Source organism: Xiphophorus couchianus, chromosome 19, assembly GCF_001444195.1.
Source record: "Xiphophorus couchianus chromosome 19, X_couchianus-1.0, whole genome shotgun sequence".
NCBI classification, from domain to species: domain Eukaryota; kingdom Metazoa; phylum Chordata; class Actinopteri; order Cyprinodontiformes; family Poeciliidae; genus Xiphophorus; species Xiphophorus couchianus.
In genome coordinates, this window is record NC_040246.1 from 12,347,140 (window position 1) to 12,419,228 (window position 72,089).

General features: G+C 37.0%; 2 protein-coding genes across 5 annotated transcripts; one reads left to right on the top strand and one right to left on the bottom strand.

The window, feature by feature from the left end:
• Positions 1-8,182: 8,182 nt before the first annotated feature.
• Positions 8,183-20,916, bottom strand: nkx2.2a (NK2 homeobox 2a). Of its 4 annotated transcripts, XM_027999796.1 has the most exons (4): positions 20,163-20,914; positions 19,195-19,527; positions 9,746-9,789; positions 8,183-9,655 (listed from the first exon to the last, which is right to left on the bottom strand). In XM_027999796.1, exons 1-4 carry the CDS (start codon positions 20,425-20,427, stop codon positions 9,599-9,601), a joined length of 699 nt encoding a protein of 232 aa, XP_027855597.1. In that variant the 5' UTR covers positions 20,428-20,914; the 3' UTR covers positions 8,183-9,598. The 4 variants fall into 4 exon arrangements, with proteins under 4 accessions (XP_027855597.1, XP_027855596.1, XP_027855594.1 ...); XM_027999795.1 differs by having other exon boundaries at positions 8,183-9,789; positions 20,163-20,916; XM_027999793.1 differs by lacking the exons at positions 8,183-9,655; positions 9,746-9,789 and having other exon boundaries at positions 17,234-19,527; positions 20,163-20,903.
• Positions 20,917-64,275: 43,359 nt separating this feature from the next.
• On the top strand, positions 64,276-68,313 carry pax1a (paired box 1a). Its single transcript, XM_027999977.1, has 5 exons — positions 64,276-64,523; positions 65,040-65,669; positions 66,577-66,710; positions 67,107-67,320; positions 67,698-68,313. Exons 1-5 carry the CDS (start codon positions 64,520-64,522, stop codon positions 67,790-67,792), a joined length of 1,077 nt encoding a protein of 358 aa, XP_027855778.1. The 5' UTR covers positions 64,276-64,519; the 3' UTR covers positions 67,793-68,313.
• Positions 68,314-72,089: the final 3,776 nt, after the last annotated feature.

A 72,089-nucleotide genomic window follows, 5' to 3' on the forward strand; every position in this document is an offset into this window, starting at 1 on the left:
TCTTCTACTCCAAAGTGTCAGAGCTCTCTGAGTGCTGCACATGGAGACAGAAACTTTCTAAATCGTGAAGCTGCACATCAATGAGATGTTTTTACCTGCCTGTTTGTCCCCCACTTTGGGATCCTTTTATTCAGAAGGCCGCCTGATGGCCCATCATTATTTAGATGAAGTCACATAAACACATCGCAAAGCTACTTCAGATCTGGACAGATCCGAGACCACACCATGTGGGAGCATTTTAAATACATAACTAAATCAGTCTTCTTTTTAAGCTGTATGAAAAATACTAAATTGGCTTTTCTCTTTTTTCTAGAAAGTTAATTCTGTTTGTTTCAGCTGCTGAACATAAAAGTCTTCATCATAAAAGGAATTCGGAGAAGGTAACTACACTTACACCACTTTTTATAAATATATTTAAACAAAAGGAAATATCGCACTATTGCACAGTCTATAACAGCATACACCTTTTTATCACAATTTCAGCAGGTATAGTTTTGGCAAAAATACATAAGAATTTTGGTGAAATTTGAATTTGTTTGCATGTACTAATGATGTTGTTGCTATCAGCTACTTTATTAATTCAAAGACGGTAGACAAATACATAAAATATTGTTTGTAAAATATAATTGCAGCAAAATGAAATTCCTTTTCAGTAATTAAAAGCGGAAATAAAGTTATTTCCAAAGCATTTTTGTCTGAGAGAGACATTTAGGGTGCCAATGTTGACTTTAACAAACACAAAAGAGTAAAATACATATCAGAAATGTCTGTATACACCATATTGTTTTACATTTTACAGCTTTAAGCAACATGATATCGCCTGTCTTACACAAAATACATGCGAACACTGCTACAATGGAAATTTATTTATATGTACAAGAAATAGATAAGAATTTTTTGAAGATGTGTGCATGTGTGTGTGTGTATGCGTGTGGGCTTGTATGTGTGCGGGTGTGTATGTTTTTGAAAAAAAATTATTAATGGAACAAAACACAGAAAAGAGAAAATAAGTAAAAGCATTTTATTGTATCTCCTGACAAGAACGCATGATATGCATGCTAAATGTTACATATTAATGTTTCAGTACGGAGCAAGTCGAAAATCTGTATGAAAGGCAGCATGAATATTTTTTGTCATAGAAAGAAAATAGCCTACATTTATTTTTTATTGAAGATAAAGATTCTGATTTTTTTTTTTATTTCTCCCAACTAGTTCAAAATACATAAGTAATCAACTGGATAAAATTAAATATTCACAAGTCTCCAAATTTCCTTGAGTCAATAAATCCTTGTGTGTAAATTGCACTTCAGCTATGACAGCATTCTAAAATTATAAAGTATGTGTAATAAAACCATGTGGGGAAAAAAAGAAACAGAAATAGGAAATACTCTCTTTTAGTTACCCAGTTTGTTAGGAAACAAACGGGATGAAGGGGAGTCCCCATTTAAGATATGAGAAATAAACCATTTTATTATGTCAATGCAAATCACTTTTCACGTTTAGCTTGAGTCAACATTTTAACCTTTATGTGTTTTTTTCAAGTCAGTGTAATAACATCTAAACTTTACCAAAAAACTAAAAATATGCCACATTCTGTTTATTTATTACAACAATATAATAAGATGTATTTTTTTTCTAGGTGACAAATCACAATTTATGTAAACTCTAAATTTGTCAATTAGGTATTTTTTAACACCACACTTGGGCTCATATAGAAAAGATAGACTAGTCAATCAAAATCTTGTATTTTTAATTTAGCATCACATCTTCCAGAAACTTTGAACTTGAAATTGCAAATTACAACTACATTAAAATAAAAAAAAGCCTGAGGTTCACTTGACATGTTGCAAAATTCTTCATCGCTTTTGTGCATGGCCTGCTACTTTGTGATAGAATAGAGTAGAATCTTTTTCCCCCTTGCTGGCAGATTTTGTACGAGTTTGGGCAGTCATATTACCTTATAAACAAACTAAACTCTGTTGTAGTTTGTGACTAACAACAAGAAGTCTGATGTGTCTCTTCTTCATTGTTTGTTCTCTGTCGTCTCATTCCAGAGGCTCCTTTTATGCAGTAGAATGTCAGCCTTCCTTGCCCGACCGCTTCCAAGCTCGCTTGATGTCATATTGTCCACCTGATCATTTCGCTACCTGCTCTCCTCCTCAAGGCTGCCCTCTCGCTGCTCCACCACTCGAGATGCTTGGCTGACTCCTCTGAAACCATCATGTTGTTGTGTGCTAGAACCCAGCAGGCTGTTCTTCTTCTCTCCTTTCAACTGTGAGCGCAGGCAAGGGTTCCTCTGCTCATATGATGTTTTCATATGAGTGTGCCAGTGTTTAGTCTTGTTTTTGTCGGTGTTGCTTGCATTTTAAAAAGGGCAATGCAGCTGCAAATGGAAATGAATTTAACATGTGCAGCTTTTCAAAAATAAGCTACTGTCTTGCGCAGCTGCAACCATTACTACCTATCATGTTTATGAGTGCCTCTGTAGATCAGCACAAGCCCCCCTTGACCCTTCAAGGATAAATGGTTAGACAATGGATAGATGGATGCATGTTTGTGAATAAATTGAAAACTTTTGGTTTTTTACATGTAATTCTGTGGTATTACAAATATCAAATTTAAATGTTTTGCTTAATGTTTTTAGATTGTACAACTTCTGCTGTTATTTAGTTAATGCTATTATGTAGATTCTGTCTCATCTTTAGCATTTCTGTTTTGCCTTCTGATGGGAAAATAATATGTAATTGGTTGACTGGCTTTTTTTCCACAAACAGTGTCTTGCAAAAATGTTCATAATCCTCAAACATTTAGTCACATTTCAGCTCTAGAGTATTTTAATAGAATTTTGTGTTCGGCACCACTACAAAGTAGTGCATAATTTTGAAGTGGGATGAAAATTATTCATGGTTTTAAAAGACTTTTACAAATAAAAAAAAGTTTATACTTGATGCATACACTTGTATTCAATCCTTTTGATTTGATGAGCCTAGATAAGATCCAGAGCAATCAACTGCCTTCAGAAGTCACAAAAGTAAATAAAAGGCCTCAGTGAAGGCCTCTTAAGTTAGCTGCAGCGGGTGGGTGAACAAGCAAACCCAGGGGATCAGTTAAGAGAAGGAGTTGTGCAGATATTTAAAGTAGAGCGAGTTTATGAAATAATATTTCACAACTTGTCAGCAGCTGCGTTTCTATTAATCATAGAATTTTGCCAACTAAAATTATGAAAATAAATTCACTAAATGAAAACACACCACACCAATTTTGAAAAAAAACAATAACACATTTTTCAATAAAAAGTTGGGATGAGGTGTTTTTTCAACTATATTGATGTAGATGTTGCAGAACTTTTTTGGCATTACACAATTTACCTGAACAACAAGCCAATGGTATTGCTGGCGACAACCATAAAGAAGACAAGAAGAAGTAGTCGTCTTCTTCATGGGTTGTAGTTTGTTTCTGTTTTTTGTTTTTGTTTATTGTTTTTTTCGGAGAATGTGCAACTGACTTCACCAGAGTTCTCACAGCATTGCGCACTTCATAAAAAGTTGTGTGTTGTTTCGACATGTTAAATCCATACATCTTCTGTAAAATCGCGGCCTACAATTTCTTAAAAACACTGCATACACAGCTCCTCCCAGGTATTACGGGGTTGTCACTCCAGTGCCTGAATAAGGTGCCTCTGATGGCTGATAGATTAAGAGCACTAGCATCATGGCTGAATAAAAAATATCTCATGTAACTGTCTACATCCGTTGCTGCCATGATTTTTAATGACTTTTTGTGTGAACAAGCTTATTTCATAAATGATTTGAATTTCATTTCTAACTTAATGGAAAAACTGAAATTGAAAAATTGTGGTTTTTCGACATTATCAGAATATAGACAAAGATTTGTGCACATTTGTAATGGAAACGCAGCTACAGAACACTATTCATCCAGCATCCAAACAAAATAACAACCTAAAAAATCAGAGTAACTCCAGAGAGGATGGTTAGCTGGGTGAATCTGTTCTGTAGTGAATCTGTAGTGTGAGACAACTACCTGTCTCACACTACACAAGTTTGGCCTCAAGAAAGTAATAAGTAGAAGGAAGTCTATTTGTTGAAGGAAGTCCCATTAATTCCCCATGTAAAAAAGTTTCCCTGGAAAAGTCAGTCCTAAAACATGCAGGACTGCTGCTGTTAAGGACTGACTTATGACACCCTCCACTAATGCAATGGTGAAACCTGGCGGTGGCAGCTTCATGCTGTGGGGATGCTTTTGCTCAGCATAAACTCTGGCAGGAAGGCCTGTCATGAGGTAAATCATGGTAAATCATGGAAGAAAACTTGTTGCAAAGTGCAGTTACACTCTTCTCCATTACTACCAACTTTATTCTTTAGATCTATGCTGCTGCATAGATCCAGATCAGTTTGCTGCCAAACTGATCTGGATGCTTGTTCCCACTATTTGAGTCTTTAAAAGTTATACATTTTCTCTGTATGCAAGAAAATGACCAGGAGTTTTTATTACTTTTTCAAGAAGTAGTTTTGGAGTTTCAAGGAGTGCCTGTCTAAAGTACATTTGTTTTGTTCTTAAACAAATGAATGAGAAACGTATTTCCAACAAAATTCAGATGTGTTCTAGAAGTGTTTGGTATTTAATCCGTCAGAGAGCCTGTCTTTATTTGCACTCTGCAGAAACACATAAGATAGCAGCAACTGGTCTGCAGCAGTGAAAAAAGTTGAAGACACAATAAATAAATAAAATACAACAACAGTGACTGGTAAACAGTGAAAACTTGCTAAACTGAGGAAATGTGCATTGTTAAAGACATTTGCAATATGTAAATTTGTTTACAATATTGGGTAAACATTATAATGTAGACGTGATCTGTTAAAAGTTCTAAAATTATGATATATCTTAAACCAAAACTACAAAGAAAAATGTCTTTAAAACTAATAAGTATGATAAACTAAAAATCTACTTAGAAGTTGAAGTACCAATAAAATTGCAGAAAAAAAAATTACATGAAGTTTAAAATTAAAGTAAACAATATCAATTAATGCAGTTTCATTAAATGCTTTTCTGCAGAAGCAAAAGGATTTCTTGGCACCAATCATAATGCTTTGTAAAAGACCTATAAATACATAGATGTGTCTCTGCTGACATAGCATGGCCCTACTAAACAATTTGTAACTTTTTCAACAGGGGATTGAATATTATCACCCTGACCCTCATTCCTTAAGGCACCAAAATAATTAATCAGTTCTCGCATTGTTGTAGCTGTGTGATGAAAATTGAGTCATTTTGTTCGTAGAGAGGCATCTGCCTACCAAACTCAACACAAGGCTCTGGTCAAACTATTTCAACAGATATTTGTGCAAAGGGTTGTCTGATTGAACAAAAGTTTGTTGCTGTGCTTTATGTGGTATGTGCTTTGACAGGAGTATTATTTCTCTTCAGCGAGTCCGATTCCACTATCCAGGTTTTGCATTTGCAAAAGACACAAATATTTTTGAGGAATGTTTATATGACTCGTTGAGGTATAAACGAGTCATATATGAGTTATTCTTCATCAAATAACTCCTAAAAAATATGATTAGTGCATGGTTAATACCTCCCGGATGGAAAGTGTGACGTCATTTTTCATGCAAGAAAAGTGTGGCACTCTCTCCTTGACCATTTTGTAAAAGCCAATGCAGAGAATGCAGAGAGGGAAAACCCTCGCAGATAGTGTCATGATGTGAGGGAGGGGTTTGTCCCAGGTGGACTGTGCTGTTGTGTGAAAATGGTTCGCAACCATGTAACTGCGTGTTCACTGTTAAGTTTCAGATTAAGTATGTTGGGATCTGAGTGATTGAGAAATCTTTCTCAACATGGAGATGGAAAGCAGAGGGACGCTGCACTGTAATTCCTACAGCACCGCATGTAAACTTAAGGAGATTGTGTTATGTTCCCATTTCTACCTTTGTGTTTTCTGCAGTGCTGTCTTTTCCTTTTTGTATCACAATGGCATAGTTGGTCAGCAAATTGCTGTAAAAGCGTATATGCAAATCTTCTCCAGTCTATTGTCATTGATTTTCTACAATTACAATTTACAATACTTGGCATCAAAACTTTTGCCATAGTTTACAATAGAACATCCCTCCAGAGTTTATCGGTCCATTCATTATTTAACACGTGTATCCTTGATGGGTCTTATGTCCAGAGGGTGATAGGTGCACTACACCCTGCACAGGTCACCAGTCCATCACAGATTCTTCTAGAATACCCAGTTATGTTGATAACATGACAAAGGAATTTGACTATCTCATCCTTATATGGAAACAAGAACATGTCGTTTTAAGGCACTGACATATTCATTGACACAAATGTTTACTTTTGAGAGTTGAGCTAGTAATTTAGAGAAAGAGGCTGGCTTGAGCAGATAGTCCATGGTCTTTTGCTGTTTATACAAATTGTTTTGAGAAATACACTTACCGTTTTGCAAATGTCAAGGACTGTTCAAGAAATGTATCAATGTGACTGAGAAAAACTGTAACATTAACAACCATCTTGTTCGACTCTACACTTCTATCTTCATTAAAACCAGATCCAATAGTTTAGAACTTTAGCAAAGTCCACGCAAGCAAACATGCCTCGATGGCACTGATCGAAAAGTATGTCATGATGCTGAATTTAGAACAATGTACTGCGCAAGTGCCGGTGCCATGCTAGTTTCAGACAAACAGGAGCAGTAAAGCCTGTTTGACTCTTTAGTGAATGAGTCGAATGCTACTCTGAACACTGATGCTTTGCTGTCTGCCAGAGGGACTCATGATGTGATGATCATCACCTCATGAACAGTTTTTATAAATGGGACCAAAGTCACTGCTATTTGCTCTCATTTCAATGATGGAAAGAGGCCAACTGACTTTCGAGACCCAATAACAGGGACTATAATGCTGGTCAGGTATGCTTATATGGCTTTTCTCAGCAGACTGAACTAATCAACATACTGTACATATGACAACCCTTATCTTCAAATCATGAACACTCAATGACTAGTCAGTCACTAACCTTACAAAGCAAATGTTCATACCACTGGCCTGGCAACCTGTTTGTGGCATTTTTATATAATAATGTGACATTCAATTAAATAAAACATGAGATACTCACATTTTTATGAGCATTTATTGCCACAATTAATATAAAAAAATAACTAGAACAAAGGAAAAATGTATACTCAATATTGTGAGTGCATTGGTATAAAAATAGCTTACATGTGCGAAATGGAAGTAGGGAGAAAATATAAAAAATAATAATGACTTACAAAGTATGTTGACATTACTAATGTGGATTTTTCCAAAGTAATAAGCAATAACAAGTTATTACATTTTTAAAAATTTGGTTATTTTTCACTTTGTTGGTTTTCACTTTATTTGAGGCTAAAATATATCAAGCTATGTACAAAAAGGAAGGATGTATTTATTTTTCAAATGCACAATTCAACAAATAGTTCAAAGTTTTTCATCAATATCTGAGCTAAAATTAGCACACCTGCTGCCATTATGTCAATACAGAAGAGTTCTCTTGCATCAGAAGCTGGAAGAGGACTTTCTTTTGTATGTTGTTTTTACAAAACTATTTGTTTATTATTTATTTCACTTAATTTGATCGTAAGGTTGTGGAAAACAAAAAAGCACACAGTTTGTGCTAATTAAGATTCTCATAACTCCCATTATTCAGCGACATGGTGCTATTTTACATTGCAACCAAGTAACTACAATTGTCATAAAAAATGTGTATTTATCAAAACTAACTTAAAAGACATTTGACTTCACAATTTGATGCCTAGAAATTGGGCTCTGTTTCCGAAAATCTCTTGCTCTTTTTGACACTCCACCTTCAGCATGTCATCACATAAAACAATGTTCCTCCATCATGCCGTTAACAACGACATGATGGAGAAGTAGTTTATATCGTCACCTTCCTAAAATAATGACCTAAGTAAATTTTGGAAAAGGGATATTTTTGCCTAAATAATCTTTTGGCACTCTGTGAGGCAGAAACTCAGCTGGAGACTACAGCTCTGAGGAGGAGCTTTGGGAAAGTAGGCAGCATATTGTTTCAGCAAGTGTTTAGACACCATCAAATGGCTGCCATGAGATATTCAAGGTTTTCTCCGATATGCATGAAAGAATCAAAGCACCACTCCAGGTATGTCTTTAATGAGGGATAAACATTATAATTTGATCTAAAAGTCATTTTTTACATTGAAGTATTTTTTCAGGTTGAATTAAAAGCCATATACAAAACAGCTAGAGCAAAAGTCAGGAACCCCCCACACACACCCTCACCTCCAAAAACAAAAACAAAACAAATAAAAAAAACACTGTTGCACCAAATATTATTTTTAATCTTCCATATATTACACTGTTGGTTCATGGCACAAAAACAAGACAAAAATTAGCAACAACTAAAAGAAGTTTAAAAAAGCATTACAATATGCCAAATCTGCAACACACCTTGAACAAAAATATTGTTGTAGTTTTCACATTTCAAATTCCTTTCTTTGTGTTAGTAAATTTCATAACTTGTGTATCCCATAGAACTATGATGTGTTTATCATTTCATATATATTGAGATTTTTGTGGCTGTGGAAACACTTTTTTTAGTTTCATTTTATTTTGAGTTGTAGCAGAAAATATGTTGATGCATGCTGATTAAACCGAAAAAGACACATGTAAGTACAATTTTAAATATTCTTCATAACTGTAAATGCATAAAAAAATACAGGTTACATGTGTTACTAATAACATGCTTGAATTCAAACAATAATGCTTTCAGAGTTACAGTGAAAAGGGACATTTGTTCCAAGTAGCACAAAAAACTTGAAAATTTGCTGAAGCAACAGTTTACAAAACATTGTGACATGTTAAATCAAGAACTGAAACAAATATATGACAGTCTCGGAGGTCAAAATATATCAGCATTATTTTCTTACAGCAACATCTAAGCAATAAAAAACAATTGGCTTTTGACTGTTTCCCACTGTTGCATTTCACCAGACCAAATATCAAAAACGGTGTTGCAAGAAGAAGCCTGACAAATATTCCACCAGAGCAGTGTCAGACTAATGTTATGTGGTGCTATTCTTTATCATATTAAGGGCTGAGTGTATGCATGTTAAAGCCCAGCAATGATACTCTCACAGTTTTCAGTTCTGCGTTAAGATGAAAACATAGTTGCCACGGTGCCTTTGGTCCAAATATTGCTTCAATACCCCACACCACAAGGAGAATAAATAGAGAATGTGAGAAATCACAGAGTGGATCAAAATAGTGCAATACTCAGAAATGTCCTATCCGTTAAGCACAGTCTGCTAGAGAATATCAACATAATTACTTGTATTTATGTCCTTTAAGTGCAGCTTCAAAACCGATAAATTCACCATACAGTTTGGATATGCAAAGAAAATTGGAGCAGAGTTTGCTTCATATTCTTTACATCCTTTTAAAACAGTAAGTTAATTATACAATCTCAATTGTTAAAACAGCCACATTGCTGCTCTTTGATCATCACACGTGTTGATTAAAGCACATCTGAAACAGATGACAGCTGCTCGTTATCACGCTCAAAGCCCCTGGATCCATTCGCAGTGCAGGCATCTCAAGCACCTCATGTTCATCCTCTGAAGAAGGTGAGACAATCCATTAAGGGAAAGGCATAAACACTCAACTCTGGGAACCTGATTGTTGGCGCTGCCCCCCATCCAGCCCACCTGACTGCAGCACACTGATGGGTTTATACAAGACAGCTCAAGTCCTATGAGATGGGAAATTGAAAGAAAAGAAGACAAGTGGGAGTAAGGCTGAATTGTTGAAAGGCAGAAACACAATTGTTACCAGAATTCATACAGATTAAAGATAAAAACCATGGCATTATGAATAATAATAATAATAATAATAATAATAATAATAATAATAATAATAAGTATGCATGCTATGCATTTAAGACTAGAAAGTAAAGACTGCAGAAATGTAATAATATTATGAGTTATCATGTTTTTATTTAATTTCTAATTTGAAGAGTGACATACAGTATGTGCTGATAGAGGATGATGTCACCATATAAATAATCAAGAAAGAGTTGCATTATTCTAGATTACTTCATCAAATAATAAAACTTTTTATTTACGTGTTTAACCAGCACTTGCCCAAGATATAGAGGATATAAATATATATTTTTAGGATTTTTTAAGATAGTAAATCTCTACACTACATACATGCTCTGCTTCTTGAGCGTGTCTGGTTAAGACGTTCTATTTTTGTTATGCAAACAGTGGTGAAGCCATTTAAAAAAATAAAAAATATATAGCTATTAGTTCAAGGAACTGATTGTTGGCTCACTGGTTAGTTTGTAAACAAGTTGTGCAAAGATGGAAAATAATTAAGCATGGACAATGTAAAAGAAACAGGGGTCCTCTGGTGGCCCCCAAATCAAATTCTTTCTACGACCATGTACAACCTTGGACCAGCTCTGCTTTTACACAGCTGAATCTGAGGAATAAATCACTTAATCATCACATGTATGGCTACTAAAAAAATACTTGAATTAAACAGTTGTGCAGTTAGCTGTTAATGGAGGCAAAACCCTCTTATGTATTAAGTTGTAATACAGCTACATTCAGAGCATGTTTTAAGGATGTGTGCACTGCTATAGTTGATGTTACATTCATGTGCAATGATATTGGAAGGAAAAAAAAAAACACGCCCAGGACACAAGACCACATAACAGTTTTGAAATTTTTTATTGATTATTGAGAAGGATGACATGAGTTTCATGCAAGCAACGATGGAGATGACAAGGAAAGAAAAAACAAATCTTTCCGAGCTCTCAGGCATTACCTTTCTGGCCAGTGTCCTCATCTTTCTGCTTGCTCTGCTGTTTTCCTAATCTCCACATTCAGCAGAGTCAAGAACCTTGACGCTTACTCCTTCTCCACAAAGATGACACTGAGCTGGCTGCTGTTTGTTTCCAGCACTTTAAGCCTACGTTAAACAAGCAACCACTAATATGGAAGAACTGCCCTCTCAGCGTCTTGAAGGAAATGCTGATGGCATGTTTTGTTTTGTGCAAGAATGTGATATTAGATGCAGACAGAAGGTTCATTTATTCATCCGAAGCATGATATCTTGTTTACTGACTCAGTATGTCACTTGATTCAAGTGGGCAGGACAGATTTAAATTATTTGTGTAATTTATCACTCTCTCAGCATTCTATATATAAACAGATGTGACATTAAAAAAAATCTATTTATCGATATATGTACAGCACTCCCACTCATGATAAATAATACTGAATTTAAAGAAGTAACAGTAGGGTTTTTCTCATTTGCATTTTCAGCTTTGCATTTTACTAATAGGCAAATTTGATTTTAGGTGAACGATTGTGAAACCTCAGTTGGAATGTGAGTTGAAGAAACTCAGATAAGAGCTTGTACAACTTCTGGTTTATTTTCTACATTAATATTATTGGTTTGAACTGAGCTGATTTTAATTTTTAAACAGAGTTCTAAAATAATCTAGTATAAGCGGTAAAATGTGACTTGAAATTATGAGAGGTTAAAAGCTAAAATAATTTAAATTGATTCCAAATTCATTTTTAGCTGTACAGTCAGTTGAGAATGATCTGTGCTTGTCCCAATATTTTTCCTTTGCCTTTTTAAAATGAAAATGACGATAGTAATACATTTTTGATAAAGGAATAAAAAACACAAGTTCAATCAACTTTTCAATCTTTTCAAACAGACTCGTAGGGTAGGCTGACCTTTGTCCTTGGCAACAACAGCTAAAATGTGATGTTTATTTGAAATGACTTTCAGCTTCAGCTTATTGCCAAGCTTGATCTCAACGTAACACTGTTTTTAAACTTGCGTAAGATGGAGAATAAATGTTTACTTCTATTTTAACAAGATGAGTTGTAAAATCTATTTTCTTGACAACCACAGATTTGGGTCACTATAAACTGGCAACAATTTCATCAGGGTTAAGGAGCTCAGCGACCTACAATGTTTGAGTTTAGCACAATGCCTCGCTAAAATTGGATTCAAACTTACATCTTGTTTATTTTTTTTTTTTTCCTCCAGGACAGAAACTTTCCTAACCACAAGTAACACGTCTCATGGCAGTTCTTAGCTTCAACTAAACAGCTAAGTTTATTCATAAAACGCCAACATAAAGATGTCAGCCTTACTCATTTGTAATGAATGAGAAAAAAGGATGACTCAACCAATATTTTTGATGGAATTCTAAACATTTAGATTCAATCTGCCACCATATTATAATAAATATACCAAATATAATATAATATACCAAATTGATAAAATAGGGTCAATGTTGAACAAACTAATAGTCTTTATTGACATTAATTAATTTTAATGGCTAACAAATAATATTCTCCAAAATTTTGTTTATAATGCATATACACTTTTTTATGTGTCCATAACATTATGATAACTGAAAAATACTCCTGTTATGTTCTAAATTGTGGCATTTTTCATTTTACTTTGCCCACAGCAGAACAATTTCAAACAGTTGTTTAACTTTAAAGCAATGTGTATGCATTCAACAAGACGAAAAAACACAAAAGTACAATTCCCTTTAGAGCATTTAATCTACAAATAAAATTTAAATAATTAAGCGTACATTTAATGATTATATTATTTTGAAAGTGCCATAAAATAGGCTTATCTCTATCTTTATTAGTATTAAACAAGCTTAATCTGTACACAACTTTCTTTACTAACATTCTTTGCAGTGATACTCAGTTTTTACACTGAACACTGCTCAAGAAAATGCAGACAAAGGCTTCCTCATTTTTTTGCAAATGTTGTGAATGAACATAATGTGACAGAAGCTGCAGATACCCAGTGATGGTGTAAGGATTAATTCTCTTCTTCTGACTTCTGCTTTCCCCTGGAAGCTGCTGTCAAGATGCAGCTCTTCTGTTGTGCTCTTGTTTAACCCTCCTGTTATGTTCACTTCTGAGGTACAACAGTAATGTTCTCAGGTCAATTTGACCCAGGGATTTTTTATTAATATGTAGTAATGTCAGAATTCAAAATTTTCCCCCAAAACGTTTTTGTATGTTCTCATTACTAACAATTTCAATCAATATTTATTGCAATAATGTTCATTACCTCTCACATATAAAGGATGAATGACGATAATTCACATGTTTTTTCACAAAAACAAAACAATTAGAATTTTTTTACGTCCATTAGAAAAACTTACTCTGAAAAATCAATGGGTTTATACATAAAAATGATATTTTTAATTATTTTGCTGCCAGTGTGCATTTATTCATCTGGAGCTGTATGGCCCAGTAACCATGTCCAAGTTATCTACTCATTGTTTGGTAGCATAGTAATAAAGGATCATACTTGGTTTCTGCTACTTTCAAGTGCTGATTGCAGCACTTTTGTGCAAAAGGCTCATGAGGACAACATTTCTCCCTCTATTAGCGCAATGTGCAGAAATTGTCGCAGGTTATGTTGCGAGAGAGTGAACCTGCCACCCTGATTGTTCTCTGGAGCTCTTAAAGTTTCCAGTGGAAACATGGCTGGTCTTTGCATCACCTGCTGTCCAGATTTTTTAAGTCGGTGTTGACAGGAGTTACTGCCATGCTGGTTGTCCCTGGCACAGTCTTTATTATGTTTTCTGCACACAGCTTCCTTGGCGTTTACATGGAGATGAAGATAGCTGGATTAAACATTTTTTGACATAAATATCCTGCTTGGAGGAACATGACTAGTGTTTTCGTCATTTGTTTCTTAATCAGAATCTGACTTAAAATTGACCTCATGGTGATGGCCGCTGCTGTCACTTCCTTCTGTAGTTCAGTCATGATCAAAGATGAGTCCCCCTTCCTCCAGGGCTGTCACCTTTTTATTTTTGCTGGTCATTTACTGAAAATCTGAAAATGACCAAAAATATATTTTAAACATTTTTTTCCCATGTTTTTAAACTTTAGAATGGGTCAGTTTGGTCTGCAATATAACAGGAGGGTTAAAGCACAGATGCAGATTTTTTTTTTTCAGTCAGCTCAGAACTCACTGGGTCCTGCCGGTGCAGATGAAGCACTTCTTTGTGTCGTGACTGCGCCTTCCTGCTTTGATGAACTCATTTTCTTCATCTCACAAGTAAATGTTCTCGGTTTTATTTCATTTAAACTCTTGTATTCAGTATGGCAGTTTTATCCCATTGTGTTTTGGCTCCAATTTTCTTTCTTGAAAGTTCAAAATTAATAAAACCCAAATTATTCATTTAATATCCTGAATTTCATATTTTTATGCTTTTTCATGATATTGATCATGTTCATGTTGGTAACAATAAGTGTCCCCAAGATCAGAGGAAGTTTTGGTTCCTTACCCACTCGAGATTATTTTACACATTGAAGCCCTGTTCTAGTTTTCAGTTTTTGGACATATCTTTAGAAACTGTCAGGAGGCACTCCTGGTTATAGCTTATGTGCTATTTGTGAACAATCAACTCTTTTTCAACACTATAATGAAGAGGTTGTTTTTATTTTATTTAATATTTATAACAGCGGTTCGAAACTGTTGGAGACCAGAAGATATACTTCCTCTCCTCTTAACCCTGCACTCATCATGTTGAGCTGCTCTCTGTAGCTCCTGCTGTCAAACAGTAATGGCTCAATGAGGCCACCTGCAGGTATGAATGAGCCTAGCGATGCTGAACGGAGATGATGCAAAAAAGATGCTGCTGCCTTGACGCCGTTTGACCCGTATTGCAGCCTGAGCGGGACTCTGCATCAATAAATGAATATGCAAAATACACAAAATACATCAGTCAGTCAGCTAGAAACTCCTCAGCAGATCAAAAAGCATCCTTGTCTGTTAAATATCAATTTAAATTGTAGATTTTTGTTGTTGTTGTTGTTTAATATGGCGAGTGCTGACTAATACTCTTCTTTGTTTACTGAGAGCGGACCTTTTTTTCCTCATTTCGTCGCTTTTGTTCACTGTCGTAGAACTGTGACGATCCCCTCCATCTTTGTCTCCCTATCCTATTGCGCCACACCGTGGAGAAGCCCGGAGCTCCTCTTCTCCAGCGCTCTCTCCCTCCAACGTTTTCCAAGCGTGAGCTGCAAACTCCACTAATTGCTCGTGGACTGTTTACGTCCTGTCTGGTTTTGTTTTGAAGAGCGATATGATTATGCTCTCAAGATCCATAACAATGTCATAAACCGCAATCATGCACTTAAAGCGGCAGTCAAGTTTGTTTCTATGTGTGTTCATTAAAGGGAGAGAAAAAGAGAGAGAGGGGGGGGGTTGCACACTAATTTCAACAGTTGGAATTTAGTTGCAGTAATTTGCAGTGATGGAATTAGAGGATGTTGGAGGACGTTCGCAGGTAAAAGCTGCAGGACGCCAACCACAGATCTCTGCTTCCATCTTGTGGCGGCCCACCGCAACAGTCTCCGCTCCCCTCTCTCTTCCTTAATATCTGCACCACTGTGGCGAATCTAATCTGGATCTTCGCTAAAGGCAATAAAACCCAGATCGCTTCCTTTAAATGAAAAAAAAAAAGAGGCGCCGCTTATTATAGCTTTGAAATCCTCGTTTACGCGGCGATGTGCACGATAGAGAAATGATTCATGTGGAGGTTCAAACGTGCAGGATGACGAGGATCCACGAGTGTCCCGAGTGCACATTTCCTCCAGTATTGCATGGTGGCAAGGTGTATAATAGCGTTATCCACGCAGGTTGAACTACAAGATGCTTGTTTTAAAATCGTAGTGCTTTATCCCCTCAAGCAGCCAAAAGCAATTTCCGATAAATGTGGCCCTGTTACAAAGCTGCAGAAGGAGTTCAGTTATTTCCTGCAGAGTTAATACCAGCACAAAGGTGAAAAAGTTGCGAGTTTAACGTTTCCGTTTTTGCTTTGTTTTAGGGTAAATGCAGAGTTTGACTGGATTGCATCTGTTCAAATCAGTAGATTAGTTTTTTTTTTTTTTTTTTTTTACAATATAAATCATTGTGTGTAATTTTTTGATATCTTTACGGATAATTACCAGATTTTCGAAGAGATGTGCGCATCAGTCAGCAAAACACCTGTCATTATTCCCAGATTTTTTTTTTTTTTTTTCACGGAAAAACATCTGCATCTTCCAGATCACTGGATTCATAACACACACGCACGTACACGCACACACCAACATACACGCACGCACGTACGCACACGTACGCACACACACCTACACACACACAGACACAGACAGAAAAAAAAATCAAAATGCAAATGAATGCTCCTCACATTAATCAGTTTGTCTGTAATTGCTCCCCGCATACAGCAAATTCCTTGCAACTCAGAGCAGGAGCAGAAAAAGAGGACTTCCAACATTTATTTTTGGTTGTTTTTAGAAGAACAGCTGGGCACCTTTTTAAATTGAAGTGTCATTTTTTTCCATGTCTTCATCTACAACCAGGCCTCAGCGAGACTGACCGCAAACAGGGCCGATCACTGTCCAGACTTTTTTTAAAAAAAATACTTTTTGCGCTACTTTTTTCTCTTTTTTTTTGTCAGACAATAATCACCCTTTCACGTTCTAGAAAGAGGAGATGGAAGGCAAAGAGAAATGAGAAGGCTGTTGTTGGCATAGCTCTATCAAGGAAGAAGGACCCCCTGTTACGCGTGAATAGGGCTTCTCTTTTTTTGCCTCCCCGACCAGAATAGATATAGCACGAATTTTGAATTCGTTTTTCTTTGAGAAAGAGAGGGAGAGAGAGAGAGAGACAACAATGCTTTACTTGAGAGCTTGATACAATTTGGAGGCTTGTGAGAGAGATGCTTTTCTCCTCTTCCGAACCCAGCTGCCCATATGGGACGCAACGTGTGCAGCAAAGATCACAATGGCACCAAGTGACAGGCGGGGGACAAAAAGCCCAAAGGATTCATCTCCCTGACTCTGAACAGCACCGAGGAACTCTGTCTATCTGCGCTGTCTGCGTCTCCACTCGTGCTGCTAGTTAATATGCACGCCTCTAACATGCAGCACAACCAAGGCCTGCGTCCGCTTTTGTCTTTCTTTCTTTTTTTCTTTTTTTTTTTACACTGCCTTGTGTACTGTGTTGTGTAGCGATGGAGTCAGGTGGATAGAATCCAACAAGGGAAAGCCAGGAATCTTGTTTTACTTATAAGTTTTTAGATTATTCTTTTTTTTTTAAAAAAAAAAAAAAAAAAAAAAAAGAGATTACATCCATTTTGTACGAGCATCTTTAATCAGTTTTTTTTTCCTTCTCCCTAAAAATCTTTGGATAGCACTTCTAATAAATGCGCACCGTGAAAATGTACATTTTACAATAACTTGTTTGTTTAATTAATTATTATCACTATTTTTTGAGTAATAATAAAACATCTCATAAATGTGTTTATTTGTTTGACCTACAAGCTCAACCAGTGTTGAAACAGAAAAGCCTTTTGAGTTCGCCCCGCACACCCCTTCTTTCACAAAAGCAGTAGCCCCCCCTGAGACTGGATTCTGTAAATAATTAGCAAATCTGGCCTAATTTAGCTGTTTGTTCGGTGATGATAGGGGCGAGCCTAACATCTGCTGGTTAGAATTTTGTCCCGGGACAAACAACAAAATGCATAGATTTTTCTACTGGGGGTTATCATATTTACCCAAGATATTGAGCGGAGTCTGATAATCCACAGTGTGCTTCGCAGTTACCCATTTGCGATTCCCACAGCAAAGAAAACACCGTCTGCAAGTCTAGAATATGTTCTAATGTCAAGTGTGAAATCTAATGCGTGAAAACGATCGTGTGGGGGGGGAAAAAACAACTTTATCACAGGATTAAACCCCAAATTTTAGTTGTTAAACCAAGACAGCACACTGATTGAACCAGCTCTGTTTGCAATTTAGCACTTAATAAGATAACAAAACATTTATTGCATTAAATAATTGCTTTCCCTCCGCTGTATGCCACTCTATAGCCAAGGCCGGGGGTGCTGACAAAAAGGAGTGCTTTTGACTCAAAAGCTTCTTGTGTGGAGAAGCCCACTTATATTAAGTGAGTGGATTTTAGTCCCATTTCACAAGTGACTTTAGGCTCTTTATGGGCGAGGTGTTCGGACAGAGAAAAATATTCCTCGGATTAAATGTGACTAAATGGGGAAAAAAGAGTTGAAGTGCGCTGGAGATTTATTCCCATTCTGCGCCACAAGCTAGTATTTGGCTCTCTCCGCCCTTCTAGCAATGAAATCGACGGGACACTTATCAAAACAAAGCCTCATTTCAGTCATATTTTATTTAAAAGTTATTACTTTAAAAATGAAGATATTTGTCCATTTTTAACTGCGGCGTCAGCACGGATTATTTTACACATCTCACAGCATGTTCGCAAAAAAATAAATTTGGAAATTTAAATCCCGTGCTGCATCCAAATGCGCCACCTGACTGCAAATATTTACAAGGAAGAAAAACAAAAAAGGCTGAAAACTTGCCAGTTTTTATTCATGGCCATAAATATTTTTTTTCGGTCCATAAAAGAAGCAAGAAATTAAAAATTTTCTATAATTATAAAGTGGTTCGCACGTGCTGATAACACGAAGGGACAAAAGGGGTGGGGGGAAATAAAAAAATTAAAAGTAAAACATCTCTACAACCAACACACAACATACTTTACAAAAAAAAAATATGTCACAAGAAGAGCATTGACATTTCTTAATAAAATCTATAAGGGAGAGGTTTGGACCCAGTTCTCTTAACGAAAACATGTAAACACGGCGCACACATGAGCCCCGAATAAAAATGGTAGTAGTATATATATGAGTCAAGCTGCAAAAATGAAAAGTCTTTTTTGTTTTTTCTTTTTTCTTTCTTTCTTTCCTTCTTTCTTTGCGGTGAAACACCCTACAGCCCACCCTCCAAACCAAGTCTCTATAATTTTTCTCACCAAGTCCACTGTTGCGTTTGCACCAAGTGATGTGCTGTGGGGAACTGCGGCGTGGCCGCGGCGCCGTACTGCGCGTTATACTGCATGTGTTGGAGCGACTGAGCGCTATACGCCGAGAAGGGAATCCCGGCCTGAAAAGTGGCCGCCAAGTCCTGAGCTTTAAGAGTGTGACAAGGCTTCCCATCCCTGACTAAGACGGGCACGGCCACCCGCCGAGGAGAAGGGAGATGGGTCACTTCCATACCTTTCTCGGCCCGGGCTCTCTTCATCTTATACCGGTGGTTCTGGAACCAGATCTTCACCTGGGTCGGGGTGAGACGGATGAGGCTGGCCAAGTGCTCCCTCTCTGGGGCGGACAGGTACCTCTGTTGCCTGAAGCGGCGCTCCAACTCATAGGTTTGCGCCTTGGAGAACAGCACCCTCCTTTTCCGCTTCTTGCCCGAGTCGCTGCCGCCGCTGCTGGACGTCTCCTTGTCGTTGTCGGGGGATTCGTCGTCCGCAGACGGCTCCGGAGACTTGGCCGAGTCCTGAGAGCTGGCGGACAAACCGTGCACTGCGACAAGAAACGGGAGAAACACTGTCAAAATGTTATGTCGGGAAGTTTTCAGAGAGATTTCTTACAAACACAAAGGCCATTAAGTGATTAGTAAACATTCAGGATGCGTTTTCAATAAGAACTGGGGAGCAAATGTCTATCAGGCATGTTGTGATTTAGAACTCTTAGATCTCCATAAAGATAGAAACTGGGAGATATTTTGATAAAATGTAACGCGAGAAACTAATATCAGCGTAGATCATTGTTCCAAAAAGGCAAAATAGTCCAGACTTTCAAAGAAAACAGAGAAAGTCAGTGAAGCGTGAAAGGTGCATTGTCTTCTTAAACGTTACTTCACAATTTAACACTCTGGTTTTACACCAAAAGAAAAACTGACGCTGGAAATGAAGCAGAGACGGAAATTCAATTCAAGCTCCTTTGTTTTTTTTCCTGTTTATTGTTATTCGAACAGTACTTGCAAAAGCAGAGTGCCTTAAGCCTTAACACTGCATGCATTTTCTAAGACGTGCAGCGCACGATGCATAAGGATGAACAGCGCACTCCACCAAGGGCATCCTTAGAGCGCAATATGAGCATGCATGCAATCAATTATCACTTAATTTACCCGCATTGGATCAAAATAACAAAATAATGAGGGGATATATGACTCTACTTACATGAATATTGAATACTGTCCGTAGTAGCAAGCCATCGTGTGTAGGGATTGTCAGTACTGTCATAAAAGGGGTTCTTTAAAGGTAGATTTTGAACATTTTCTAGAGGACTTTGCACCAAAACTCCACCGTTTTTCGTCGTGGATGCGGTCTCTGATCCCTCCGTGTCTTCTTCCGCTCCGGTGATAGATCCGTCCTCGTCATTCGTGTCAGGAAGGTCCAAAATGTCCTTTACAGAAAAGCCCGTCTTTGTGTTGGTCAACGACATATTCTGGTAGGGGGGGAAATATGCAAGGAAAAGTTGCTTGCAGCAGCTTTTTTTCGTAACAATCCGCTGTTGTGAGAATAGAAAAAAAAACTAATAAGGAGAGAAAAAAGCAGAGAAAAAAAATTTGGATGAGTAAGTATCGCTCTACGCTGAAGTACAGTCAAAACAGCCTCTGTGGATAACCATCGCCTATGAGCAAAGCAAGAAGCAGTGGATTCGGTCTCTGTAAGTCCAGGAAGGATGCCAAAGTGGCTGAAGTGCTATATGCGGCTCATGGATACTGTGCTACTGCTGGGTGCTAGAGGGAAATAAGCCATTACCTTGTCCTGATCAGTCCATATAAGGTTGGTCTCAACACATGAACCTGCAGTGAAAAAGCATTAAAAAACGCGAAAGGTTGGCCACGTGTGGGCGGGTCTTAGGAGTCAAGTGGATGAAGACAGTGTTTGCAGATGTGAAATTGTGGGTTTTGGGGAGATCCGAGCCTCTACCATTGGTGCTTCAGAGCATGATGAGTGGTATAACGTGTCAATTAATTACAAAGACGGGGAGGGCCTTTTTTTACACCCTATTTACATACAAAGAACCTCCAAGTAGCTTTATTCTCACAATACTTAAAAAGGCCCGTTCTAACAAATTGATCCAAGTGAAGCTTTCGCCGTTTACTTTAATAGTATAAAAAAAATAAAATTACTCTCAATTCCATCATTTCTGAAGGGGTGGGACCAGTGTGTTTTAAGAGCAAACAAACAATAACAAAAGGAAAAGGAAAGAAAAGGAGTCGTTTAAATAGTGGATAATTTATGTAAACCTTTTACGTCAATATTTTTGCCACAGCTTAGGGCAAGAGGATGTGTCGAAACTAAAACAAGACGCCAAACATGCATCTAAGGCTCATCTGCAATAATAATAATAATAATAATAATAATAATAATAATAATAATAATAATAATAATAATATTTTTATTTGTTATGGTTCATATTGTGAAAAACTTACACACCTTTCTTTTTCATGGAAATTTTCATGATAAATCTCTCCAGTGTGATATTTACTTTCAGCCTGTGTAGCTTCATTTGAGTTGCTCCATCTTGCTTCTTTTCTTACCCCTTGTGAAATCTGAGTATCATTGTTGCTTACTTTATTTTCCTCCCCTCCAAGACTTCCCCCTCCATCCCCCTTTTCGCTCTCTTCCCTCAGCCTCCCTCATGCAGTAGGGCTATGTGATGTGGGTGACAATGTTGCGGCGTTTTTCAGCAGGTCCTCTGCGCATCCTGGGTGGTCGGGCTCGGGCAAACACAAATACAAACCGATTGCTAAGCTGCAGACAATGGAGGAAATGTAGACAAATGTCCGGCTCCCGTTGGAAGCTTTTGTCCGGCCGCAGTTTTTGCATTTATTTCAGGGCCCGAAATAATGGATGATTGACGCCCCGCGCACAATGCTTTCTAACTGTTTGGAATAAATCTGAGATTGTTCGTAGTTGTCATGGCATTCAACTGCTTTCAATGGACTATCTCTTCATTCAATTCCAGGATCCTTCCACAATATTAAGGAAAGTCCTTCATCTCAACATACACACATATTGCTTGAACACACGGACTTAGGAACACAGTCTGTCTCCTTTACGAAAGCAGCAACTATTGTGTCTTTTCAGTTCCTTGTAGCTCAGCAGAAAGTAGCAGAAGAGCCAATCAAACTTGGGGAGTTGCAGTAATTTATTATTATTATTATTATTATTATTATTATTATTATTATTATTATTATTATATAATCTATAATAATAATAATAATAATAATAATAATAATAATAATAATAATAATAATAATAGTTTAGATATTGCCTTCAATCACTCTTTGTTCTCAAAGTAGAGCATGGGCCTGAGGTAAATATTTTACCGGACTGACAGAATTAATCACAAGTCTCAACATCCCACAAAGACTCCTTTGAGCCGAGCGGGCTGCATGGGCAAACTGGAGCAGAGCCTGAGCCTCTCTATGCTGGGGGAGAGAGAGGTTACTGACCTGATCCAGCGAGTAATGCTGCACAGCTAAATCCGAACTGTGAAGGGACATGCAACCCACAGCAGACACCCAGGGAGCTTCACGCATCACGGGGGAAACGGCCCAGACAGGCAGCATGGGACTCAATGCGCGCACCTCATCAGGAAACTGACTTGGTCCATGCGGGGCTTTATTTCGCTGAGATTTACTCAGTGCCTTAAAAAGTGCGTGGAGCCAAATCAGGGTATGTTTGAGCACGCAGGGTTGTCACCCGTGACATCCCGCGACAGTGACAAGGAAGGAGGTGTGAGGGGGGGTAGCAGTGGGTTTTTGGTTTAAGGCACCGGGCTGCAGACTCTGCTCAGTTGCTGGGGATATACCAAGGTGCTATTTGATCAATTGAGCCGAGGGTTTCCTAAAGAAAAGGTAAATGTGCACTGGCTAAGTGGACGCACTCCACATGGAGAGCCTATCGCACTGTGTTTACCTGTTTACTTTCGCAGGTAGTTCAAACAGGCCTCTCGCCTCTGTGACAGTGGCCAGTGTGCAGACTGTTTTTTATTTTATTTTATTTTTTTGCAAAAGAGGACGTCTTGACAGAAAATCAAGAATATAAAACGAACATAGTAACAAGGTTGTTAATTTTGTGCAAATTGCTATGCATTGTAACAGATACGTGCTGCATTTCTCATGGCTTTTTGCTTTTTCACTGTTATTGGGGATGGAAAAAAAAATGTTGAAGGCAGTCTGCGTCACAGCCTCAAAGTTAAAGTAATTTTGCAGCTGTATCTCTGTGAAGACCGTGTGACTCCTCACAGAAGATAATGCTTAGGAAGGGCCTCTCAGGTGCAGATGTGTCCGGATTTAGAGGACAATAAGAGAGGTGCAAAGTTACTGTATTATATCACTTCGCTGCAGAAATGTATAGGACAAAATTCCTGAAATGACTTTTTGTGCAGCAAACTGCTCAGAGTGCACGCACAAGAGCAATCTGTTGTTGTTGTTTGCTTGTTCGTTTGTTTCATGTGATCATTCCTGCTGTCACTATGCTAAAACCATTGTTCCCATTTTAATGTTAGCTGCAGAGCAGACTGGATCAGTGTTCAAGCTCGTTGTGTTTTCATTCAATGCAGTCCTCATTCAAAAAACAATTAATATTTCGGACAAATCCTTCCTCAAAAAATGATGATAATAATAATAATAATAATAATAATAATAATAATAATAATAATAATAAAAACTTGAATCTAGGCTGATTAATTATAATTCCCTCCTAAAAATTCATGCCCACGATTGTTCTCAAATATGTAAAGAAAAGGGGTTTTATATGCCTGATTGAATACATCTTTCGATTGAAAGCGCAAATAAGAATGCCGCAGGAGGATCCATAATAATGTTGATCAGTGCTTCCCTTTTTAATCGCTGAGTTCCAGCGTGTTGGGACGCCTGAGGGAAGGAGTTGGGCTTTGATAAAGGTAACCCCGCCTGCCTCAGGGCAGCCGTGATAAATGTACAGAGTGACAAGCCCCCCTATGATTAAAAGCCAATATATTAAAGGAAGGTAAAGTCGGGTGCTGCTTTATTTATTGCGGCCAAGTTGGCCCGGGGACACTTTGCTTCAGGGGAAGATTTTTATTTTATTATTTTTTTTAAACGTTTTTATTCCTCAGAAAGTCAACCTTCCTTCCCTTCCAGGCTAAAAAAAAAAAAAAAAAAAAGCTTTATTCGTCTTCCTTTCTATAATGATTAAACATGTCACTGCGAGATTATGGAGTCGCGCCCATGACCCGAGGAGATGCCTCCATTTGTTAAACCACCAGTTTATTTGTAACGCCGAATTTCATGCCACGCTGAGCCATTCGCCCTAATCTTTCCCCTGTGTGTGTAAAGACGAATCGCTGAAAAAAAAAGACGCTTATTATTTTTTAATCACTTCCTTTTTTCAGTGTCGCACTGGCACTGGCACTTATGAGGGAGAGGGAGGGGGGGCCTCAGATTCCTATTCAAAGGGGCAACCATTACTTGTAACAGGACGATATTAATGCCATAAGAAACAACACACCAAAAAGTATTGAAATAAAATAAAATATTTTCTTTAGGAGGGTTTGATGTGGCTGCTTCTGAATGGCACAAGAAACAAGATAACTTATCCTCCTCGTGAGTTGTCTTGTTTGTGAGAGTGGTAATAACATTAACAGCTGTTGACATCTGTAGAGCTCTAGCGGTCTCTACCGGTAAAATTAAGAAACAACAGGGGGTGAACATTAGATTAAACATCTTGAAGGAAACGATATGTCGGTTGTACAGGCGCATAAGGCAGTAGGTGGTGATGTTATGGTCATTAAACTGCACAAGGGACATTATTTTTTTATGTTTCATCATTCATTTAAAGAAGCTATCCAGTGGTACAATTTTATTTCACTAACAGTTATACAATACAATACAGAGCATATAGAGCTGGGTTATAAAGTCTTGATCTCCACTTTGTAAAGTTTTCAAAGAACTGAATAAAGGGGAAAAAAGTCATTCTTCTTTCACTGTATCTGACTTGATTACATTTAACTAATATCTTATGTCTTACTCTGGTGGGAGAGCAACTTTTGTTTTAAATTGAAATATTTAAGTTATCTTATTAACTAATCATGCCCATAAATCAAAACAGCATTCTCAAATAAGGACACATTTGATTTAAAACGAATGAAAAAAGAACAAATAAAAATCAAATGGAAAACAATGAAAATGTGTCCAAAAAGACCTGCAGTCACTTCCTCATGTTTTGTCACATGGATATTTTTAGAGGCGTAAATGCTATCTTGATTAAGTTATAATTTAGCAAAAATAATCCAGAAACCTGATTGTTTTAGGTAACAACCTATCTCCAAAGTTAATTTGATTAATTACAGAAAAAGTCTGAATAATAACGTTAAGGTGCAGTTGTATTTTGAGTTACTTAAATTGTGACTGATCTAAATCACTAAAGGAACTTTTTATTTTGTATTTTTGCAGAAAGCCTGCTTTTCTTTAATCTGCATAAAAGAGTTATTTTTGTTTGTTAGGATTAGGTTTTACTTTTGTTGTAGGTTTGCCCACATCATTAGCCTTGAGAACCATTAGCCTTCGAAGGTGCAGGCCACTCTGATCTCTCAACAATAATGCCCAACCAAGCATGGACTCCTCAGGTGAGTGCGTAATGATCACCAGTAGCTAATGTGCCCTAAAACCACGGGCCTATACCAAACACAGATTGGCCAAAGACAGAATGAAAACGCAGCCTGATGAGGGTCCTTCTTATCAAGGTAGCTCAAAATTATTAATGAAAGAAAACAGAAATACTAGACAAAGAAAACCATCTGTCTGCGTGAAGATGTGTCATCACAAATGACGGTGTGCAAAGCTGACTGGAGCAGCCAAAGCGCTTACCTATACTGGAAGGTGTCTCTGTGTTGGCAGCGTTAGGACAGCGCAGCAGAGTTAATGAAATATCTCCAAATGGGAGTCAGGAGTGCGTGCAGAGATAAGCCTGATGTGGTTTATATACCCAGAAAGCAAGTGCTCCTCTTCTCATATTGTCAAAGAGCGTTTGCATAGCTGGCCAAGTGGCTGTGCACTTGCTGACTCGCTAACATTGTGCGGTGTTTGTTTTCCCCCTTGGTGTGACGTGAGACAAAATATTGACCATATGTTCATCTGCAATAAATTGGCCCCGAGCGCAAACACAACATCCCCCTCCAGAACACGGTGCTTTTAAACCCACATGGCAAGTTTTCTCCTTTCGAGATGTTTTTGGGGGACACGGAACAATCCGGTGCGCAATGACGGTAAATGATATTGTCACAACAGCTTGTTTTAAGAGATAATTGTACGCCTATGGAAGCGCTGCGGGTTGGTCTTTAAGCCGCCACCTATTATTCCTCACCCAGGGCGCTCTAATAAATCGCTTGGTAACCAAGAAGCGGCGCAGTCTAAAGAGCAGATGTGGCATGTTATCCACACCACAGTTGCGTTTACATTAGATACCCTGATCCAATGATTGATAACCAGGTCAGCTCCCAGGAGGGACATGCGACTAACACATACTGGCAACATCCACAATGGAAACACCTGGAACAGTGAGGCAAGCACAGTTAACTATTATTATTATTATTATTATTATTATTATTATTATTATTATTATTATTATTATTATATTTTTAACAGTCAAACAATGTTGATCTGCGTTAAAACACATTTTTGATGATTCAAGTCGACTTTTCAGGGGCCTTTTCTCCTATTTTGCTAACTATAATATCTTTTTACCCAGTTCCGCTTAATGCACATCTACCTATTATTGGAGTATTTTCACATTTTGAAAGAAATGTAAAATTTGGAATGTTTTTTCCAAGCTAAAATAGGTCTCCTTAATTCAACTTCACACCTGTTGCTTCTAAAGATGAGCAGAGGAAAGGCTACAGTTTTTTTCTGTGTGAATATTGCCTCACGTGTGTAAAGATGATGGCGGGGAATGCAGGTAATTGTCCAGGCAGGAAGAAAGCAATATGAGGCAAACACCAATTGTGCAATAATGACACGTTGAGAGTGAATACCTCAAATCAAGACAATGATTTTATTGTGGGCAACCTGGAATCTATGCATGATGATAATGGTGTTGCCTAGTAGAGCAGGAGCGGCCATCAATCAATAGAGAATACACTACTGATGGGTTTTGTGCTGGGCCACTTTGCTGATGAAAGACAGAGATTATCATGCCCAGCACTGCTGTCTTCAAGAGTATCACTAAGATGCTGAGAATACATATAAATAAATTGGCCTCATACCTTCTTTGAAATTTCACATTAAGGCAAAGCCGTTAGTTAGAGTTGGAATGCATTCATGAGGTTGAGACAAATGTGAAAAAAAGCTTTCCACTCAGCCGCTCTGTGAATGCCCCTGCGCTGTTTGAGATGTGCCACAAGTGCTCTAGGTGCTAAATACAAGACCTCCTGCAAAAGGATGGGTAAGATAGGCCTTGGCGGTCAAGCTATTATCAATCCCAGGCCCAGAGCTTGATGACTAACATACTTCAGATGTGGTTAATGGCTTTGTAAGAACACTGATGCCACAGCTATTCTGAAATCAATCAGTTCAAGTTTTAATGTATCGACTGCTCAAGGAGGACTAAAAGAGGGCAAGCTTCTCGACACACAAATGCAGGAATGGATCAGGTTGATTTCACCAGGAAGATACACTTTGAAAAAAAAAAAGTTTAATTAAACCTGAGGACACACTTGTTCTCGTACGCGATCATAGCCAGACCTATCAGCATGAAAGGCTTTGGTAATTTTTTCTCACAAATACATGCACTCACTGAGGTTTAGATCACAAGGTCCTCAGCATTAAGGCAAGTAGATGGCAGTTTTTAGCTCTTAGTAAGAGGAACTGAGTTGTTTTACAACAAAGTGCCCAATTCTGCGCAGTTGTGAAATAACCCATCTCTCAAATGACAACAGAACATTGTGAATTTGAGGAGCAGTTGAGTGCAAGGTGATGAAACTTAACATTTTTGCCCTGCTATTACAAACTGAGGATGAAAAGAAGAAACAAAACAATGAGTGTAAAAGTGGTGAGTTCTGTCCAAGTGTTAACTGAGTGAAAGAAAAAAAAAGTTCGTCAAGGGCACCTATGAAATGTCTGGTATTTTCCATCAAAATATCAGATTTATGGGTTGCAAGGAAGGGTTTTGTGGGCATTACTTGACATGAATAACGTTATACTCGAATACCTCTTTTTCAGAGCTAAGCATTTGGTGCGAGGTCAGTGCTCAGCCTTGAGGAGCCATATAGCCATTTTTAAATGCTGATGCTGAGGTCACGGGCCAGCCGACATGTTCTGTAAGCCTGTTGGTCCCCGTGGCATGCAGTTATAAAAGAAAAGGTCCTGTCTGGGTAAGACGTGTGAAAACCTTTTAGCCACAAATAATGATGAAGACCAAAATAATCACAATGTTCTCTTAAAAACCATCAGACTGAGTCAGATGCCATTAGAAATCCAGGATAATGTGGATTCTATAGCTGCGGATATCCAAAGACACAAATGAAGAAACTGGCTGGATCTATCCTTCAAGACATACTTGCTGTAAGTACTGTTAACAAATTGAAAAGCAAGGATCTGATTTATGACTCTGAAGCTGCCTTGATCTTAGACAGCTTTATCATTATACACTTATGTGGCTTCAACAAGCAAAAAGGTCTCCTAAAGGTGTTGATTCCACCTGTGGAATTATTCCAAGGTGGAATAATTCAATTCCACCTTGAATTATCTTTCAAGGTGGAGACATTATATCGCTGTTATAACCTCTGTAGTGTAAATCAACAATGACGTTTTCATGTTTAATCTCCAGAAACTCTCTGATCTCCAGCCCATTTCAGCTAACCAGCTGAAATCAACTCTTAGTTCAGCCAACATAAACCATGTTTCTCATACTAAGATGTTTTTCTCTATACTCTTGAAATTGTTTGGGTAAAATCTCCCACTGGCAATTTCTCCTGTTAGCATTAACGAACAACACTGTATTTGACAAACTTTACACTCCTGTTAACATATAGGATGGTTGTTATGAAGCACTTTAAGCCGTCCTGGTGGACCAAGTCCAAGCAGAAGTCAGATCTTCATAGGAGTGGATGTAAAAAAGCCTCGCAATGCAAGTCTTCTCCAATTTCTTCTTTGGCTAGAGCTCAGAGCTATGGTTGCATTTCATGTTTTGCTAAATATATCAGGTTAAGTTATTAATTTGTTTTATGGACGTCCTTCTGAGAGTTTCACTTTCCTCAGTGACTTTTTTTCAAGCAGATCACCTGGTTCTGAGGTGACCTGCTTAAAACCATTTAAATTTTTTCTTTATATATAAGATTATTCTACATTTTTACAATAGTAGCATCATGGTATCACCAAAAACTGATACCAGGAGAGTCTTCCAGATGGACATAACCACTTTTGGAGCCAAAGCGATAGTTCCTCAAGCAGAGAGAGGAACTGAGGAGGAGGTGGCTCCTGTTAAGCACTTGTGCTTCACAGGCCACAAGCACTAGTGGTTCTGAGACTGTCTCACCCATAACAGGCCCTAAAGTTCTTGCTCTGTTTGTAAAATATCTGGTAAGTTTTGAAACTTTAAGTTCCTTCATTTTCTCCCAAAGGGTTTACATTACAGGTGTAACTTGGAGCATCCAAGCAACTTTCCACTTATCAACTGAGAAACAGTCACTTGACAAGTTCTAGATTTTATTTAGTTTTACTTTGAAAAATCACTGACCCCATTCTGTTGCAGCTTTCATTTAACTAGTTGCAGTTAGCTGATTTTCTTAGTCTGTGTTTGCTTTGCTTATCAGTTGACTAGACTGGCCTTGTTATATCCTCTTCAGCTTTGTCCAATATTGAGAGTGAATAGACATTGATTCATATAAAATGCTATTTTTAACTTGACTTATCATGTTAACTCTGAGAAAAGTTTATTTTTAAAGTTTAATGTTGACTTTTAACACATAGAGCCCTGAGGTAGCATTTACTGAACACTCTGCAGTGAGCAGTGAAGCACTCTGTGTACTGAAGACACCATTTTCAAAGTATGAGTGCACCTGGTTAGCTCATATGACCGTAAGGTGATTTGGGAAACTTTGTTTTCTTTTAGCAAAAGTGAGTTTCCACCAGTTCAACTACTCTAATCCTCAGATAAGATGTCTTATCCCACATATAACCTGGTTTGACAGCATTTGTACAACAATTTGATATGAAATAGATTTGTCAAGTACTGTTGTGACATATATGTAACAACAGGCATTAAACTCCTAATTGTAAAGAGAAATTCAGTGTGACATATTTGTCACAATAAAATGGTAACTAATCACCTGTTTAGTCAATTTAGCTTATTCAGATATTTTAGATTAATATATTCTCTATTTTCCTTTTTAAGTCTTGTATTTATGTCAGTATGAAAAAATTATGAAATTACTCAAATATGTGATCAAACTTTACCTTAGCTTTAGTCAAGTCACTTTCCCGTTTACCCCCTGTTTTATTGTCTTTTTTTGTAAAATGGAAAAATATTAACAATATAGTGTTTAAGATGCATTAGAGTTCATCACTGGACAAGACAGAGAGTTTGAGAGTTGTTAAATTAGCTTAAGTGTAGATCACAAACACCCTAATTACATCCCCAACAAAAATTTGGTGAGTGAAGAACCAAATGGGTCTAGCAATTCAGATACATGTAAATCCAATGATTTAGATACAGAACCACATGCAGGCCAAATCAACCCTGGAAAGCAAAAGCCAACCATCAAGGGCAAACATTTTCTTGGAGAAATAATAGTTTTTTAACCCTTAGATGCACATACAGGATACCATGCCCCAAATCTGCTGATGAGATCCAATGTAGTACAACAGAAAGTTCACCTTATAAGAAATGTTGTAGTTGATATCAGAACATGCAAATTTAAATTGTGTACAAGAATCTAACAGTGATTGAAATATTAACACCATGGTTGAAGAAATAGAAATACTAATAGGTCTCCACCTGCGTATGGGTCTTCAATAGGGCTATCCCCACCGTTGGAGATTAAAAATCGGGGCCTGCTACTCATCCTATGAAATTCTTCATGATTTTTATGTTCATTGCGGTGGCAATTGGAAGAAGATCTCATTTGGGATTGAAGGTGATGTTGTGGTATAATAATAACAATAAAAAAAACCTTTTACTTTTACTGCAGCTCCAAAGTTTTTGCTGATGAATTCTTATTCTCCTCTCCATTTGAACTCCCGTTCACTGAGGAAAGTAGAAACACTTTGTAGGAAATACTTTGCAGGTTCTCAGACTGGAGATGAAGAACATCTATCCATTTGGTATAATATATAACTCGCATGATTTTCCTAAATGTAGAAATGGGTCTGGGTTGCTATGGTGGTGTTGTTATTGAGTTTTGTGTTTTGGTTAGAGAAGGTACTGCTGTGAGAGGTGCATCTCGCCACAGGTTTAGAGACAATAAGGTCATTTAGCTGCGAGTGGCTGCACCATCTTTACAGTAAGAAGCATTTTCTGTTGGGGAGGTCTTTGTAAAGCCCTTTCAAATCAAATTGTTTAAGAATAAAGACCTGCAAATGAATTGAGACGAGCCACGGGTCACAATAATGACCAAGAAATTAATTTCACTTTCAAGGACTCCCAAAGGCTTACCGATTAAATTTTCAGTTAATGTTCAGCAAATATTGCAAGTTTAGAGTGTTTAGATAATACTGATGCAGTAACACATGTTTAGAGTAAATTATCACTTGACTGCCACAAACCTCCCAAAGAAGAGGCTAGCAATGTATGTTTAAATAAACATACCACAAAGATTTTTGGTGCACATCATCTTTAAAGTCTAGTTATGATATACATCTTTGCATTTACAAAATTTGGTTTGGTGTGTGAGCAGGATGTGTAAACATGTTGACGGTCACAATAGTGACCAGTGGGACAATACATTTTACCTAGGTATGCTTATTTAAATACATACCATATTCTTCCAATTCCAAACTTCTTCTGTTTTAAGATTAATTTTGAGTGTGGTTCTTAATTTGTTAGACCTATTGATGGCCAGACAAAATATACAACAATGTAGTTGTGAGAAAGATGGAATCCTTACTGATTTTGGTAGTGGTGGCTTAGACAGGGATAATCCATGCCCAATTTTGAATGCATATGATCAGTTCATGGGAAAAGAGAATGATCTCCTCCTTCACCAGTCACGTGGCACTCTGTTACCACCTGCAAAGTTTATGATGAAGAGACAACTGTCTCTTTGATGTACCCTTTAAAACTAAAGAGGTTCCAAATGAGGTTCTGACATAAGATGAGATACCTCTGGTCCACTAGAAAGACAACAATATTTTCACAGTAGGACCAAAGATGAACTACAAAGAGACTGATGTCAAATAGATCAATGAGCACATGAGAGGTGTATACCTTCATGACCTAAACCCCTCAAGGTTCAGAGTCATGATCAGGTCCAAGAAGAGGTGGTGGCCCATCTCAAAAGTGCACCTGTAAATAGGATGATGGTAGCTTAGGAGGTTGGAGTTTATCTTGTAACTGGTGGGTTGCTGCTGGAACCCCCACTTTGTCTGTGTCAGTCGTTGTGGCCTTTATCAAGAGGAAAATTCATACATGCCTGCCGGTGGTAGTCAGAGGATCCAGTGGTGGCAGGGTATGACTGCCTTACTGCTGTCAAACTGTGCCAGGGAAGCTGTAGCTACAATATAGTAGTTTACTGCTATCGGTGTGTGAATGTGTGTGTGAATGGGTGAATGACTAAATGTGGTGAAAAGCACTTTCAGGTCATTTGGACTTGATAAAGAACTGCACAAGTACATGCCATTTACCGTTTAGATAGTATTTTAAAAATGTGTCATAGGAGGGACGACCGATTTGCTCACCTTCTCATGGGTTGTGACTTATTATGTTATTCAAAGGTTTGGCACAAGGTCAGTAGGTCATGGAAATAGATCTCAAATGGACACTTCTCTTCAAGATGTGACCAAGACACTTACTGGTCAATACAAGAATTGTTTTCAGAGATGTTGCTTTTGCACTGCCCATGCCTGGGTGAAATTCAAAGCTTTATTGCACATTGAGTGCTTCAAGAAAGATCATGTAAAGTAAGGAGGGGAAATAACCCAAAATTGAAGAATACCAATTTGGTGAGAAATGGTGAGAAGAAGCCATACAACTTACCTTTGATTCCAGGCCTTGGGGTCCGGTATCCTGCAGCTTTCAGGTGTGTCCCTGGTCCAACAGACCTGAATCAAATGGATGACCTCCTCAGTATGCAGTCCAGTTCTCCAGAGTCCTGCTAATCACCTATTTCAGGTGTATTGAAGCAGAGACGAATGGAAAATATCCCTGACACCGGCCCTTAATCCCTGGAGTTGAAAACCCCTGGTCTAAGTTTATTACTGAATGACAGTCTGACTGACAGATGTTCATGATTTTTAATAATATAAATTAAGGCCTTTACTATAGATGCTTTCTTTATGATCTATGTTAACGTGATAACAGACTGAAGTTCAATATAATTATGCATGAACACTCAAGCACTCAAAGTTATCTTGGTTTATACATATAGTCAAATTTTTACTTTACAGAGCAAATGTTGCACTAAAATATTGCTGTGACAAGATATATTCAAATAAAGAAACAATTTTCACCTTTTATGATCTTTTCTATTAGGAAAAATCACTTTTAGCTCATCTTAGTAAGAACACCATATTATCCCGCCGGTCACAATTGTGACTGATCATAAAACACACTTTTTCATATTTTTCCACAGTTTTTAAAATTATTTGCCCTTGATTAGTTCAAAGGGCTATCAATGACATCTGATTTTAATATTTTCATGTCTGGGAAAAATTTAAAGTGAATCAGCTCTGATAGTCTGTCAATGCACACAGCCTGTGTAAATCTGTGGGAGATATTTTGAATCTGCTGTGAAAACTTAAAGCTAAAAAATACTGATAGCAATAATTCAGTTACTTTAATCTTCCAATATCTCCATTCTTCAAAACAAAAAAATCAGAGCATAAGTCAAGGATAGATCATTGCAAGCAGACCCGAGGCTGGCCTCGCGTCTTTTCTTTAGCAGAACAGAACGGCTTTTGAGAAAAGGTTTCAAAGCATTACAAAGATATCGTCTGTTACCTTCCACAGTGTGTCCGCCCTGAAGCAGGGCAGCATGAATATAACTCTTGTTTCTCAATAGAAACTCAAAGATTGACAAAACAAATTGAAATTATAAAAGGGAGACATGAAGGTCGTTCATTCTTACAAATGTATCTTTCCATGAAATACATTTCTAAAACCTGTTTGGCAAAGGTAACCCAGGAAATCTTAGAATTTCACTTAGTGCACAAAAAATCCAACAGAGCCACTCAAGTGTTTGAACTTTATTAAGCAACCAGAAATTAACAGTACTCTAAAGCTGAGAGAACAAAGTATAGAATGAGTTCTTGCAGGTACTTCAAGTGGAGAATTTCTCCTGTATTTTACAACAACAATGAGGTTAACAAATATTCTAAGGATTTGCTTCATCCTTGCCATGTCCAGTACAGTTACATTCGTTTTTCTGTGTTGTGTTGCAGTCGACTCTTTCACATTCCACCAGAAGTGTTCTAAAAAGTTCAAGTTAAGGAAACTATGACAGCCGCCCTTTTATTTTTCAAGACATCTCAGAAAAAAAAACGCCAAGATCCAATGACGCTCAAGCTAAGGCATCTTCACAGCCAACATTTTGTCCTAGAATTTTCTCATACTTGATCGCATTCTTCTGTCACTACACATTCAGCAAGTATCTTGTGTTAAAGGATGCACAACAACCCCAAAGAATCTCCGAGTCACTGCTGTGCTTCACTATTCGCTTCTTTAGACATTTTACTGAGGTTTGTAAACTTAGTCTATGACTTAACAGTGCCACAGAATAGAGTTTTTTAATGTCTTTAGTTTATTTCCAGACTTTGAGCAATTTGAGGTTTACCTTTTATGAGAATGTGTCTTAGTAGTGGAATACAACATGGAGTTCAGGCAGTGACCCTTTATTGCTTAGTTAGCAGTTTACTGTGATAACTGAAACCTACATGGTTGCTACCACTAAGTATAACTGCTTGTCTTCTGCAATTAGTTGAGAGCTTGACAAGTTGCCTCCTTAAGAATCTCTTAGCTTTCTCTTGCTGGTACATCCATGTGATATAACTACTGCTCCTTTAACTTTAAACTTGTTAGCCAGTCTTCCAGCTATATCTCCAGGAACAATTAAGAATGTGTGCTTTCATAAAGAATTTAAATCAAATAATTTATTAAGTTGATCACAAAATGTGGGCGTTAATGCTGAGTTTCAATATTATCCTTGTAAAAGTTGTTTTACTTACATAAACTGCTGTTTTTGGACTTTGTCTTTGTAAAGTATAAATGCAAAATGATTCTCTTTTTGAGTGCAGTCCAGCTCTTTTACCTTCTCTACTGGGAGAACACACTGTTTCACTACCTTGAAATGTAAACAAACCACTGTCATTGTCTGTTATGTCATAGTAACAAGCCTCTGGTGAGTTTCCTAACTCTTCAAAAAATCTGATATTTATGTGTAATCAATGTTCAACAAACCACAAAGTAATTGTAATAAATATAACAGAGTGAGGCAGGAAACCAGATTATTTATTACGTTCCTTGAGTCTCTGCTCAACTTGAAGAACAAATTATATGCTTTACAGTTGTTTCAGGATATGCTAAAGGTGCAAAGACAGCCGCACCAATGGGTTTTTAAGGAATAAGAATAATTGTGGATTTTTTGTTCTTTTGTTTGTATTGAAGCCTGTGCCTTTGAGCTATGAAGCTCAAACAGATTTTGAATGAATCGAGCAGTAAGATAAAAAGCACAACAAAAAATTTATGGCAAATTATACATTTAGTAAAAAAAAAAAAACATGACAAAACCATAAAGAAATGCAACTGTTAGTATGCATGACACAATAAAGTCTTCCTGAAGTTATAAGAGCAACACAAGGTTTCATTGCAAGTAGAACTTCCTTCCATTTTTAGTCTTTCACTCTGTAATGTAGTGCAAATTGATAGCTAAAGTACATGTACAATGATAATATTAGTGTCCCCAAGTCAAATTCTTTTAGGGAAATCAAATTGAGATGAAAAGAAGAAAAAATTCAAAAATATTTTGATTTCAAGAATATTTTTTTTTAAATCAAAATATTTTAAGTTTTAAGATCCATCCATCCATCCATTTTCTGTTCACCCTTTGTCCCTAATGGGGTCGGGAGGGTTGCCGGTGCCTATCTCCAGCTACTTTCATAAAGTAATTCTGAAAATCCAATGCTTTAAATGTCAAAATCACATCAGCAGATGTACAGAGAACAACATGCATCACGTAAAGATGATAAAATGTCCTTAAAACAAGTTTCCTCGACTTGTTTAACATTTGGTTATGTGCACAAAAAAAACATTAATTTGAAAAATTTATTCAATTTTATGTCATAAAATCTAAAAGGTTTAGCATTCAGTTTTATATCATCAGTCCTAAACTACTTTGTTGTGTTGTAACTGTCAGCTTTTTATTTTTTGCTTTATTATTCATGTTTTAGGCAAGAAAACTATTCTCTTACTCTAAGAAAAGAAAACACTTTTTATACCTTAAAGCCTGACTCTAATTAGTAAAACAAAAATAAAAGTCAATTATAAAACTGGGGTTATAGCTTCAGCTGAATGTAGAGAAAAGTGCATGTATCTTTACAACTGCGTGAGTTATTTTGTTTTTATGTGGGAGTCTGCATGTGTGCAAGCAAAGTCCCTATTTGGGTACAGTGAACAGCCCATCAGGATATGTAACCAAAGTAACACAATGGGAGAAACAGAAGGGCTTGGGAGCATGAAACAGTCACCTTGAACCAAGCTGCTCCTTGCAAACATAAGGATTACCCATCTGCACATTTCTGAAGCCTTTTGATTAACAATGTGTCCAAAATGAAAGCCGAAAAGGAGAAAACACAATTTAGTAATTTCAATGGCTTTCTGCAGATGGGTTGCCAACATATTTGGATAATTAACGTGTAGATATTTTCTTTATACCAGGCTCATGATGGCAATTAACATGTTTTGTGGAGAGGTGAAAACTTTTTTTGAGGCAGTGAAGATGGATGGAAATGCATTAGAGGAGGTCATGAAAATGGGCTTCTATTCTTTGCACTAAAAGGATGCTTTTATAAGGTGATAGCAATTGAGGAATAAAAACCCAAGGGCAAATAAATGATAAAGAACTCATCTTTAATTGGCAATCTTTGTAGTTCATATGAATACTACTCTAAATTTTGTATCCACATTTTCGGTGAAAGCAAGGCAAGTCTCTCTTGAACCAGGTTTCTGAAAGGCAAAAGGGATCTACAATGATGATAAAAAGGACAACTCTTCCTCCTTTTAAAACAAATTGCCAACTCTCTCTTTATCATGATACTATGAAATTCAACAAACACAATATTAAAAATGGCTTTAAATATGAACAGTGTGTTCTAGGAAAATATTAATTGTGAGCACTATAATCAGTTTTTATAAATATAATCTAAATCTGAAAAAATCCTGTGTCGAAAAGAAGTAAAAGAATCAAAGCACATTCTACTTAAATGTATTTAAATGTCCCAAATTATAATTAATCTGAAAGTTTTTCAAAACGTCTTTTCAAAGATATAGTTTGTGTTCCTAATTTGATTTTGGATTAACATTTTCAGAAAATTTGTGCTGCTGTTGGTGTGTTTAATTCTTGATAAGTCTTTCCACCTCTAGAAAAAAACTCTATTCTTTCCCTCTGTCGCCATCTAATGGCAGGAGTGTGTGCCAGTTTCTGAGCCTTGCAGCCCAGCTGAGGTAAAGTGTGCACCAACACATCCTCCCTCTTTCAGGTAATTATGTCTTTTATCTAGGAGACACATACGGCTACTTTAACATCGGATATCCAGCCGTCCTAATGGCCCATTATTCAAATAACTGGGGAAAAAAACTGTTGGGGTTGGTGACCCCCTCCGTGCCGCAGGGCCCTCCATACAGGCACACCTGCTGAGACAAGGTAACGTTTATCACTGACACCTTCACAGGACAGAAACAAAATGGCAGGCAGGTCAGCAGTAAGGAGTGCACTGGGCCCGTCATATTGCAAACATATCCATTTGGTACGGCTCTACTCTTGTGGTTGCCAGGCTACTGCCTAATATATGGTGACTGAGTGTGCGTCAGGAAAACAGAAGTAAGATGTTGACTTTGGGATAAGCACCTCTTCAAATTAAACAGCGCCATCACATTGCATTCAAAATAACATTTCCAAAGGTCAGCTTTAAATGGCCCCCATTTGGCAAAAAAAATCCCTATGTTCTTCAACTCACTAAATCATCTAAATTTGCATATGAGTTACGTTAGTTAGTGGCATTTAATTATTTATGTTTTAATTACACAGAATGAAGGGGATAATATCACTGTACGATAGTTTGGTGGCGTGTGCATGTGCACTCCTGTCATCCGAGCACTCGGATGTCTCCTTATTAAAGTACACAAAAAAGATAATTATGCCCAGCTCTGTCTAAACATTGCCACAGTGCTGCACTAGAGAATCACTGCTGAATTGGACACAGGAGAGTATTGGACCTCTTATAATTAATGTGTTGGTCACACGCCTTTAGGAGTGGTGATGGCATGTCAACTCCTTCTCTTTGCAAAGTTCAGAAAACATTGTTTTGATGGTGTTGACTGTGGCATGAATCAAACTTGAATTGTTGAATTGCAACTCCTTAAGTGACGATGTATAACTAACTGCACATTGCCCTGATCACGCCATTCCTAAGCTGAAACATGTTAGTGATGGGATCCTGATGTGGGGACGCTGTTCTTCAGCACAAACAAACAGACAGAAAATCAGACAGGCAGACGGACAGATAGATAGATAGATAGATAGATAGATAGATAGATAGATAGATAGATAGATAGATAGATAGATAGATAGATAGACAGACAGATAGATAGCTAGATAGATAGATAGATAGATAGATAGATAGATAGATAGATAGATAGATAGATAGATAGATAGACAGACAGACAGATAGATAGATAGATAGATAGATAGACAGACAGACAGATAGATAGATAGATAGATAGATAGATAGATAGATAGATAGATAGATAGATAGATAGATAGATAGATAGATAGACAGACAGACAGACAGACAGACAGATAGATAGATAGATAGATAGATAGATAGATAGATAGATAGATAGATAGATAGACAGACAGACAGACAGACAGACAGACAGACAGACAGACAGACAGACAGACAGACAGACAGACAGACAGATAGATAGATAGATAGATAGATAGATAGATAGATAGATAGATAGATAGATAGACAGACAGACAGACAGACAGACAGCTAGATAGATAGATAGATAGATAGATAGATAGATAGATAGATAGATAGATAGATAGATAGATAGATAGATAGATAGATAGATAGATAGATAGATAGATAGATAGATAGATAGATAGATAGATAGATAGATAGATAGATAGATAGATAGATAGATGCTTTTTCTCACCAACCTTCCCACAAAACTCCCATCACCTGGATGAATAGGCCTGCTGATGTCATTGGAGAGGAGGTATTGATTGACCAAGGGGCAGCAAAGGCCAATGCAATTAAGCGGCAAGAAAACATATAGTGTTAAAGACTGTGTAAATAAAGGGACTTTGCAGCAGGGCCAGACAAAGGCCAGTTCAGGTCCATTCAGAAGCTCCTTGTTCCTGCGTTGGTTTGGCGGTGTTCTCCAAAGGTTGAGGGTCTGGGTGGGAGGCCTGGGGGAGGTGGTGAAGATGAGAAAAACAGTGCATGGGTGTCCGGAGAGAGAGAGAAAAAAAGGACAGAGGGTGTTGCTAGGCTGGCTCTGAGAGGTCGACAAGAGCTTAGCCCTTCCTATGTCCTGAACTGTCAGGTGATCACGGTTGATCTGCATCTCAAGGACATGGTTGTTGAGAGGAAGGTTCTCTGTTTTTATAGACCGCTGGCTACTTTGCTTTGGTGTCCTTCGTCTTTCACCTTTTTATTTTCTGTCCTGTGGTGTTATTATACTTTGAATTAATGATCAAACTGGAAAAACAAGGTCTTTATTCACCCTGATTTCTGTTGAAAAACACTAAGATTACAGGAATTTTCATCTTCTAAGAAACCTGACTAAAGTTTAAATTGAAAACTTAAGAACTGAGAATTCTGAAAAAATGCCTTTGACCCAAATATGCAAACATGTGCACACTATTTAAGCTTATATAATATCCATTTTTTATGCTAAGACACTTATGTCAAACCTGAGACATCAGCCTTTATGTTTCAGAGATTTACTTAAATTAAGGTACAGTTTTATTTTGTTTGTTTTTACCTTCTCCAGTGATTTTAATGCCATGTTGAGTGTGATCTGTTTTTTTTGATGTTGTGTTGTTGTCTGAGTTGTGATGTAAAGTTCTCTTAGTCACATACAAGAGAATAAAACATCACCAGCTCGATTGCAGTGTCCAATGAACATGAAAACTGCCAACCCACTGTAAATAGTTGCAGTCTTAATCAAGACATCATTCAAACCCTCTTATAAGGGTTACGGTTACATGTTGGTGTTTTTAGAATGAGGTTCTAATCCCTGCAAGAATGTGGGACCATTTTATCTACTAAGTTCAATGTCTTGTTTCTGAATGAAAATAAATTGTGGAGATATTATTCACAGCCCGTGTTCCATGACCTCTGCAGAAAGTCAAGTCCTTGACCGTGCTTTTAAATGGTTCAGCCCTCCTTTGTGGTTTTCCCACTACATTCAACTATCTGAAAGTGCATAAGTCCATCTATTTAAATGATATGAATTGTATTTAATGAGCGACTTTACTGCAGCAAGTCAAGGATGTCTCAAAGCTGTGGTATATATGAAATGCAAGCTTTTTCATTTCCAGCTTTAATTACTTGGTACTCAATATACTGTGTTGGTGTCTATAGTTTGCATCGTGTCTATAGTTTACCGTTGGTATTGTGCTCTGAGTTGTACATTTGGAATGTAGCAGGAATTATGCATCCGCAGTGAATTAGCTGCTAATGTATCAGAGACATTCACAAGTACAGTATGTCACAGATGTGATTACACCCCTAATTTTTTTGCGTAAATTATGCTGCATTTTCGTAGTACAACACTGAAGATATCACACTTTGACACAGTGTTAAACAGTGCTTGAATAGCTGTGTAAGTTTGCTGTCACCTCAAAATAGCGTAATACATAGCCATTATTCCTTAAACCCCTGGTAACAAAACTGAGTACACACTGATGTAAAAATGTCCAAATAGGGCTAAAAATGTCAACAGTTTGTGTGGTCACTACCATTATTTTTTAGGATTGCCTTTACTCTTTTGGTCATGAAGTTTACTGGAGTTTCACAGGTTGCTACTGGAATCCTTTTCCACTCCTCCATGACAAGTGACTTTACTGCTGAGCTGGTGGATGCTAAAGACCCTAAAATAAGCAGCTGCTCTGTTTCAGGATGTCAGCAATCTTCTCATAGCCTAAACTGTCCTAACGCAAAGAAATTGTTTTTTTTTTTCCAATATAATCAACGAGTGTGAGAGTAATAACATCAAATTAATACACCTGCTCCCCATTCACATCTAAGCCCTTTTAACACTTATGAGTCACATGATTTTGCTTAGCCAATAATGGCTGTAATTAAAGGCTAAAATTGGCACAGCAAATTTGCACTGTTGCACTGTTGCACAGTGTACAAGCTGTACACTGACTGCCTTACATTGTGCCAAAGTGTCATATTGTTAGTTTTATGTGCTCCCTCCATCACTATCCATGCCAGTGGCTGGTCCCTTGGTGCCTGGAGGTCAGTGTCCAGGGATCGGTGCTCAGGTATGTGTTGGCTCACTCCTGGTGACTGCTTGGTGGGACCTGGGCCACCTGGTCCCACCAAACAAATTTTCCTCATGTCTGCATCGTGTCTATTGAATATCTTTTTGCAAAACCCTATATAAATGATCACTCTCTCATACACACATTTGTTTAGATACAGGTGTTTACAGATACACTCTATATGCACCAGACAACAATAGTCAGTGCCACACTGCAGGACAATGCATGTTTTATTTTTTAAACAATGGACAAATAGATGAACACCAAATTAATTCAAACTTTGAGGTTCTGGTAATGTGATCCTGGATCTTTTATAAGTGTAAAGTGGGCGTTCTCTCATAGAGACTGTTTCTGATGGGCAAAACAAAAAAGCATGATGTAAGCTAAGAAACTTCAACCAATCAAAATTGATTTGTGAGCGAATTAATCTTGCATAGGATTTTAGCTGACTTCTAAAGGGTTCAGTGGTAGCCTTGCCGTTGGCTTCCTGTGCAATTCCACTCAGAAAAATTCTCTCTAAGAGCACAATCTGGGCTTTCTCATTTTCATTTTTACAGTGCAAGCAATTTCCACTAAGCTTCATATCGTCAAGCTGTCACGGGCAAACATTGGCAATTCGTTAAAATTTTAAACTTCTACAGAATTTCTCAACAGCTGAGAGTCCAGGCCTTCTGAACAAAGCAGAAGTGTTGAACAAAGCACTGGTTCTTACCAGGCTATTTCAGTGGCAATCAATCAAAATAATTTCTCTTGATTGAGCAATGTCTAGCAGGGTTGAGCAATACATACAAGTTAATAGTGAACCAAGAACAGTTTATTCCTTGATCCAATTAAAAAGAGAAATGACATTTTTCTGGACTCAAATTTTCTTTCCAGTTTGGAAAGATAATATAAAGAAACTAAATTGGTGACAGTAGAATAAACTGAAATTGTAACTGAGGAGCCTAGAGGTACAGCATAATGCACAAAGTATTAGGCAGATGAACAATATTACGTAAAACAATAAAGGGTAAAATGGCTTCAAAGATGTTCAAATGTATCTGTAAATGTAGTTTTTGTAGGGAACCAGCAATCCTGTCTCATAACTGATCCTTAATGAAGTGAACAGAAGGGTGGAGATACAGTACCTCTCAGCAATAGGAAACAAAGATTTTATGGAAACGTTTATAAGTTTTTTGTTGTTGTTGTTTTTTTCTAATTGTTGAAGTATTGTTGAGATCCATGAAATGTTTGCAGTTACTCAACTATAGGTATTAGTTGAAAAGAGTTGTGTGACCAAATGGCATAAAGGATAATGAAACTGGAAAGAAACTGGTTCTAAAAATAAGAATTGTTAAGCTGTATATGAATTGAGCTAATTTATTACAATATTTAAGCTTTATACATTATTCTGTTTTTATAATTACTGAAGTGTGATGCATTGGAGTAAGTTCATTAGAAATTGTCTGTCTCTTCAAAAGTTGCTTTTTCAGTTATAAGAAGGAGATAATTTTATATTTTCTAAATCTTTCACATTATTAAATCATTAATAAGTATTGTGTTTTCCGTTTAAGTATTTTTCATCATTCAGCTATGATAGTGGTTTAATAATATGTCTAGGTTTTTGACATACAAATAATCAGATCTTTACCAGGTTCATCCATCCACCTGTTGTCTATTACTGTTTCTTCTTACAGGGTTTTAGAGGGGGCTGTGAGCTGGTTCTACTGAAGGACTGCAACCCTATTTTTTTACCCGTATTGTTCAGGAATCAATGATGACTCCAACATTTCTGGGGAGGAAGGATCCGACAGCAAAGGGTTGGAGCTGGACATATATCGCCTCCAAATTACTGAGTAGTAATAAAGAGATCTATCCATCCATTCATTTCTCTGCACCCTTATCCCTAGTGGGGTCAGGAGGGCTCCTAGTGCCTATCTCCAGTGAACGTTCCAGGCGAGAGGCAGGGCACACCCTGGACAGGTCACCAGTCTGTCACAGGACAACACAGAGACAGACAGGACAAACAACCATGCACACACACACCTAGGGAGAGAGGCTGATTAACCAAAAAGTCATGTTTTTGGACTATGGGAGGAAGCCAGAGTACCCGGAGAGAACCCATGCATGCACAGGGAGAACAACCAAACTCCATGCAGAAAGACCCCGGGCCGGGAATCAAACGCAGGACCTTCTTGCTACAAGGCAACAGTGTTACCAACTGCACCACTGTGCAGAGCATAAAGAGATCTATGCATATATTAATTAATTTATTGTTCATCTTTAATTCTGTCTGCAAAATGTTATGTAAATGGTCAAAAACATTTAATTAAAAGCTTTGTTAAATTTATAATAGACTAAGGTATTCATATTAATGGGCATCATTAGATTATGGCTTCAGGCTGTACTTTCATTTTACCATAGTTGTAATTATTAAAAGACTCACAATTGCTTTACCATAATATGTGAATTTAATTAGAATTGTGTCCATGAGTATCAGTGACTAGAGACCTCCAAGGTTGTCAGTCCTGAGTTGACCTAACCTAAATACTTTTTCACAAGAAGTTGTTGCCCAGTGTGAGCACCAAACAAAGCACTAATACCCAGTTGTATACACGAGAGAGATACAACAGATTGATTTTCTTGCTTTGGTTTACTAGATGTTCTGTTTACATTGCCCTCTATAACCAAACTGCATCCAGATTCACTTGCAGGCAATCAAGATTTATGTTTCTAGGAGTATGTGTGTTTGGACTTTACCAGCATTCATAATCTTTTACATGTCCAAATGAGGCAGACTTTCCCAGAAAGTGAACTATGTTCCATTTAAAGCAGACATAAAGCTCTTTTGTTGTGTGATGTAAATTTATTTTGATCAGAAATTACCTGAAAGTTATTCATAAACATTTCAGCTAATGGTCAAAAATATAATGTACAACAAGCAAGCATCATTACCAACCGCTGATAGCCTACAGTCTGTGAATGTTCCTTTTCAATAAATCCAGCACACTCTTAAGATGGAAAATAAATGGGTCTTTATCAGATCACTTACTGTAACTATTTCTTGATGGTTGCATGAAAGAAAAACAGGCAAACTTAGAGTGGATGATAAGTTCATTTGCTTCTCTTACAGTCAAGAAGTATAGTGAATTGCCTCGAAACTTTGTGCAACACTACCAGTATGTACTCAAATAGATCTACAGTTATTGGGTTACTTTCAGGTCTGATAAACTAGATAAAGATCGTCCATGGGGACCAACCATTAAAGTTCAAGAGAATCTTTAGATCACAACTTAAAGTGAAGTCTGAAGGCCTTGTTTTTATGAATTAAGTGCGACTTGTGTCCAAGTCATGACTTGACTCCCCATCTTTGTAATGTAATCTACAGAAAAAGATCATACTGTATTTACATCAAGCAGCTAATGTGTACTGAAAAGCACTAAGTCTGCAGTCAAAGAGTGAAATAAATGAGGAGTTGAAAGGTTCAATATAAAGAGATGGGCCCTGATTAGATTAGCCATGGGTGGCAGCGTCATGGGGGTAATATTCTGAGACATCTTTCTACAATAAATATATTTTTAATTTGTGCTCCTTTATTAACCAGCAAAATCACTTCAAAATAAATAGCACATTATTAAGTCTTCTAGTGGCTCTTACTGTTCTTTATCATGAGTTTGTATCACAGCGCAATTCATCTCCAGCCATTCTTCACTCTAAATATGTTTTATATGAGCCTTCATTTATCATGGCCTGTCAGCTCTTAACTGTATCATTATTCAGTCTAGAGTTATAAATTGGAATCATTAAACGTTTTTTTCATATAATCTGATGCAATAACTGCTCCCCCTTTATTGGCTTGTGAAAAGAAAATAGTAAATACAATTGTCTGTCAAGATCTTTGGAGATAACCGTCTCTCTCCGGCTGGAATGAAATTAGCCCGGCCGAGGAGACAGGATCAATGTCAGCAGATTTGTTCGACTTTCATCGTGGAGGGGACGGGGCGGTGAGCAGATGAAGGATGGAGAGAAAAGGAAGCTGACATTGCCGAACCCGATGAGGAATGTGGGCTATTGCTGTCAATGTTTTTTTCATACAGTGGTACATCAATCAGAGCGCCTTTGAACTTCCTGCTCTGCAGCTCTGCAGGGACATTTGTAATGGAGCTATTTCATTCCCCGGAACTCAACGTGTGGACTGTGCATCGTTTGTCAGAGACATTTTCATGAGAGGACATGGAGTGATTAACAGTGACAATGTGAGGTCAAACGTTTCATCTTTTGTATCATATTCAAATCAGAAGAGGACCTTGGCAGCATGAACTACGCCTGTGACTACCACATGGTAAACAATAACAGGAGTAAATGCTTTCTACATTCTGAAAGATCAGAGAGTAAAACACCATCTTTTATTCTTCTTTTCTGGATGTATTTATTTTCTGCACTGCTTCCACCACAGAACACACAGGCAGCTGAACAAAAAAGAAGTTGGAAGGTGTGTAAATTGAAAAAAAAAAAAGTTCTAGTAAAGGTTAATGGTGTATACATAAATAATCAGCTCCTATCATACTGAAATAATTCATTTTAAAACAATTATAGTTTCACTTAATAAATAAGTAAATACTAATAAGCTTTTTCTCTGGGTGAAGATTGCCACCTGCTGGTGACCTCATAAATCCTAATTTGTTTTCAATTGGATAGTTTTTAAAGTTATATAATATAATATAATATAATATAATATAATATAATATAATATAATATAATATAATATAATCAACTCATGTTGCAACTCATTTAAGCTTGTCCTTTTGTAACACAAGCAACGTTAACAAAAAATGAATGTATTTATACATTTCAGTTCATTCAGTCAATCAGATGTAGATTTGATTATTTTTAATTTAATCACTTAGCACTAAACCTAACCTATCTTAAAAAATAACCTGAAAAAAATAATGAAACAATATAAAAAGAGTATCAGCTGTAAAATGGATGTTCAAAAAATTATTTTAATTCAACATTTTCTTCTTACTGGAAGTAATGTTAATGATTTGGAGTGGTAGGGCAAGAATTTTGACTTGAACCTGATATCTCTGGAGGGAGCTGAAGATTATAGAGATGGCAAGGAGCCTTTCCAACCTTACAGGCCTGGACCTTGACATCAAAATATGGTCAAATGGTCAAAATACCATCGGAAACATTCGAAAATATGATCAGAATATATAAGATGGAGCTAGACTGCTGTAAAGCCAAGGAGAAATTTTACATTTATTTTTCATTATTTTGTTTTTAAATAGGTCTCCAATTAGTTTGTTTTGTTTTTATATTTCAACATTTATTTGCTTGATTTCAACTCAAGCAAATAGGGTCAAGAGCAACTTTGAATCGTGAAGACTTATCATGCAAGCCTATGCTGCCATCTAGTGGATACTATATAGGATGACAACATGTGAGACATCTGAGAGATTTCCTAGATCTACATTTCCTAGATGAAAGCAGCGCACAGTGATAAATGTTAGGTCTGAAATTAATGGATTTGCTTGATGGTGCAGTTTTTGTCTTGAAGTCTGAACTGACAACGTCTAGACCAACTGGTGGAATATATGATATGGAAATATTATGTCCAGTATTTCTGATTGTTGTACTTTGGAAAGACGTTTTACATTGGAAACCTTTTTTTTTTTTTTCTGAAAATGCAGTAAAAGGTTTCTTTATATACTGTAATATGGGTGGTTACAGAAGTCTGTCCCTGATTCCGGCCGCTTGAAGTTGAAAAAGTATTCTCCAATCACATATTTCATGGAGGAGGATTCAAGTTTTAGTGTTAGCAGGAATTTATTTTTATCCACACAGAGTTCAAGTCCAAGTTTGTGTGAAAAATTCCATTGTTTGCTAAATGTTCAGAGCTTCATGGCAGGGATATTTATTTACCCTCTTCACACACCCGTATTTCCACCTGCACACTGGATATGTTTATGTGTAAACTCCAGAGAAAGGGAGTTGGTTCACCCCAAGGTCTCTGTTCTGTCAGCAGGCGATGAACCTCAGTGATGCTTCTTTTACATCCTGGTACTTCTTTATTTTTGCCTCACCCTTGAAACGTCCTCATCTGTCCGTGTGAAGTGTGTGAAGATATAGGAAAGGTCTGGAAAAAGAAAACACATTTTTCAGACTTTTCGCTGAGCTATAAATTACACCACTACTCCATTAAACCACGGCTTGAGCAAATAAAGAACTACTAATGCATTGAAAATTGGGTCTCTCATATCAGGAGAAAGGTTCACTTTTTGAATATTGTGTTTACTTCAAGTAAGTAAGTAATTTAAGGATGCCTAATGAAAAATAGCAAATTACTTATTCTTTCAGGGCTATATAACAAAGCTGTGTCCCCACCACCACACGCCTCTCATATATCCATCTTTTTACAAATGCAAAAGTATGTATGAGAAGAATGGAAATGTTCCCACATTGCAAAATGTATGTATTTACTTATTTATGTTTGTCTATTAGTTTTACTTATAAATATTCTTGTGATTATTAAAGATCTGGCTCCCTTAAAAAAGGTAGTGCAATTTACTTAAATGTGCAACTTTAACAAATTAGCACAAAAAAATAATAATAATATTGATCCTAAAATATCTGTTTTCAGTTAGTGTTCACACTTTTTTAGACCCCTTAGACAAGTATTTAAAATAAAGGATGCTAGTGGTGTTGCTCATCAATACACCATTTTCGTCTCTAACATAGTTTGATCTTGTACATTGTACAAGACAAGACCATGCAACTGAGTCTTTTGTCAGTGCTTGAAGATGATGAGACACACGACCAGCTACGTGTCCTCAGTCATCCATGAACCATGTCTTGTTAGACAGGCTGATTGTGCAAACGTGTCATCACTTTGCACCATCTTGTCGATATGATTGCAGATTTTATTTATTTTTTGTCTTTTCCTGAGAACATGATGTGACCTATAGAACTGTCATATCGAGTGAAAAAAGAAATTAAAGGAATGTTTTTGTCTTGTGTCCTTTAAGGCCAGAGTTCAAATTACTGACATACTCCTCCTTTACCTTTCACTGTGATATTGTAAGAGTAATAGGACGGGTCCTGTTTTACGATATAGCAATTCTATTACATAAATTTAATTTTCAACGTCATGTAAAACATATTGAGGAACATGAACTCTTTACTTTTGAAAACATATGTTTACTTTATCTCTTGTTCAGCTGTAAAAGCTGATGACTTTTTTCCATCAAATTTGCATGACGAGAAAAGAAAACGTTTAAACTATTATAAGGAGCCCATCAAACCCGTCCTCCTGGGCTTGCTTCCACTTGCCTTGGCTCCATTAAAAAACAAAAATAACACAGTGCTGAGAATGGCTAAGAATGAATCATCTGAAGACAAGGAGACAGTGACAGATCCATTTTTAACTTTTGCTCAAACATTTTAGCACCAGAATGCTAATAACATCTTGGTTGGTTTGGTTAAACAGTCACTGAAGAGTGGGTATCAGTTTCAGGGGGTCCCTCTTTGCAGACAGTATCACTGACACTCCATTACCTCCCAATCCACTCACACTTAAAACAGCAAAGTGATCTTTCTTCTTGATTTTTTTTCTTTTCTCATTTTGGAACATCATAACCGCAGCTTCTCTTCTATTGGGATTTTATGTACAAGAACAACACAAAGTAGGAATCAGATTTGTGGTAGAAGGAAATGCACAGTTCTTGGTGTGGTGGAAAATTAACTCTGGATGTCCACCTGAGACAACATCAACATGGAAAACTTGGTGGTAGCATTTTGCTGTGGGAATGCTTCTCATATGCATAAATATGAGAAGCATATTGATTAGGGGATGGATGGAGCAAAGTACAGAACAAGTATAGAAGAATGGCTGACCTGAAGACCTGAAACTGAGGCAGATGTTAATCTTCTGGAAGGAAAATGACTTCAATAAAAGGCAAGAGCTGCAGTGGAATGATTTTGCTCAATGTAAATGTTAGAAAGGTCTACTTAAAATCAAGATTTAATGTTCACTGATGTTCTCCATGAAATCTGACTGAGCACAAGGTACTTTGCAAAAATAAATGGGTTATACATTTCAGTCTCAATATGCACAATCCCAAAAGAAACAAAACTTGATTGGCTTGGTGTGGTTCTACAAATTGTTCTTTAGAGTCTCAAAGGGATTCAGACACACTTTTCAGGTTTTTATGTGTAAAAAATCAAAGCAGATTTTGAGCTCAGCCACGGGAGGAATGAAAAGCACTGAATTACGTGCAGAAACAAATGAGACTATTAAAATCTTCTACATTCCAGAATGCACTTCTTTGAACCATTTTCATGTACAGTTTCCAGGAAGGATGAGCTTCACAGATGGAATCTGAGTGACATTACAGAACTAACAAAACAGCATATTTCTTTGTCTTTAGATAGCAGCACTTACTCAGGAGGACACGGAACTGAATGTCTTAGTCAATGCTTGCTGTGTAAAAGACTGTGCCATTGGACAAACATTGGATCCAAAATAAATTACAGTCTGCTGGATGTGGATCTGCTGACTGTACATAAGGTGGAACCTAGAATGTCAGAGTTCCTGGGGAAAACAAACTGACCGAATGGGGTCACTACTTAAGTTGTCTAATTGGTTCCCTCTCCTCTGCTTTGAGAGAAGAGGGCATAGAAACCCCAGCTCTGTATGCCTGCATCATCATCTCCAACAGAACACCCCGGGTATCATCATGCCACATCGCAATCCATATTATAACATCAACATGCAACATCACAATCACAAGTCATTGTTTGGGTATAATGTTTGATGAAGTTTAAGTTTGTTATTCGCGGCTGTAGGAACACTTGACTTGAGCACCCATCTCTAAAGATGTTTTGGAGAAGTGGCAGTAGGTTGTGGTCTGCTGCATTTGGGCCCACTTTAAAAGCTCCACTAAGACTTCTCCTTTGAGACAATTGGACCATGAATCACATCAAGAAAGGTTTTGTTTTATCAACACAAGTTACCCCCACTTCAAACTTTCCATTGAGAAATCTACAGTAATAACCAAAACATCATGAAAACACCAAATAGCCATAAAGATAACATTAAAAAGCAACAAACATAATTTGATTCATCATCTTGAACAGATTCTTTGAAGTGCTATGAGTTGATGAATTGTTGGTGTTTGTAAGGGGCTGACAGATGTTGCAGATTTCAACACAGCTTAACGCCCTCTAATTATCATGGATGAAGCTACGTTCTCCTTGACTTCTCATAACACTACGTGTTGTCTAGGAAACTCACTGAGACCTCAGGCCAAACCCATAATTAGCTGTAATATGGGTGCACACAACTCAAATACGGTTACACCAACACTGACATTGAGTAAGCTCAGTTTTTTATTTTTTAATTTTACATTTTCCAAAGCTGTTCCAAAGAATAACATCATCTCATGTGGGCTCTACCACACACGCCATCATTATCACAACTGCTCTGAACACTATTTGACGGGACTCGTAATCTTACTTGTAACTGTTATCACTAAACTCCTAGTTGTGCAACCACACCCTATATCTTTTATTTGGTCTTGTGAGCCTTTGCAGAGTTCTCCTAGATCTAGGTACAATTATAATTTTGATATCAGACTGAAAATAAAAACAAAATACACTGAAATATCTTGTGATACAAATTTACTTGAGTCACAGTACCATGGCTTTCTATTAGCTTTCAGATTGACATTCATTTCTAGTTAAAATTATAACAAGTTGGAGACTTTGTCTGCAGTGCTGAATGAGCATGATTGAGTGGACAAAAACTTGATCTGACTTAAAGGTTTAGAAAAATGTATTGCTCATCAAATAGGTAGAGCAGGAATGCACCAAGAACACCTTTTTTTAATAAAGTATTTGCATGGATGAATATAAACACTAAGGGACTAAAAATTTCAAAATGTTTGATAGACTTGTAAATGTTGACTCTTATGAGATCAAAATTTCTGGTAAGATGTCTATTAGGAATGCATTTCCTCTATGACTGTTCTTCTGTTACCAGTTTTATACACCGGCATTTTTTTTTTTTTTCCAGCACCATCTACTGTTTAAACTAGTAACTATGGCACCTCAGTTGTGCCTGGAATGAAAGTGTCAAAGTCAGGGGGACAATCTTCAAGGCCAAATTCTCACACGATAGCCTGCTTAAGATAACCACAGCTTAAGCCAAAGTATTACCATTCCATGAATAAAGCTCAAACACAATCCATGTTTCATGACCACAGGTCAGAGGCAGAACATTGACAGATTGGAAACCTGAAGGCTTTATTTTTATGGGTCAGCTTTTGTTTGCCACAGCAGACTGGAGGATGCCGGCAGACAAATTCCCAATCTGTTGATTACGTCTCTAACCCATCCTACAATCACCCATAAAAAAGAGGCAAGATACTTGAACTCCCCAAATTGATTAATAGACAGGCCTTCTAGCAATCTACCTTTTCCTGTTGAGAAAAAATACTTCAGACTCAGAATCACTGAATCTCAGCCAGAAATCTCTTAAAGTACTGGTAACCAACTTGGTGCTCACAAAAGGCCATGGCTTGAAGAAGTCAAGAGAACCACATCATCTGCAAAACCCAAAGTTGCAACCCTGATGTTCTTATACCAGACATCCTCCACTCCATGACTGCCCCTTCACATACATGAACTCTCAAACAGAATCAATGACAAATGGCAGTGTTGGTAGAATCCATTCTGCATTTAGAACCAGCTAAAGTCTTCTTTCGATAGTATAAAAAAACATGTATGTTGGGTTATTTGGCCTCACTGTCTTGCTCTCCTTGTGCTCTACTGTCTTGTGTGTTTCTGTGTTACCCTTTGACTGACTTGTCTTCAGGGTGCACCCTGCCTCTTTATCAATGACTGCTGCAATTACAAATCCTGTGAAAATTAGGCAGTAATAACAAATAGATGGATGTTCCAAAGTGTACAAAATATAATTCATATACATATATGAATTATATATTACTAAGTTTATATTAGTAATGTATATGTTTATATGGCTAGTTCTTAAATACTATGCTCGCAAATTTCACACAACTATGGTATTTGCACTTTTGCACACTCGCATGGCTTTGCTCCTGAAAGACGTGGGAACAGCTCATAGAAAGCCTATCTTGAGATAAGATGCATACAGGCATGCAGGTCACAGAAAAACTCATGCATGTGTTCTTTCACTTGCTTGTCTGGTTTTTATCTTTCAAATTTGTTGAGTATTAACGGTGGTAATTAATACTGAACATCCTGGACAACACCAATGAATACACTCTCTATGAAAATGTTTTGCCTTTTGCTTTATGTATGGTAAAATCAATGACAGTCTTTATTAAAAGAAAAAAAAAAGCTTTCTAAACAAACATTGCCCTGTGTGAAAAATTTATTTCCTCCTTGTTAAATAAAGAAATAACTACATGGAAAAAGCATGAATATTTTCCAAAGATAACACAATAAAATTACTTGTAGACCTTAATTAAAGTTTAAAAGTGTGACTCCTTTCCCATACATGGTTGGTTTTTCTGCTTCATAATTTTAACTTTTCTGTTTTTCAGCAGGATCATATTAAAAATACACAAATTATAAGTTCTCCAGTAAGCCCCTATAATAATAATAATAATAATAATAATAATAATAATAATAATAATAATAATAATAATAATAATAAACCATGTTAAACAAATAAAAATAAGTGAGATATTTTCTCAAGTCACCTTAGAATCATGTCATCTCACAGGGAATCAGTGGAAATGATCGGTTTACAGATTAAAACCTACAGACTGACAAATTCTGTAATTCAAAAAGGCAAAAAATAATCATAATGATTGATGTATTTCAACCTGAAAATCCTCTGTACCACACTGTACATTTCACAGAGAAAAATACTTACATACTGTAGAGTTTCCAAATAATTCACGTTAGCTTAAAATCTGGGTCATTTGTACCACTGACACAGTAGAAAATGTCTAGCTCAACCGCAAAACCATGAAAATATCCACTATCCACTGTACCATATTGTGAATTGTGAAAGCATGATTAATAGGAGAGAAAAAGTCAGAACCTAAACATAAAAATATTACTACAAAGTCTCAATTTTATGATTCAAAAGACTGGGAGTGCAGTGCCATAAGCAGCACATTCATTCAGGAAGCGGCATGTTGAAGAAAATGGGGGCACTAAGGGGTTTTTTCTTGGCCAGCAAGTCCAGGCTTGGTTGCAAGTCTATGTATCCCTACTCAGTGCAAACATGTCAAATATTTCAGCACCAGTATGACGGAACGAAGATCACTTATTCCTCTGCTATTTGCATCACAGGCTTTAAAACGAATTTGGGCTTAAAGACAGTAAATTATTATCTTTTTAACATTTTAATTAAAGAGGAAAAAAATCTCTATTATCAATTTAAAAACTGAAGTAGTTTATGATGGCTTGATTAAGATTTACCGTTTGCTTTATCAAATCCCAACTCAAGTTTTTCACATTTATTTTCTTGAACCTGCTTCCAGAGCTTCAGCTGCTCAACGAGGAGAAAGAGACGTCCAGCTGATCAGTCCACACGTGTGGTAAGGGAACAAACAAGTCTCCAGTATGTGGACACTGAACCGTGATTCAACAGCTTTCAACAGATCACCAACATTACAGACGACCACAAGCAGGAATTCAGGTGCATTTCAGGAAATTGGCTCAGCTGTCTTTTGAGAAACGTGAAAAGTGCAGGTTTTGCTGGAATATATGCTACTGAGAACACCCAAATCAAACCAACTTCCTGGCCCAACTGGCATCCAAAGCAGGGTAGAAATAAGGGAATGTATTTATGGGCGTCTGGCTGCGGTACAGTGAGGTCAAAGCACTGATATCATTCATGAAAAGATCCTTGCAGCCCTGTATATTAATCTGAAGAAAAAAAAACTATGTGATTTAATAATTTTTTTTTCCTACTCATACATAAACATAAAGTTTTTCTTTTTAGAATAAAAAAATAATCTTCTTCTATTCTCAGGAATCTACACCTTTTCAGAGACATAAAACCCCAGATTTTGTTTCTACGGCGCTGTGTCAACAGTGTCCAATCCATCTTTGGGATTTCTTTCTCAGAAGAACAAGACTATGCTGGTAACATTGATTGATATCGAGCTTGGCATTTGAAAGAAGACACAAGGTTTTTATAGGCTCATTAATCTTAAAATGAGTAACTGTCAGAAGACATACAGTACCCCTATCCCTGACATAGAAAAGGCCCCTCCAAGGCCGTAATTTCTGGTTTGGCAGAAAACAATATTACACTGTGCCTGATAGAAGGCCTTGAATGTCCTCTTGCACAATTTTCCTTCTTAGATCTGGCATATTTAAGCTATGAAACACAGACTTGTGCAACAATAGTAATCTCACATGGCTGTTCAAAGAAAAGGTTCGGTTAAGGATAAAAATCTCTTTGAATCACAGGTGCCTTAAAGGGCAAAAAATATACTTCTTAGAGAAAACACACTTAAAATACAAAAAAGTAGTTCTAAAAGTAAAAGTCAAAAGTTAATCACAGAAGTTGTGGAATAACAAGGTTAAAATGCAGTGTTTATATCGGTTTCCACATGTGACCCACTGTTTTCAACTTCTCTGGCCGACTTCCAAGTACGACAGCCATGAATCAGCATCGAGTCTAAAGTGCTCCGAAAGTAATTAAGGGCCCTCCTCTTAATTGACAACAGATCCAGACAGGCAAGGCCTGAGTGCCAAACAAAAACTATGGGAACATACAGAGACATGTGTAACAATGCTGAGAAAAGTTTTTTGAATAGATAACATTAGCTGGGAGAGTTAAGACTCTAGCAAGACAACATATTATATAACAAGTCACAAAATAAATTGGTTATTTTTATGCTTTTTGTTTATGTTTGTGTGATTCACTTAAAATTTCTCAATGAGCTCCATCACACATCAAAATTTGTTACGTCTGTTTAGAAAGTTCTCCCCATGTTGAGGAATATCCTCATTTCCTTAAAATGATACAAATATTTTTTTTTTCCCCCCCAACCAGAGGTTTCTGTATGTGACCACAGAGGGAGCTCTTCATTATGTTTTAACTCGTCTTGCCATGTTGTGACATTAAACACCTTAGTAGTGATATTAGAAAGTCATACTCGGGCACAAGATATGAATAAATTTAACATGGTAAAATCTAAATATTGATATTTAAAACATTGCACAATTCCATCCTCTCAATCCTTTAAATGAGGATTATAAGTTAATGCCTGATAAACGGATCTTTTGCCTCCTTAGCACTATTATTCTCATAATAGATGCTTATTATTTACACTTGTTCAAAGGCTGTCTACTCCAAAACAGTGATGCAATTAAATACTGGTTTTCATCTTCTATAGACCACCTGAATCAAAATCATTGCTCTAAACAGCACCTGCTGTTTAATAAGAGAATTACTGTTGTGCATTTGAATTAAAGTCTTTCAACAGGAAGCAGCTGTAAGCCTGGTAAAAGAAAATGTTATTAAAGTGGAAGTACAGGGGGCTTACGACATAAAAATCTAAATGTAGATTCTTCACTATATGGTAATTTGATACAAAAACCCAATGGTTTCATTTTTAGGACAGTTAGCATTTAACAAAAAGTTTACAGCTGGAGGTTGTTAATAGGTGTTTCTGGATTTTCCTTTTACTGGTAGGTGTTTTCCAGGTTCTTCCCTTCACTATTCAGTTTTGCTTATGACGCTCAATGTGTGATTTTACATTTTCTTTACTTGTTTTAAGTAAAATAATCCAAAGAGTTAAAGCATCCTTGTTTCATATACCACTGTGGAGAATTATCCTTTCTCCCTGTTAGGTTCTTGATGAGGTTGAACAAGAGTCAATGAGTTGAATTCATGGATTCCATTTATTAATACCAAAATACAGCTGGTCCATTTCTCATGCTACCTTTAGGAACTAGCTGGACAAAATGGCATTAAGCAACAGTTTGTAATTCTATTTGTTAGCCTCTATCTAAGCTACGTCCTAAAGGGAGCGTTCCCTAGTTCCTCATTTCCTTTAACCTTAGTTTTGAGGGTGTTTCCTAACATGTCATTTCCCTTTGCTTTAGCTTTGCAACTAGCTAAAAGAGATAGAAGAAAAACACAGAATTATTTGTTCTCAGCACCACCTGATTTGTTTGATTTATTTGTTCTTTACTAGCAGAGTTCGAACTGAATTAACAGGTTAGATATATTAGTACATTTCAAAAATTTTAATTTTGCATAAAAACACAAGTTATCTATATATATTATATAGAATCACAACATGTAGAGTGATATATTCCAGCTCTATGTTTCTAGTAATTTTGATCAGATAACTGAGACCCAGCAATACATTTTTGTCCTCTGTAGAGCACATAGGTTTTTTGTTCATAACTCTGAAACCATACATGCCACTGTGTTAAATCCTGTTGGTCCTTAGAGAGGACATCCTGGGCCTCGAAATGTGTTCATATTTGCCACAAGAGAGTCCCAATGTTCTCTCCAAAGGACATACTCTAAAAATTAAATAAAAACATGTTTTGAAATTTTTTCAATTGTAGTGATGTTTTTTCACTCCAAAGAGTCATGTAGTGTAAAAAAAAAGAAATTCAAAAACTTTTTTTTCCCTGGGTTTCAGGAGGATAATAAAAAACAATATCTCAGAAAAATGGAATATTGTGAAATAGGCCATTATTGTCATTATCGGGAACTAATCGGTCTTTCCCTGTCACATTCCCTGTGTCAAGTCAATCCTAAATAAAAGACAATGTCAGAGGTCTTACCTTGGCGGAAAAGGAAAGGGACTGGACTGTTCTACAATGGCCGAGAGTCCTGTTTTCAGATTAAAGTAAATTTTGCATTTTATTTAGAAATCAAGGCCCCAGGGTCTGGATGGACAGTGGAGAGACGCATAATTTACATGGCTTGAAGTCCAGTGAGAAGTTTCTACAGTCAGTGATGGCTTAGGGTGCCATGTCATCTCCTGTTGTTAGTCCACTGTGTTCTCCGAAGTCCAAGAAACTATGGACTTCGGCAGTCTACGAAGACATTCTAGAGCACTTCAAGCTTTCCTCTACTGACTAGCTGTATGGTGATGTTGATTTTATTTTCTACCAATGCACCTGCCCACTCTGCTAAAGGTACTAAGAGCTTTCTATTCTTGGTTGGCCAGTAAATTCCCTTGACCTTTTTCCAATAGGAAATACCTATGTTGCTGTCAAGAGGAAGAAAAGAGACACCAGACAAAACAAGGCAGATGGGCTGGAAGCAGCTATCAAAGCTGTTTGGCCTCCACTACACTTATGCTGTGCCACAGGCTGATCGTGTCAAATTAAGGCACAATAATGTGACTAAATTCAATGATAAAAAGGTGGCAGGCAAAGTTAAAATGTGTTGTTCATTAGCGACAACAGTCCCAGGGTTAAGAAGCTCACCTTGCTAGAAAGTTCAACATTAGCATTAGAACTGTTACTAAACCTTTTACCTGACAGCTTCAACTAACTGTGCTACTCATTAGCAATGACTGCCTCTGGACTAAAAAAAACTCTAGTTCCTAGAGTCCAAGTTTGACTTTGGCATCAAGGCATAAAATATTACTGAAATAGAAAACCATTTAAACCTTCTGCTAATATGTTCTCTTTACCCGAAGCATTTGCTGAAGCTCAGCTTGGTAGCCAGATTGACATTAGTATTGTCACTAAGCTAGTTAGAGCTCAATCCAAATGTAAATCAAATAACTCAAATCAGTGGTTAATAACCAGACCAAAACATTCTGAAGTGCAAAAATGTACATTTAGCCTTTTAATCCAGGTGTACTGGGTCGGGGCTGGGCTGATAAACAGGCACCTTGGGTATTTGATTGAATGGACCGGCAAACATTTTGGAAGATGCATTTTATGCAAGTTAACCAATTAGCATCTCTTTTGAACACTTTGTGATTTTGGCATGCCCAATTATACCTCTTACCTCTGGCTTAAACTGCCATCTCTGCTCTTGCATTATACATTTATAAATCCATTTGTGTGGGCTGTTTTGGGGGTGGGCACCTCAGTCAATTTCTTAAATCCCCATTTTTTCATAAACCTCTGTGCCTAGCATGAGCAGGACTTGCTGGACTTGCTAAAAACAAAGAGCAACAAAATAGCATCTGAAAATTTTTTATTTTTACAATACTGTTCAATGTATGTGTGTTTAGACAATTACTACACAAAATAACTCATTGTTCAATGCTTGTTACCCTTAAAAGTTCTTGAAAAAATTTAATTCATGAGCCAGACTTTGTAGTTTGATTTGTATTAAGTAAGCACTTCCTCCCATTCTTCTTCTTCTGCTACTATCATTTGAATGCAGGCAGTCAATCTACATACTGTTTGAAATGAGAACTACAGTGTTTCAGCTGCACGCAAACGAAGAAGGTAATTTTTACTAAACTAGTGCAATCTGATCTCTACAACATTATTTCACAAACATGTATGCACATGTGTAGACTACCCTACGGACCGAAAAAGTTTTTAAATGCAATACTAATAATACTTTACCTTTAATATAAAACATACAAGATCACAGTGAAATGTCTTTTTGATATTTAGCAGTATTTAGAGCTAAATTTAAAAGCATATGGTTAGTAAAACCAATAATTAGAATGAACACAGTAAATACAACTTATTAAAACTAATGCAATAACAAATATTCATAGAGATCATCTATAGTCTAACTAATCATGATGGTGCACCTGAAGCAAAAATGCAGAGCCATACACTGCAGCATATACAATTTACAAAAATCAAGCCTGACATTATGTTTAAGATGTAAATGCTTCTCATACTGTAACTGCAAATTTCTATTATAACTGAAAGGCTTTGACAGCTTTTATATAAAAATTTGACTGCATTACATAATATACACAGATTTCCCCCCAGAAATTCTTTCACCTATAAATACTGTAAAATTGGCAGGCCAATGCATATTGTGTACCCAGTTTTAAAGGCGTAAATAATTTGCCATTTTCACTGCGTCTCTCCAAAGCACCAATTCTCAGACAGCAGATCTGAGTCATAATTAGAAGTACGTTTAAAACACAAAGAAACACGAGACATGTTTGGGGAAGGTCACAAGCAATTACCAGCCTGGTAAAACAAACAAAAAAAATAGCTGGCATGTCTCACATGGCACCACCGTGCGCCCTCATTAGGCATGTTCTGCAGCTCAGAGTGGGTCTCATGACTATAAAAGAAGTCAACTCCCTGCCTTCTGAGGCTGGTCTAACCAGCAGGAGCACAAAGAAACTACACAACACCACCTCTAAATCAGATAGGAGCAGACAAGCCTTCTCTGCTATGATAATCAGTGGGAGAATCTGTGTGGTTCTTTACAGGTTGGGAATGGTTGACTTTTAGAGAATAAAAACGTATTTCCACTCCCTCCTTTCAAATGAGTAACATGGACATCAGACAAAAGCCTATAAAACGTTAAGTGTTTTGTTAAGTGTTTACACCACAAAATTTGAGGTCTTCAAATAAGGTAAAGTTAACCTTCTATGGGAGTATTAGACCTAATTGCAAACCTGAACCATTTTACCTTTAAATCCCACCGCTTGTGTTTCCTTCTATGCTAATAGAAGCAAGTTGATCCAAAGTTGAATTTCCATATAATTTATCCAACCATTTAAATATTTTTGTGAGCATGAGGATTAGACAGCTGACAACATCAGGATACTCGCTCCCTAACGATCAGAATGATCTATACCATCAGACTCAAAGTAACACTGATCCTGTTCGCTGGATTCAAGGGAAAATAGAAGTTTAAATTTGTCTTAAGACTTTAAAGACAAAGCACACTTGAGGACGTTTATCCTTTGATGACACTTAAAACCAACATCAATATTTACCAACTAGGGTCATTGCACCTTGCTGGTGTCAGGTGTCAACTGAATGAGTTGGGGGGACATTTTTATTTAACTCTGTCAAGACGTCTGTTTGAACTTTTCAAGTCTGCGAATGACTTGATGGCATAAATTAATTACTTTAAGGGAAAAAAAATGAATTTACACCTGACAAAATGTTCATGCGGCATAGCAGCTGTAATTTTTTTTACACTAGAAAAAGTGTGGAAAATATAAATTATGAAACTTATTTTGATTTTAAGCACATTACTTTATATATATATATATATATATATATATATATATATATATATATATATATATATATATATATTATTCAATAACTGTTTAACACTATAAAGATTAACTAATTTTATGATAAGAATATACCTAAACAGAATTTAACTCAAAATGTAGTTTAATAAGCTCTTACTTCTATTATTTAATGTGTAACAGAGAACAGTGGCACCAATTTATTTATGAGGGTATAAATAAGCACTTAGTTAAAGTTCAGAACTGTCATAGGACTTTTGCTTGTCAGTTTATGTGTTGGAGCAAGAATTTAAGTTTGCGTACAGCTTTAACTAGGAATAGCAACATTAAAGCAAAATGCAAGCTTGAAGTCGAGTCTTCATTCAGCCATTAGTATTGCGCAGCATATTTTGAATGTGGACATGAATGGACAGGTCAACATGCCACCTTATCGGAATAGATTTGTGCAGAGGCTAGGGTTAACTCTAACCCTACCTAAGCAAAATGATTTTTTTTTAATCCCAGTTTCATTGATCAAATGCTGGTCAGTGAAGATTTCCGTCTTTGAAATCTGAGGGCTCTAGTAAAATTACAAGAATCCATAAATAGATAATGCGTAATCCATAGATATCAAATAATTCTTATGGGCAATATAGTTTCACTAGATCATATAAGGAATAAAAACATATTTTTATAAACACATAAATGTGGCAGAACGAACAGACTTAAGTATTCACATCGTAATATACATAAATAAATTCATTTCATTTGTCAAATATACTAATACATATCAAGTATTAGCTATTGCTGAAAAATGACTAAGCGTTCAACAAATTAATGTTTTTTACGTTTTTATAGCGTTTTCTGTTGTACGAATTTGTATAAAAGAGGTCCTATCAAATCAACAACTGAGAAACAGAGAAATTTTTCATAGCTGTGGCCTCTACGTGACAGAAAAAGATTTTAAATTTGAAATCAAATATTGAGGACTGTATTTGGTATTTATGTTTCTACTGTCGTGTTTATGGGGGAATGTATTGTGGGAGTACACTAAGTCCTGGAAAAAAGGAGAGACGCCGTTCAATATGTGCTTTTGTTTTGTCACACCTGAGAAGCGACAACAGACAGTTGCGAAGTGCACAAAATTGCACCAACGACTTCTTACACGCAGATGTTGTAGCCTAATTTATAGAACATAGACTTTCTTTCTTTGACTACTTTATGTGCAAAGTTTTCCGAATGGTTTCACACTCAAGAAAATTAATTTGTTAAAGATTTTTGAAATTCCAGTAATGCAACCTGTATAACGAACTTTTTAATTCAATGTACAAAATCTAGCGCTTTATATTTGTCTTGTATACGTGTTGCCTCTCGGAAATAATAAAAAAAAAGAATTTCTAATATCGCAGCAATTTCGTAACAGATACTTAGTAATAATGTTTCTTAAATAACCACTTAGTTCCGAAATAAACTAAATACGAACAAGGTCAAGAAATGCTTTTGCTCTACATAAAAGCGAGGTTAAATATTTTGTCTTTATTTTCCCCACATCTATTGGAGATATCAATCAAGAGTTGTGAATTTTTTTTATGCCACTCAGCTATCACTGTAAGCGATCATAAAACGTCTCTCGGGCTAAAATATCAGACGTGATCTTAAGGTTAATAAACGAAAAGGCCGCACATTGTGGCTATAATACCGAAACTTTAATTAGTAAAACTGGTTTGAGTTAGGACTTCAGACGTGCAAAAAAGTAGTTGAAAATGTAGAAGTCTTAGACGTGATCTTTCCTACCGCACCTAATTTTGACATCTAAACTTTGTAGAGTGAGTTGCAAGAAAGGACCGTTAATAAAAGCACCAGTCCGAAGAGTCACGCAAGTAAACGGATAAAATACTGCAATTCCACAGTTGTCCAGACGAGGGGGGTCCACAGATTAAGTAATAGGGAGAAAGTGAGTGGGAGACGGTGAAAGAGACAGACGGAAGTATGCTATGCATCATCACATGGTATATAGCCTATATATACACTGCTCAAAAAAATAAAGGGAACACTTAAACAGGTGTTTAGCACTTAAAGTGTTCCCTTTATTTTTTTGAGCAGTATATATATATATATATATATATATATATATATATATATATATATATATATATATATATATATATATAGTTGATAGGGTATATAACTTACCCTATCAACTAGGGTAAGTTGATATATGTCAACTTACCCTAGTTGATATATATATATATATATATATATATATATCAACTTCATTCTCCATGTATTCTAATATTTCGAGAGATTGTGTCTGAGACCCTCCCTGGTTGTAAGCCGGCCTGATGCTTTCCATGTGTCCTGCTCTGTGATCTGTATGATGGGCTACAGCAGACAGGCAGGACGAGGGGTAGGGGAAGGGGTGGGAGCATGTGAAAAAAGAGAGTAAAGAAACAGGGATGGGGGATTGGAATACTGCACCCTGTTACCATTGGGTCGACTGTTAAGTTTTACAAGTAACGTTTTGTGAGCTTATAAACGATACTTTCTAAACTCACACAGGAAACTCGGAAAACACGCTGTGATAATATTCCTCTGTGGAATCCAGTTGATATCCCAGAGTCTGGTGAGCTCTGCCATCTATAGAGGTATCGATTACATGAGGCCATTCTCATCTTTGATTACCTAACGCTGGCCAGTAAAATAAAATAGAAAAACTCAGACTGGAAGTGTGCATGTTATTCCCCTAGCTCTTTAAATATCCGGTCGGAGCTGTGTGTGTATATATATATATATATATATATATATATATATATATATATATATATATATATATATATATATATATATAATACTAGCAGTTAACATCTTAAGCCATGCCATTTAAACATTTAAATCATACATAAAAGCAGCGCAACAGATTACATTGAAATCTTGACAAGAGTTTCAGCAATTTTTTGACATGCACAAACACCAAATCTATCATATGTTAGTTCTTACCATGGGCTGCATGTTGGACGAAACGTTTTCCTCTCTTCCACTTACCCTATGCAAAATAATGAAGGGAGGCTGCACAGCTCCGACCGGATAGGCTTCGTATTGGCTGACAACCTCTCCAAGGCAGGGCAACCAATGAGACCAGAGAGGGGGCTTGGCGTATAGCAACGAAGATTGACGTGGAGGACGCGTCAAATTAATTCCAGCAAACTGAACTCCCCGGGATAACTCCAATTTGCATTAATCGGATGAAGATCACTGTGGTGCCATTGCGCGCAACGGGTTTCCAAATATAAGAAGGGAAGCGCGCTGGAGCAGTAAGGAGGCTGATAGAGGTCCACTCTTTTCCCCTGTTTGTTTGGGTTCATTCCTCTCGCTCCCTCCTTTCTCGTCTGGATTCACTATAGGACGCATTCAGCTGTCTGGAGGGACACCTTTTACTTCCCGGCATCTCATACCAGTGTAGGCAAATGGGTAAGCCCAAAGCGTGCATGCTCCAGTGATGTTATAGAAGCGTTACAACTTCGCCACGGCAGCGTAAAGACAAAAAAAAGTTATTAGACAATGGCCAAAAGGGGGGAGATCGTTGGCGACAATTTGCCAACTGTATTTAACAGTGGATTGTGTTTCCCCTGACTGCATGTTTGGGACTTTAACTCGTAAATGGAAACACATCAACCAATTACAAGGCGAGAAGTTTGTTGAACGGCTCTCTAATGTCTGAACTTCAAGCTCGCCATTTTTAATGTTGTTTTCATGCATGATGGGATAAGGATGCGGCAATCAAATAGTCTGCACCCTTTTGCACGGTTGTAAAATAGCGGATAGAAACCCAAAATCACCTATGATTGACATAAACAGCTTTCTAAACTCGGTTAGGACGCAAGCTGAATATTTCAGTTGCGCCTGCGGGAAGATGTGATTTATTTTATTTTTGTTTTTGTTTAACTGTTGCTAAAAGTTACAATTTAATTCCTTTCCTCCCTGCAGAGCAAACCTATGGAGAGGTGAACCAACTAGGCGGCGTGTTTGTCAACGGGAGACCCCTGCCCAACGCCATAAGGTTGAGAATCGTGGAACTGGCCCAGCTAGGCATCAGACCCTGCGACATAAGCCGGCAGCTGCGAGTCTCCCATGGCTGCGTGAGCAAGATTTTAGCGAGGTACAACGAGACGGGATCCATCTTACCCGGTGCCATCGGTGGGAGCAAGCCGCGCGTAACGACGCCAAACGTGGTGAAGAACATCAGGGAATACAAACAGAGCGACCCCGGGATCTTTGCCTGGGAGATCAGGGACAGGCTTCTAGCCGACGGTGTTTGCGACAAATACAATGTTCCCTCCGTGAGCTCGATCAGTAGGATTTTACGCAACAAGATCGGGAATCTCTCCCAGCCTAGCCAGTACGAGAGTAGCAAGCAAGCCTCCGCGCAGGCCGGGCTTTCCTACAACCACATATACCCTTATTCCTACACCAACGCAATGTCTCCAACTGGCACTAAAATGGGCACCCCACCTGGAGTACCGGTAGCTGCTGGGCATGTGAGCATATCGAGGGCCTGGCCTTCCCCGCACACCGTCACCAACATCCTGGGAATACGAGCATTCATGGATCCTACAGGTGAGAGTAAAACACATCTTTTTAACTGCGTTCTGGCGGCGAGAGGTCTGCAAACTCAAGCAGCTGCGCATTGTTCTTTTATTCTGCATGATCAATTGTCATATCATCTGGTACATCTGTTTTGGCATCAGGTAGAAAAAAAAAATCATTGAAAGTTATACCAGTCCTCCATTTCACCATTCAGCCAGAACGCAGTAAGGCCAATCTCAATAGACCTTTTCATGGGATGATGCATTTGCAAACACCTTGCTCACCTGCTATATATCCCAGCTGATCCTTTAAATAACGGCCAGAAGCATTTTCTCTCCCTTTTCCTGGCTTTTAGAACCGTGTTTTCACTGTCACGTTGCTTTGTATATTTTTAACGTGCCTTGAAAAATTAATTTTAATAAATAAATCATCATAGATTATAGTAGCAGATTTTATTTGAAAATCATCTGTATTTTTTTACTTCTTAGGAATATTTAGGATTCGAATAACATATCAGAAAAAATAAAATCTTTTTTTTTGATCAAAGAAAATATCTATTGTAATCTCTAATTTTTTTTCTGGAACTTTAATTCAGTTTTCACAATTTCAGGTTAAAATAACATTTTGTGTGTAACTTATTTGTTTATTAATAGTTAATAGTTAATAAAACAAATCTTCACTAAATACAGGGGAAAAAAAGTTAAGTATTTTTATAATCTATTGTTTTATCTACTTTATTTTATTTTGCCTTATACAATTTACTGTTTTCTCTGATGTTTTAAAAATGCTTCTTTGAAATAAGGCTGTGGCTGCAAAATAACTTAACATTAATATAGATTTAATAATATATTTGCAAATTTAATTTGGAATGCCCTTCGATCAACTAAAACTACAGTTTTTATACCATTTTGACATAAGTTGACTTTTTTCAATTTAGCAATTGCTGGAACGGAGGGATATCCCACAAAAATGGAGGACTGGAGCAGCGTGAACAGAGCAGCTTTTCCTGCTTCGCACACGGTCAACGGGATCGACAAGCCAGCCATCGACGCAGACATAAAATACGCTCAGGTAAAACAAAAAGCGGCCTGACATAAAAAAATAAAAATAAAAAATACATATACTCACACTCAAATTAGACGTTTGTTCAACACTGTTGTGTTTATGTTATTTGTAAAGAAAGAAGTACGGAAATATTTAGATATTAAAGACAATATTATTGATCATAAACCTCAAAGTGATATTAAAAAAGGCATTGTTTTGCTAGTTTTTCCGATGAGAATTTTAACCATTAAATATACATCGTGTGTTTTGAAAGCTACAAAAAAGAGACACTTTTAGGCTTATTCAAAATAAAAGCAGAAAGACAAATGTGTTAGAGACCAAATGTCAGAGTTGCTCGCAATAATAATCACTTATTACCCTCCCTATCTCCCCCACCCCCAACATCTTATCTTTCCGCCTCAGCCTTCCTCCACTCTGTCCAGTTATGTCTCGGCGTGCGCCTACTCTCCAAGCAACCAGTACGGGGTTTATAGTGGCCCAGCAGGAGGCTACGTGGCCCCGGGCCACCACCACTGGCAGCCACAGAGCCCGGCCCTTTCCCACCCAGGCAGCGGGATGGCCATGCACGCGGGGGAGATCCACTCGCCCATGGCCTTCAAGCATCAAGTCCGAGAAGGTTATTATTATTATTATTATTATTATTATTATTATTATTATTATTATTATTATTATTATACGTATCTCATTAGCGTATTTATGTATCATAAATGTAAAATCAACTAAGTGTCGTTAGAGTTCAAATTTTAAATTTAGAACTCGACAGTTCAAACTTTTACGCACCTAAATTAAAAAATACTGCGTGGTAAATAGAGAAACCTGAACAAGAAATCTTAGCAGTGCTCAATAAATTACTATATATATATATATATATATATATATATATATATATATGATGAGTTGATCAAATAATGAACAACTCATTATTTGAGTTGATCAAAATAATCATCTGATCATATTTTTATATTTCCTCCTCTTCTTTTTTGTGCCTTTCAGGAGACAGAAAGCCCCCCAGTCCTCTGAGCAAACAGCACCAGCATGAAGACTTGAACAGTGTGCATGGACTCTCTCTCGCTACCTCATCCTCCTAACCGGGACTCAAACACACCTTAATTACCAGACACATTTAATTGAACTCATTTCAACAGCTCCAACAGTAAGTGAGATCACTACAACGGCTTGACTGACAGTCAACAACAAAAACGCAGGCGCCGTCAACATGCGTAACGAGTGCGCGCAGCAGCTCTGTCGGCCTTCATGGCTACTTGAATGTAAGCTTGCATGGATGTATCGGTGTTTTCCCCTCCCTGGTGGATAGTTTATTTCCCTTTTTTTATGTTGTTGAAATATTTCATGTCGCTATAGGCTGTATCTAATTGAGGCTACAGGATAAAATAAAAACTACATGTAAATCCGCTCAATGTTTATTATAAGACGAGGTCTATCCAGTGATTCGCCATTATTGTCCTAAATTGTGACCATGAGTGACTTGACGATGCGAACAAAGGTTATAAATTGTCTAAATGTAAAATATATACTAAAGCTTTAATTATATATTTTTATAATTTCATTGTGAATATATCTAAAAAAATAAAGGCCGTCTTCAATGCCATCTGTTGTTCTAGTATACATTATTGTTTGTTTGGTCCGTGAAGTGGCACCAAATTGAAGAAGGGGCGCTAACTGGCTAATGTAGAGTTAAGATATCAGTAATCACATTTTGTAAAGTTTTTGTACAAATTTTGTTTGCTCTTAACTTCCCCCTTAAGGTCAATGTTTTAATATTACTTATTTTTTTCTTGAAATTGAAAGCCTGCAATTGTGAAAATAATGAAATCATTCGTCCTACACTTACCGAGCTGAAATTTGGGAAAATAAGTTATTTTCAGTGAACAGAGGATTCCGTTTAGAGAGTGGCGTTCTGCTTGTCCTGACATCTTTATACATGCGGGGCACAAACCGAGAAAAAGCCAGGACTTTCTTCATATGAAAGCATTTCTTATTTGGAATTGAACCCTAATGTCGATAACGATTAGACAACTATTTAGTGGGAATTTTGTTTACTCAGCCATGGAGCTCTCTGCAGGCTGGGCGCCTCCGCTGATGCTATCTGGCTTGTAATTGATACCCGCCGTGATGGAAATCAGAGGGCTGATCGTACACCTTCATCAACAGCGTTGTACAGGAGAGCAACTAGAAATCATGGGCTCTATATGCGCCCACAGGAAGCCCCAGGAATATGTTTTATCCGCAGGAGTGACGGGGATTTTCCCAATACAGGCCTGTGTGTCTCTGCCCTTCCTCTCCTACTTTGTAAACAGTTTATTCCGGTAGCCTGTTTGTTTTCTGTCAATTTCGACGAAACGACTTCTCATTGCACTCCCTCACAGGTTACTGTGCTCCACTGAAAAATCGTTGCAAAACTTTACGTAGCACATTAGTGAGAAGAATTATTCTGTTGAGCTTGCATTTATATATACATATATATTTTTTATACTTTTTATTTTACAGGAACTTTCTTGATTTTGGATCAATTTTTTAAGCAACTTTAGTTTTGATCGATTTCTTATTTTTACACTTTTTTCTTTGTGTTTGAGATTATTGGCCATTATAAAATATGTTTTAGCACATTTTGTTGCTAAAATATGTGATTTAAAAAAAATAGTCGTTCAACAAATACAGCAGCATTTTTATTACAAATGGAAGATAATTAGTTCTCTTTAAAAGTTACATTTCTATCATTACTTGTGCATGTAATTCAGCTAAATCAATGAATAAGTTATTGCTTCTTCTTTAAATACATGAAAAGCAGCTGTTGGTGCTGCTTTAAATAATTTTAGGTGGAAGTTCAGAGAAATCTGTAGATGCACTGATCAGATGCACTTTCCTGCTCCAAACCGATTTCCATTTTTCTTTAGACCTGATCTGCTATTTCCAGTTTGACAAACCTTTGCAACAACTTTTACAGTGGTAGTACTTTTGAATCCAAGCTAAAATGAACAAAATGAAGGCTTTCAACAAGAATATCCCACATGCATCAAAATATCACCTGAAGTTGTATGTGATTTCTTTTAAAAATTAAACTTCAATTAGTGAAACAAATTGCATGCTTATTGTTTTCAAGACCTTATAAAATATTTTGCTTTCAAATTATTTTGATTTAGTAGCAAAACTCCTTCATACAGAAGAAATCTCTTGAGATTCATTGTCTCATTTATGAGAGATCTGTTGCATATATCACAAAAACATAAAAACAGTGAGACACCAATCAAATAAAATGCCATCTTTATTTGCCTCAAAAATGCTCTTTGTTTCTTAGACCCATTTAATTCCTATGAATTCTATGGACATCATTTACTATCAGACATATTTTTATTTAAGCTATGTTAAGTAATAGATTTAAGGTACTTCTTGTGTTTAATTGAGAATCATACGGGAGAGAGGATTCCTGCAAAACTCTGGTTGCTGCTGTTTTTTTTAGTGGAAATGCAGAAGAGAAATACACTGATCAAATTCACTTTTGTATTTTATGTCTGAGCTGCTGATTTTAACCAAGGTTTCCTAAGGTATATAACACATTAAAGAGAAAAAGAAACACGTAGAACATATTTTTGACAAATTTATTAGTTTCAGATTTCAACACATAATCAAGGTAGTATAAGAAAAGCTTCATTTGTGGATCAAAGCGTACAGCTTGAAGTTTCATCAATTATTTTTTCTGAACTCAAAACAGGAGTGCAGAAGTGTATTGGTTGGTGCATTTATATCCAGAAAATAGTCAAAATCTTTGCTATATTATTGAGAAGAGGGAATATAATGAGATTTGGGGTTTTTTTTTCGGATTTGACCTGAAGATCACCTAGTCTACGCTTATTAAAGCATTTCTAGCATGGTGCATTTCTAGCATCTACCATCTCATTCAATGGTGTTTGTTTGATGTCAAAGTTGATTTTTCTCACATCATTTTATTTATTTATTTTTTGTGAAGCTCGATTGCTTTCTCGGATAAATTCCATTAGGTTGAGGCTATCTCTTTCAATGTTGGAAATGAAAGATTTCAAAAATTCAAATCACAAAAATGTGTTGTTGGATTTTTGTGTGTTTTACATTGAAAACAACTTTCACAGAGAACAAGAAACAATTCTGAGCGAAAGGAAATCAATATTATTCATGCAATTATGGAATAACCAAGTAATTTTATTCTTAATCAGTCCAATCAGCTTTGATCATTTTTTTAAAGTCAAGCATGGAGTGAATATTTCTCTAATGTTCTTGTGTATTTAACACAAAAGCATTAAATAAGCTTGGGCTTAAAGAGAACAGCATTTGACTACAGACTAGATTCAACGTATATGTTAAATTTTGTATTGTATGTTCATTGGTTTAAAAATAACTATTTCATTTATTGAAAAAGTAGCAAAGTTCATAAAATATCTAAGTGAAGAGCAATCTGGCTGAGCTTCAGATTGACAGTTAGGTGTCTGTATTGCTAGATCACGCAAAAATAAATAAAAACATATTTTAAAAATCCATAGGTGAAGAAAAAACATACATGAAGATATGTTGGGTTTCTTTATTTTATTCCACCTGTACTATTAAAATCTAAATCCAGAAGATAATGAATATTTAACATACAAAAAGTCCATTTTAGAAGGAAGTAGTTAATTAGAATATTGTTTTTCAGCCTTGCCTCCCAACATAAAGCCCATAACATAATTTCCCAACTGAGGTTTAAGCTCACTGGATACAATCTTGGTGACATGAACTCTGTTTTGCAATCCTTTTCTCATTTTTTACATAAAATCCCAAGTGGCTCAGCATATCCAAACATTAAGATGGCCTTTGAATACACATGCTCCGTGGCTGGAGTCGTTCGTGTTTTCCCGGATACCACTTGGGGTTCGGAAAACACTCCTTCATGGTGGTGGGGTTACTTCCTGCGGGACCCACGGTCATCAATCAGGGGAGCAAGTGATACCCCCCACGGTGTCTGCAGCAGACATTCCCTGTTCAGAGGGCAGCAGGTGGGCTAGTTTCAGATGTTTTTAGGAACTGACATAAGGCGCAGAAACATCCTTGGGAACAACTGATACATCAGATACTAGTGGGTTTATTTGTTTGAATTGTTTTTGAAAATCAAAATTATTTAATGTATTTGTAAAAATTTTGTTACACCTTTAATTTACTGGGATTAACCAGATTTTTCAGGTTCTGTCGATTGTTTTTAATTGATTGCTGTTAGACCTGTAGAAAATAGAGAACACTTAAATAGAGTCTGTCTGACAAGGCAAAGTTTAAACATCTGGAAAAGGCAACACATCATGTCTAATCAAATGAATTTCAAAAACAGGTGAAAATCAAACTTTATTTTTCAGTCTGGAATCTTTG

Excerpts from the sequence above, each read along its gene's own strand:
- nkx2.2a (XM_027999793.1), bottom strand. The coding sequence starts at position 20,427 with ATGTCGTTGACCAACACAAAGACGGGCTTTTCTGTAAAGGACATTTTG. Across the intron at positions 19,528-20,162 it reads GGACAGTATTCAATATTCAT|TGTTTCTCCCGTTTCTTGTC; the intron begins GTAAGTAGAGTC and ends ACATTTTGACAG.
- pax1a (XM_027999977.1), top strand. Across the intron at positions 65,670-66,576 it reads AGCATTCATGGATCCTACAG|CAATTGCTGGAACGGAGGGA; the intron begins GTGAGAGTAAAA and ends TTTTCAATTTAG. Across the intron at positions 67,321-67,697 it reads CAAGCATCAAGTCCGAGAAG|GAGACAGAAAGCCCCCCAGT; the intron begins GTTATTATTATT and ends TGTGCCTTTCAG.